A 72,089-nucleotide genomic window follows, 5' to 3' on the forward strand; every position below is an offset into this window, starting at 1 on the left:
TTTATCTTCAGCATAGTGGCTGGAAACATTTTTTAAAAATGGCATTTTTGTGAATTTGTCTTGTGAGATCAAAACATCATGTTCACCATATTCTATTGACCAATGTAACCTAAAAGTCCCATTAGTTTGAAAAGAGGACATAAAGACCATACCATAATGGGATAGTTCTAAAGATCCACCAGATGATGAGAAAATCAGCCATCTTTGAGAAACACAGCCTGCCCTGTTAGGATAGAGTGACTAACACTTGTGAAATAGAAATATTGGAAGTAAGCATACATTCCTTATTTTCTAATTCAAAAGAAAAACTTTTAATATTTTACCTTTAAGTATGATACTATGTTTTAGGAATACTTGTTTCAAATCTTGCAGATGTAAAAAATTCTTGTCATCAAATTTTCATCACTAGAAGGTTTTGTTGCTTTGGGGCACTGAATTGTGGGTTACCTGAGATCTGGATTGTAATTTCCCTTTCTTAAAATGTCATTTTCATTCTTTGGTGTCAATTTATGACGTTCTTATAAAATAATTTATGATATGAACCCTCCTTGTTCTTTTCTTCTATAATTTTTGGTAAAAACTAATATTTTAACTAAACAACGTTCTGTGAAATTAATTTAATTGTAAATAGTTTCGTTGTAGATTAAATTCATTTAATAATTATACAACATTCCAAAATTTTCACCCTGTGCAAATTCTGGGAAGTAATTTTTATTTTTAGTAATTGGTTCTTATGTTTTGACAATATTTTGTTGTCAAATAAATGGGGACATTGTGAGGATATTAATTGTATCTTCTTTTATTTTAGTATCTCTAGATTGTATACTGATATCCCTTCTCAGTTTCTGGCATTGGTTATTTTATGCTTACCCTATTACTTTCTTGATGTTTCTGTGGCCCAGAAAAAGTCAACTGGAACAGAGCTCAGTGGATGTGGTTTTTCTTTTGTCTACTTTTATCATCCTTGGGTAGTTTTGATACCAGTGATGAGAATCAGAGCCAAGTCCCTTTTCCCCAATGTTGAAAATTGAATGCCTGAAAAATGCTGAGGCAAGTGTAGAAAGCAAGTTTTATTTAAAGAATAAAGCAGAGACAGACAAAGAGAATGGGCCTTAGAGCTGGGTGGCTGAGGAAGTGGGGGTGTCTTGCCCTTGTATACATTTTAGGTTTCCTGGTTCTCATGCTCTCTCTCCCCGCATCCTGCCTACATGACTAGTGACCAAAAGGTGGAGTGATCCAAGGATGAGAATGAAGCCACCCATGGGTACAGACCCAGGGAGCAGCCCATGGGACATTCTTTAATAACTGCAGGGATGAACAAGCCCCTGGAGGCAGGTAATCTTGGCAACAGGTGGAGGAGGAGGGGGAGGTGTCCTGAAGGTATAAACATTCCATTCCCTTTGAATCAGCTTCCACCTTCCTGACTCAGCCCTTTATTCTGTACACTGACTGTCCTTCTGCCCCTCCCCTCAGTTCAACATCTCACCTCAGTTTAATGTCAGGCTAAATGTTCTACTTTCAAATTAACTCACTTATATGCTTGGCAACTTGGTACTAATTTCTGGGCAAACATTGAGTATAAATTGCATTTTATTATTTAAATAAACAACTTTTTTTGTTGATCCTCTGTATTGCATTTAGTTTTATTACTCCCAGATCTTCTTGTCATTGTAGTTCTTTTCTATCTTGGTAGATATAACTTGTTCTCGTTTTCCTTGCAGATCGTCCATGTTTTCCTTTGTAAGATATCACTAGACAATATTAGTATGTGGATTCAAATTGAGAATTGTTATGAACTTCTGGAGAACTGAATCATTTATTATTATGAAATATTACTCCTTAGTTATAGTATTACATTTTCATGTAGATTTCTGGTATATAACTTAAACATACCTACATAAACTACATCTTGTTCAATGATTGCAATGGTAGTCAGTTTATCCCATATAGTCAAGTTCCCAAAAAAAAACATTTTATATAATCATGACACATTTATTAAGAATTTAAATTAGTAGAAACAATTCACTTAATTATATATTAAGGATTTCTTCACTTTTTTTTCCCACTAATATCTTTTTCCTATTCCAGAAACTAATCCATGATACCAGAGTGCAATTTTTATCTTTTTTATTTTCCTCTGAAGACGATAAGTGAAAATCTCTCCCAGTTCATCTTTAGTTTTCATTGCAGTATTTCTCATTTCCCAACAAAAATGTGCATGCTTCTTCCCCCTCTTCACCACTTTAAACTGTAGACTCTATAATTTTTATATTCTCATTTCTGTAAAACTTTCTAAAGTATTATTCACTGTCTTTTCTGTTAAGTTTTCTTTCTTAACTGATCTTTATATTTTTATATTCTAGATTTTTGTTGGTTATTAATTGACATTGATATTTTTTCAGTGTGTTCGAGATATCCTGGTTGGAAAGAGTGTGAAAAATATCTTATTCTTCAAAACAAAAGGATCTAAAAATTTTACAACTAATTAAAACTGAGATGTTTGTTAAGCATTGCCCCTATAGTCAGCTTCCCTTTCTGTCCTGAAACAATGGAGCTTATTAAACAGCTAGTACATATCTTTTTATTCTCTAAATATTTATTGAAATTCTACATTTTATGATTAACTAACAGGATGATAAGAGCAACACACTCATTTTGAGTTTATTTTCCTCTGAGTATATCAAATACACATAGTATGTATTTTTTTGTATTTTCTAGATTGAAATAAAGTATCTTTTTTGATGAATTAAAAGTAACAGTGACCAAATATTTATCATTGAGCTTTTCTTTTGTTCTTATCTACTATTCTACCATGCATGGGACATAACTCAATTAAGGGATTAGGAATTTTCAGAAGCAAACCCATAAACAATTAGTAATAACAAGACAGTTATACACAATACTAGAATTATACAATATGTTCAAAATGTGGAGCTATAAAGAGAATAGAAGCTTGGCAATTTTCCTGGTTTCTATCCAGGAAAGTCTGCCACTGCTCCATCTGGAGTATTTAGCAAAATGTATTTCAGTAGTTTGATAAAGATGGCATGGGAAGAAAAGGAAATGGGACAGAGTCATAAAGCAAAAGGAGCAAATGTCAAATGTGCCAGGCTGTTATGTACCCAAAAGTCCAAAGAGGAAAAAATATCTTGTCTCACTAATTCTCCTTTTACTACACAGCATATCTCTCTATATCTATCGTGTGGTGCCAAGTTGTGCTAGATAGGTACCCACCTCTAACCACAGAATATAACACTGTAATCACAGAGTACAGGTAACTTGGTATCCAAAAGTGGGATGGGTGTGCTATTAAATGATTTACTGCAATTGTTTATTGTCTTTAATTGACATAAGCTTCCTGTAAAGTAGCTTGATAAAGTAGCTTGATATTTCCATTTATATCCTAAAAGCTGTGTCTTAAGATGCCCTGACAGGTTAGAGACAAACTTATTTGACTTCCAAAAATAAAATTCAGTCTAATATGATAACAATGAATTTGAAGCAAAATGTTATACATGAACAATTCTAAAGGTTAAAGAATGGATATTATTGAAAACTGTCTTTTAAATTAACACAACCCATCACTTCTGCTCTATAATGTTGAATTAAACACTAACCACACAGATAAAATCCAATGACAGCAAATTTAGTCAGGTCTCTTAGGTCTTTCAATTTTGAGAAACTAATCTTGCAATTAGCTATAATCCATATCTGACAAAGAAGCTGCCTATATCCTTGGTTAGATATTTAGTTATATTGTTTTATCATTAATGTTTTCAGTGCTATTTATTCCAAAAGATTATTGTAAGTCATAACTTTAAAAAATGAGTCAATATCATGGTAAGTATAATCATTGGAAAAGACATGACTCATGATTCATGCCACAAGTGATCAAAGTATTTCAATATTATTTTTTCCCACCACACATCAGTAAATAGAATCCTAGAAATTTCTGTCTTTACAAAATCAATAATATGTTTTAATCTAAAAACAAATATTTAAAGTTATAGAGAGTAGACAATTTTTAGGGTCTCAAAAGATTTTTTCCCCTTGTTGTTAGTAAACATAAGACTTTCATCATCTTTTCTAAGTAAAAATCTTTCTTTTTCCAAAAATGATGATAGAAAACAAACTATTTTGTACATGATTTTGCTTGAAATACTTAATCTTTGTTCCAATGTCATCCATAAAATGCCTGAGCAGTAACCATCAGAAGGCTAACAATATTTCTGATTCACATCTGTCAACTAAATGATTTCAAAAAAGTAATGTTTTGAGAATAGCATGCTTATTAAAATCACAATAACCCTAATTCACCAAATGACTTTTGCCTGTCTTCAAACATTATCTACATTTTTCATCCTCATATTCCTCCTGTTCAGAGGAATGCTGAACTCTTTCCAAACATCCTCTTCATCCCCATCTTAGCCCATTTCCCAAAACCCTGCCTATTTATACCTCCCTTCAGATCTCCCATCTCCTGGGTGCGCACACATTTAACACTCCATTAGCCTTTAAGATTGTTCTACCTTGTATACTGAACAAATGATATGGACTTCTACTTCACAGAAACAAACATAAAATAAAAGCTATGAGAACTATAATAACACTTCCTGTCACCTAATCAACAAAATATGGTATGTTTGAGTATTCAGAGGAAGGAAAATGATTTCAGAGAGATTGTGCACTTACAAATCCCTGGAAGCAGCAATACATTACTTTATATGACAAAATGGACTTTGCAGAAAAGAGTCAGCTAGCCAATTTGCAATGGAGATTTTATTCTAGATTATGCAGGTGGGCCCAATCTATTATGTTTGTCCTTAAAAATAGAGAACCTTTTCAGTGAGGTAGAGTGACTAGTGGAGAATGATCAGACATATGCAGTGTTGCTGGTTTTTAATGAATGTGGGCAGACTGGAAAGGTTAGAAATTGAATTTTCCTGTAGAGCTTCTGCAAAGGAAGGGACCTGAAGACATTAGCTCAATGAGACTCATGCCATGTTTCTCATTGAAAGAACTGTAAGACAATAAACCTGTGCTCTTTTAAGACACTTAATGTTAAAATTTCCATCATATTTATTTGTGAGTTTATGATGTATTACTCAAACTAATATAGTGGATGCAAACATATCTGTACCTATTGTAAGTGCAAAATGACGGGTACAGATCTCAACAAATTCAGGGAAGCTGTTTATTGTTCTTTGTAGACTCAGGTGGCTCAGGTGGCTTGGGGACTCATTTTCTGAATGAGATAATGGCCATCCATTACAGAGGGGATTTTGGTTTTATAAGGTACAATTAGGGTGATTTCATCATTGGAACTTGTGGATATACTGTCAGGACAGTCAGGGGCTAGTTATGCAGGTTAAAACTTTTAACTCAAGAGGGCAGATATAAAAGGTTGAGACTCATTGTTTGGAGAGATAGGGGTCCAGATTGTGAGGGATGAGTATTTCTTTTTCTGAGATTTATTGTCTCCCAGTGTTTCAGTATTTGCCTCCTTCCATCAGGGCCCATTGTTCAGTATTTACTGTTTGTCCTTTTAGGATTAATTTGTATAATGGGAAGGTTCAAGTCCGGAGCCTAACATTTGTCTCCTTTCTTCAGAGCCCATTGTTACCAGGAAAGGATTTACTGGAAGGTTAATGCTGGGCTTGTTTCCCTCCCTCCTCCTGAGCTGCATTGTCTCTCTGCTTTTCTTTGGGGGTTGTTTTGCAGGATTATTATTTTCTATAACTCTTCAACAATATCTATATATACAGATTGACAGTGAAATACACAAAGAAATATGATGGAAATTTTACCTGATATACACTCATTTTTTATTATTAGTTATTTGCCAGTGGTGTTCCAACTTTTAATACTTTAATTTCTAAAGTGTCCTTTTAAAGATTTTTTTTTTTTTTTTTTTGGATAATAAATGTAACAAGTTAACTAAATTTGGGAAACACAGAAAATTTAATTGCAATACTGATGTACGCAGCATTTTTTTTTTTAAACCTATTTTCACACTCTGGTTGTTTAGCAGTGACTTTTGGCGCTGGAATAAATATGGAGCCAAATTTACTAGATAAACTAGTTGTGTAGGTTACACCAATACTCACATCCTGATAGTACTTATAGGTTATGATGTAGTTAAGTGAGTTACTTTCAAGCCTGATAATATCTATTATGGGAAGTTCCATTATTAATAGTATTGTGTTTTAATTATTGATATCATTAATATTATAAAATATTATTATAAACATAATATTACATGAGAGGAACTCCTTTTTATGCACTCTGATGTTTTATTTAAGTTAAAACCCAGGCTCTATTGTTTCTTTGATTTTATGACAATTTTCTTGTTGGGAAATCTGTACCTCACCACTGCTTTTAATTTTAAGTGAAGCATTCCCCACTAATCATAATATCTATCCATAATTATGCAAAATTGAACTCTAATTTCTTTTTTATGCTGCTTCCAGTTTTATCTTTCTTTCTGAAAGACATTAAGATTCGCCAGGAGCCGAACCCACTTCTGGAATGTAATTTAGCATTTTAAATAGGAGAAGGAGGCTTTCTGCAATCTTGCCCCTTCACCTTGGGGCCAGATATCTGTATATCTGGTCTGGTCAGATTCACTCAGCAGAGTGAAGAGAAATTTTAGCCCCTGGTCCTCCCTGTGATAATTCCAAAATGACTCCCCTTTCTAACTCTAAATGTGGAATAAGCTCAGATGTAACTTGTTTTCTGGCCTCCACTTGACTTGAGATCCCAAACATGGAATACCTCTATTTAACTATTAGAAGACCTTTATTTTAGGGAAGTGAGATCATGAGAAAAATTAAAATATATATATATATGTTACGGTCTGTAAACAAGTCAAAATGGCGCCTGGCATTTTGCCAGAGGGAGTGGTTTGTGAAGTAACCCTAGGAGCCATTAAGTGTGGAGATTCCTTATTGGTTGACTGCTGTATCTAGTTTATGTTAGTTAAGATAAGCTGTGTGGAATGTATATATACCCCTCCTGTCTTACAATAAAGGGCTCCCACTCCTGCTGTATCAATCTACACAAGTTGCTCTTCACCCCCCCCCCCCCCCCGCCCCGTTATTTTGCTGCAGCCGGACTGCGGCATATATATATATATTCTGTTCTAAAAGAGTTCTGTGCTTATGTGATTAGAAACCCAGTTATTTTACTAAGCATAAAAATTTATAAAACTTTAAGTACAGATAGTCCACTATGTCTTCATGATTAAATTAATATTATTTAAAACTGACCCCAGGGTCAGAGAACCTTAGGAGTAAGGATTTTTATTTACCTCACTTCTTCCTTTTCAAAAATGTCATGCATCATCTAAGAAAAAATAAACAGATATCATCTAAGAGGAAATAATTTCAGAATAAAACATATGCCTATATATCTTGTCATATATATGATATATTCATATTCCCATATATAAGCGATTTAGAAAAGCCATAATAATATAGTCAAATCTCAATGGAAATAATAATGAAATGGCTGTGTCTAGAGAAAATAGGACAAAAGAAATGATTCTAATTGGTGGGAAAAGGAAAGCAGAAGCAAAAAGATAAGTAATGAGCTTTGAGTGAAATTATGCTCAGCCAAGTGAACACTGAATATATATAACACTGTGATGACTATGACTACCACAATGAGCAAGAAAGGTACATTGATAAGCACATGTGATACACCGGAGGCTTTTTGAAATGCACAGTAATGATTAACTCATTTATTTCAAATTGTAAAGTTTGTTTCCCAAGACAGAAGAGTTATAGATACATTCCAGACAAATGAACATCATGGTTAAAGACCGAAAGTGTCTGGCATAAAAAGATGAGTCAAAACTGGGGTGTGGCTGGGAAACAGGGATAGAGTTAGGTTAAAATCACAGTGTATAGAATTTGAATATCAGCATAAGGCTTTTGAATTTGAGGGTTTTGTAGGCGAGTAATCAAATAATGTAAGTAAACAGAGTTTCACAATGCTGAACTGTTTTGGGGAAATAATATCTTCAGCAATAACTCAGTAGTATGGATGAAGATGTCAGGGAAATAAAAACAAAATGGAAATGGAGAATAAGGTAAATTTAGAGTTATTCAATGACACTGAATTTTGTCTTGGAAATACGAAGGCACATCTTAAGAGATATGGCTAGAAATAGAAGTGTTATATTCAGAAATATATGAGCAATGCCAGTACGTTTATAGATTCAAAAATAATTGATTAATATAAGACAAATGCTAGAGATAAATAATCAACCCAGCAAAAAGTAATTGGGAAGGGTATTAGGAAAATAGAGAGGAAGGACATTATCACAGAAAGATTTCCAACTAAGGATTCACAGTGATAAAAGAGGCAGCTATCTGTAGGTTGAGGCAGGAGGTTCACAAGTTTGAGGCAAGACTGGCAATGTAGATATATCGTGTCCATTGAGCGAGGGGTCCAGAGATATAAAATTAGAGTAATTTTAATGAGATTAGGTGACATGTTTTCTAACAGTTTCCACATTATTTTCAACTAGAAAATACCAAATGATCAATAAATATACCTCAGAATTAAATTGAATTATCAGTAAACTCTAAGGAACTAACATGTTTTTAATCTGTGAATTGCCTATATTGACAATTTGTTACATATTATAGTTGTCTCAGATCAAGGTATGTTGTAATAATTCTTCAGAACTAGGTAGAGAATGAGGCATGACACATGTGCCTAAATAAGATTTTTAAATTTTATTCAATGGAAACAAGAACTGTTTATTCAATGGAAATAATAACTGAAATTCCAAAACAACCTAATCAATTTAGCAAGATCCTGTCTCAAAATAAAATGGTTGGGAATGTAGCTCAGTGGTAGAGACTCCAGGGTTTAATCCTCAGTACAGAAAACCCAAGAATAAATAAATAAGTGAATAAAAAACCTTTTCAGCTATATTTATGTTAAAAAAATAGTACATACTATTAAGGGTTCAATAAGGCAGTGATTTAAACTTAGCAAAATGAGATATGAGATATCACATTTTCCAACTATTCATATTATAGGAAATTCACATGAAAATATTAAGACTCACCACAGATGGGAAACATACTAATTTATGTATTAAATTCTTTTTACCAAAAGGTATTTTTTTTTTTTTTTTTTTTGGTGGCAAGGAGTACCAGGGATTGGACTCAGGGGGGCACTCAACTACTGAGCCACATCCCCAGCCCAATTTTGTATTTTATTAGCGACAGTATCACTAAGATACTTAGTATCACTAAGTATCACTCAATTACTTAGTACCTGGCCATTGCTGAGGCTGGCTTTGAACTCTCAACCCTGTCTAAGGTTTTTAATTCAATCACCCACTAGTTGGTGTACTACAAAAAATGAGACCATTGACTAACATAGCATCTATTACCTTTCAGTTAAATTAGAGAGCTTTTAATAGGACCAATTGACAGGATCACTTTTTTCTTTCCATGAGGGCTACCTCAGCTCATAGAGCACTTCAAAGAACCTAAAACTCAGGAAGACAGCTTGAATTCCCTGTTCTCCAGGGATGGTGCAGAGCTCAATTAAGACTTTGCACATATTGTCCTGCATGACCACAGTTTTACTGTGTTTTATTGGGCCACATTGTCTCATTGATCTTAAACTAATTTAGTCATTCTAATTAATATTTAATATACTTTGGAAAATGTATGACCTACAAAAGCTTACATAGGAAAGTAAGAGGTGTAAACAAACACCCTGCTTAATTTTTCCCGCCTGAGTTGACTTTCCAAGTCGGAACAAATTTGTGGTAAAATGATCAGTAGATAGAAAATATTGACAATCAGCTAAAAATTTGGCAATGCCCAGTTTGTGCTTCTCATCATTTGTAGGCATAGCTTGTCCTAAAATTAGAAGTACTTACGTGAAAAGAATTTGGGGAATAGGGTAGAGAAAGCACATCAGACAAAATGACAACCTTTGTTTTCTAATTTCATCCCATTTAAAATGTATCCACATAATGTTTTCTGAAAACTGCATTCTTTCATGTTTCCTCCTATCTTTTCAGGCTCATTGCCTTAGCAATATTCTTGTAACTTAAATGGTCAAAAGATAGAAAAAGAGAAGCAACTTTTCTGGGGAAATGTGCATGTATTCTAGCTACCTGCAGGTAGCTTTATATAGCTGTGGTGTTCACTGTCTCCTACTCAATCTCAGTGATGATCTGAAGATAGGATTTTAAGCCTCTGAATTTTTGAATGGGAGGAATGAGGAGGATGTACTTTTGCAGGTATTCTTTCCAATTTTCTATCAAATAGGTCTAAGAGCGCGCTCTCTCTCTCTCTCTCTCTCTCTCTCTCTCTCTCTCTCTCTCTCTCACACACACACACACACACACACACACACACACATCTCCAATGAACCTCAATTCATTCCAGAGTAAAAATTAAAGTGTTGTGATGGTCTGTGAGTTTGAAGGTGTTCTACTTCACCTTTCATTTCCCTGACATTGTTTCCTCTCTCTCTTTTTCTCCTTAGAAGTTAACTGACTCCAGCCATTTTGGCATTCTTGCTTTCCTAGAATTCTTAAAAGAGTAGGTAGGCTTCCTCATTAGGGCCTTTGCACTGGTCATTTCTTCTGGTTTGGCCACTCTGCAGATGAGCATATGACCCATTAACTCACCTCCTTCATGTAGATTAGAATTCTCAGCCCCTACTCCCCACCACCACCCCTAGAAAAGAATCTGTACTCAACATCTTGGCCTAGTTTTCTCATGATACCTGGTTCACAGTAATAGAGCACCCATCCTGGATGGCTGTATGCCAGAGACTAGTAATTAGAGTCCCTCTCTAATCCCTTATTTCAGTATGTCAAAACAGCAGTGACATTATCAAATTTGGGCATGTGCATTAGCTCAGGCAGTAGTGCTTCTGCTGACATCTTTGTACTTATGTCAAAAAAGAAATCATACTGACATGTCTATTTTATAAATCTCATTGAATCTCAGAATGCTCTTGCTCTTTCATAAATTTTATGTAATATAGGTTGGGTAAATGTGAATCGATCTCTTGAGGCTCAGTTGTTAATTACCCCTGGCTTCAATCCTCCTAACCCCTACCTCTGGCAAGAAAAAAGAAAAATGCATCCCTTATGTATTCCTTGGAGAACAAACTTGTCTAAGTTTCTTCTTATAATGTTCCAATTATTTGGGTACAAGCATTAACTTATTTTTACTGTAAAGATAGTTATAGAACTGAAGCCTAAGTAGGAAGCTGAAATTAGATGATGTCTGAATACATCATTTTGGGGGATTTTAGTCTCACCGAAAGTTATAACCACATCATAGCTGAGAGTGAATAAACATGTATTAAAATATTCAACAGCTATTTTTTAAATATAAAATATATACATTGAAATTTTAAAAACTAATTTATTCTTGTATGACAAACATGTCTTGGAAAACAGTCACCTTAGTATTTATCTAAATAAGCATTCTTCAAAAATATTTAAATATAATATAGTTTAGAAAATGGATTTGTTCATTAATCATACTCCATGTAATTAGTAGTATAAAATTATACTACTAATTACTTGATTTTCTTAAAGTCTAGAAAATATTATCATTGTTAATGATATACATCCTTATTTTGAAAGTGGACATAATACAAACAAGCAAATAGCGACTTACTTTTACTAAATCAAAGTCATTGATAGACATTCATATCATATTTGTTTCTAATTAGATTGTTAGGTAACAATGTGAACCAAGCAATCTAATTTAAGAACCTTAGATTTAAATTTATATTTTGTGTGTGCAGAATCATTACCCTGGGTTTTTAATCTCTAATAAGAGATTTCTTTTTCTAATCCATTGATTATTTTTAAAATGAGATAGTAAGCAAACCTGTAATACTCAGCTGCTTTTAGTATAACTAGAAAATTTCAAAGTTTAAAAATAAACAGTTGAAGGAGACATCCAACTTCTCATTGTCTAATTGGAGCTTCCCAGACCTTATTAATAATGTTTTAAAGTCTGTGACTGCTAATGCATGGTAGCTTTCTAATCAGTTACTATTCTGTGATTCCTCTGGATGCATATGGGATAAGAAAGGCAAGAAGAAGTAACTTTTTCTGACAGAAGTTGGAGATACCAGGAGAACGAAAACAAACACAAACAAAAAGTCAAAGCCCACTGTAGAAACACTTCTATGTCCCCCTGGCCTTCTCTCTCCTTCAAAAGTCACATTCTGCCAGTGTCCTGTCTTTTCTAGCCTTTAATTTATTCCCCAAAGTTTAGGAATGAAACCCGTTTCCAGATATGTATAATTATATTTTAATATCATAAGTAAAAGCACAGGTATAAGGTAGAAATTAAAAAAAAAAGAATTTTGGTTCATTCTGTCATTATATTTTATTTGTTTGGTTTTTATTATTTTTCTTGCTATATGAAAATACATTTGAATCAAAGAACTAAATAGATATAACAAAAGAATATCAAAAGGACAGAGGTATTATTTTTCTTTTTTTTAGAAATGGTTTGAATTGAAATGTTGATCACTTTGCAAACTAGAGAAAAAGGAAAAACAACCTTGCCATGGTAGAAGAAAAAAAATTGTTTACTTAGATAGCAATGTTCCAAATTTTTAACCATAGGTAAAGAAAAGGCTTCCTTGATTTTCTGGAGAGACACCTGCTGTGAACTGACTATTGAAAATCTAAAAATGTCAAGACTTCACCCAGTTTTCAAAATTGATTCTGTCCTTCTTATACAAATATAGCATTACTTATGAACCCTCCCTACTGGAGAAATGCATTTTATATTACGGAAACAATCTACTGTGAGTCTTATTATGCTTATGATTTAATCCTCAAAATTCTAATGACAATTTTCCGACTAACATCACTTCTGTTGTGTAGTGGAGAGAGTTTACCCTATAAAGGGCTGAGACGTGAAAGGTCAGACTGAATTTCACTACTAGCATTGAGTTTCAATTCTAGGTACATTAAATATTTGCACCTTTATGTGAGAACTTTAAAAATTTTAATTCAGTGATAAATTGTTAAATATACATTCAATGAAAAATGTGTAGACTCATTCATTAGATTTTGGTTTGTGAACAATTGTGTTTGATACACTGGAAATTTGAGAAATATTTGTTTTCATTTTAATATGTTAGCATACGACTTTAGGAATGGGAAAGCAAGTGATTATAGACTCCCCACACTTTTATTGATAGAGGTGTGCTACAACAACCTACAGTTGGAAAAGTTACCACACATTTCCACTTGCTTAATTTGGCACTAAGGAGAGACCTAGGTCCTGGAGGCATGCTGAATAATACTTTATTACATGCTATTATGTCTTATGATTGAACTGTGTATATGTCGCCCATAATTGTAATATATAATGAAGAGTAGAATGGGTTTAAAAAGAGAATTACATTATTTATTAGATGCAAGAAACTCATACTAGTGTTACAGACAACAGTTCATTTCATTTAGTCAATGAATATTCTCAGGTCACTGATCCTGTTGATCCAGCCCAATAATGTTTTCCCAAGAAATAAATCACTATATACACATGAAATTCCATGATAGTGGCATTATTTTTATTATCTTTATAATTAATAGTTCTTGAAACATAAAGCAATTTAATTAAGTTTACAGCACATTCTCTCTAATCCTGTAAATAGACTAGAATTGCTATTTTCCAATGGTTTGCTATTCTGCTAGCTTCATGATTTACTACATATGTAGGCAGAATGAGCAAGCCACAAATTAACTTTTATCCTCAAGTGAGAGAACTAAAAATTTATTAGACCAGTTTTATAAAGGAACAAAATGATCCTAATCCCTCTATCTACACACAGACTTTGATGACATAAAAAGGAATCCCTTTCCATCTCTCTTAGAAAGAAATATGGTGCCAGATATATTTGTTTTAGTCAATTGAGTCTCTTGATATTTGAGATAAATTGGCAATTACACTATTCAATCACAAGGGGAAAATTAGGCAAAACTCCTGCTTTATATCATTTTAAACCCGGTGATTCTTATTGGAAAACATGTAGCAGCCTGAGTGTAACCTATAGGCTGTATTCAATGTGTTTTTAATGAATTTCAGGGTTGATGAAACACAATAAAATAAATTGTGGCAAGACCATTTGTAAACTATGTTCTTAAATGGGTCAGTTTAAGATTCTATGATTCTATTTTTTTTAAGCAGGTAATTGTAACTCAGCTTTAGATGTAATATTAATTATTTGGAATTCCACTACATGCTTGTGTTATTACTAATTTTGCAAATGAAATATCAGATTAAGTCTTTATTTTTATCCAGTCTCAAAAAAATTATTGAAGAAATTTGTTTTAACTTAGAAAAGGTTGGAATGCATTGTGATGCCAACAATCATAGCCCCGAGCCTAATCTAGAATCTCTTGATGTTCTGAAAAAACATTTGGGTCATTCATTTAGTCTATTTGGTAATCCTTGTAGACACCAAAATAGAGAAAAGCAAAAATCTTTTTGATATAACATTTCATATCAAAATCTTATGTTAAGTATTTTATAATTCTCCAATACTTAATATTTATGAGCTTCCATAAGGTAGAGAATATTATTTTATAGCATGGGCAACTGTCTTGTATGTGAAATTAATCCAACAAAGTTTTAGAACTAAAAATTATTGTATTTTTTATTTCAATCAGAGACATTTAAATCAGCGTTTCTCCAGCTGGTTTTTTTAATAGATCACAACAATTAGCATCATCTGGAAACTTGTCAGAACTATTAGCATTTGTTAGCTGGAAATGCAAATTCTCAGGTATCACTGAAGATATAACACATCAGACTTAGAAACATTGGGGGTAGCAGAATTCATACATCTGTATTTTAACAAGCTCTCAGGTGGTGCTAATGCACACTAAAGTTTTAGAAAAACTATTTTAAACTGTAAAATCTATATTTTTAAGAAATTCCACGTGATTCTCCACTCAACATTTTGAAATTGCTGAGACTGCTACTAAACAAATCTTAACCTGCTCTTCCAAAATGGCAATATAATTTAATCAGTATGTGTGAGTATGGATATATATGTATGTGAATTCAAATGCATTAACATTTACACATTCTGTTAATCAAAGAGCATATTAAGAGGAATAAAAAGGTTATAAACTGGAAGAGGATATTGCAATACATATACTAAAATTAATATTTAAAATATTTAGGAACCATTAAAGTACTGACACAAATCAATAATATGGAAGCCACTAGAAAGCATAGAACTATGACAGTAATCAAATGATCGAAACTCAACAATGAAGAATTATGAGTCATTTTTTTTCCTGCTGGGTATGTAAATTTTGAGAACATTTTGTATAGAAATAGGCATTACATAAAAAAGTTTCCTATTAGAGTTATTGTACTTCTAAGTATGTATATAAGAGAAAATGTTTTACATCCAAAGAAATAGGCATAGACATCTACAATAGTATGGGTACCAACAGAGGAAAACTGAAAGCAACTCAAATATGATAGATTAGATAACTGAGGGATTAACTGTGGTTATTCACATAATGGAAAATTAATACTGAATATAACTATGGTTTTATAAAATAGCATAAATTATTTTAAAGATTAATCTATATATTTTTAAGAATAGGCCAAAATAACTGTACATGTGCAAATACATGCACAAGTGTAGTAATAAAATCCACTACAATAATGATTGGTGGTGTACTAGCCAAATTTAACTACCTCTCCTGAAAAAAAACAAAAATTATGATACTTAAAATTTATAAATTCCTGTGGTATAAATGCTCTTACATTGGTGATTTCAACCCACCAAAGGTTAAGATGGAACCAATGAATAGTAAAAGACACACTCAATTGGCCCCCACCTGCCAGCACTATCTGCTACCACATGTAACTGGAAATCAACATCAAGTTCAGGATTCCTCTGGAGGGACATGGAAATAAAACATAAAGAAGCAATTATTTATTTATTTACTTGGTGTTCTTGGGCTGGTTGTTAATTGTGCAAGAAGTCCATGTATTACTAAATAAAATGCAAATAAATGAATACAATGACCAAGAATCAAACGTGAAGAAATAATTTTATGTCAAAAACCTATAATTAATATTGTTTAGTATACTTGCGGTCCTAGAAAAAATACAATAATTTTAGATGGAGAAATAAAAATATGTGACAGTAAACTTGATTGTGTTCACCAGTCTAACGGATGAAGAAGGGAGAGGGTCCTATCCAATTGCTGGTTCACATCCTCACTGGAAATGCACATAAAAGAAAATGCTTCTCAAATGCCTCACCTATAGATGAGCAGTAGAAGATAATGACATTTGAATGACTCATAATAGCATCAAGAATTCTGCTACCCTCTTGGCCAGTAGTCCTCTATCACAGGTAAATGTCAGCACTCCTTATCTGGTCCAGGTGCTCTTTATCAATCTCCAATATGGTTTCAGTGCTCTAGTGTGTATGACAGTGTTTCTCACCCACTGATGTGCATCAGAATCACAAATCCCTGAATCCCACCCTCAGACTGTCTTCTTCAGGACGTCTGATGTAGGACCTACGCATTTGTAACTCATTGCCAGTGTTGCTAAGGCTATTGGTCTTCGCATCATTCTCTAAGAACCACAGCATAGCACTCAGGTGGCATCACCAATCTCATATTGCCTCTCAGCTGCCTCAGACCATTCAGCATCTTTTACATACATTTCTTTCTTTTTCTTTTTTTATGCATGAAAGTTTATTAACAGGAGACCAAACTAACATACAATTGATTATTGGAACCAAATGGCAAATATATCTATAATTTCTTATTTTCATTTGTCTGGCAGACTCTGATTATATCATATTCATAATCCCTAGTACAGTCATGAGCTGGATCGTGTACAATGAAGGAATTCAAAGTTGCTGGGTAGCCACTGGCCCTGAGGGATATATACAAGAAAGGACCTCCTGCAATTTAGAAATTTCCGGGAACTGGTCTCTATCTTATGCCAGTTTTCTTGAAAGTTCCATTAGTACTACATAGCCTAGCCACCAATAAGTGAATTAGCATTGCCTTTCAAAGTAGATTAGTGTTCCCTGTGCATTAATTAAAGTGGGCCTCATTCTATCATCCTCAAGAGGAAAATGATGTAACAAAAAATTCCTTATGTGCAGACATTGAGTACAAAGGACCCACTTGGGTCCTTACAGTGATCCAGTGTGCTGTGGAGTTCAGAATTTCTGGAACAACATATAAATTCAGTGTTTTCTTCTCTATAGAATTAAGATGTCAGCTCAGAGTGGGAAGGGTCACATTCCTGAAAGGACACGGAACTCACACTTCCTTATAAGACCAACTTGCATGCCGTTTGTTAAATGATAAAAATATTCATGTAGACCTCAAGCTGATAAACTTGAAAAGAGAGAAGCTCAATCAGAATATTATCTTGGCTCTTAGATGAGCTCAGGTCATTATACACAACTTTATAAAAAATACCATCACAGGACCTGTTAGTTCCATCAACATCAAAATAAATTATATTTCTTACATGGACTGACTTAATGTTCTGATTTGCATCTAGGTTAACATGTTATGCAGCTGATTTAACAAGAGCAAGGATTTGAAGTCCTGAGGCATGTTATGACTTGACATGTACTTCCTGCCTGACTCTTTTCACAAAGACCATCACAAATAACATATAAGACTCTGTACTCAGTGGATTGCAATTATGACTACCCATTACAATAACCTGGGAAACAATTTTAAAACTTCATGCTTGAGTCTCACTCTCACAAATTCTAATTTAGTATGTAATGGGGTGCAGGTATGATATTATTTAAAAGCACCCAATTTAACTGCCATCAAGGTATACAGAGTCAAAAAAGAGAAGCATTGTTCTCTCCAATTCTTTTATCTGTCTGGGGTTGGCAAAATTGAGCCTTTGTATGTTTTGAGAATATCTTTTTCCTTTCTTTCTCTTTCTTTCTTATTTGTTCTTTTTAGATACATGTGACAGTAGAATGTATTTTGACATATTATATAACTTCCCCCTTCTTGTAACTGTACAAGATGTGCAGTTACACTGCTTGTGTATTCATATATGAACAGAAGAAAGTTATGTGTGATTCATTCCATTGTCTTTCCTATTCCAATTCTCCCCTCCCTTTCCTTTATTCCCCTTTGTCTGTTCCAAAGAACTTCTATTTTTCCCTCCCCTCCCTTATTGTGTGTCAGCATCCACATATCAGAGAACATTCAGACTTTGGTTTGTTGGGATTGGTTTATTTCACTTAGCGTGATAGATTCCAGTTCCATCCATTTATTGACAAATGCCATAAGTTAATCTTCTTTATGGCTGAATAATATTCCATTGTGTATATATACTGTATTTTTTTTATCCATTCATCTGTCAAAGGGCATCTGGGTTGGTTCCATGGCTTATTGTGATAAACATTGAAGTAGCTATATCACTGTAGTATGCTAATTTTAAGTTCTTTGTGTATATGTCTAGGAGTGGGATAACTTGGTCAAATGTTTGCTCCATTCCAATATTTCTGAGGGTTCTCTGTACTACTTTCCATTGTGGTTGCACCAATTTGCAGACCCATCAGCAATGTATGAATGTAACTTTTCCCCTGTTTCCTCACCAACATTTATGGTTACTTGTATTCTTGATGATTGCCATTCTGACTGGAGTGAGATGGAATCTCAGTGTAGTATTAACTTGCATTTCTCTAATTGCTAGATATGTTTAACATTTTTTCACATATTTATTGACTGATATTATTTCTTATTCTGTGAAGTGTCTGTTCAGTTCCTTTGCTCATTTATTGAGAATATTGATTGTGTGTTGGTGATACTTTTCATTGAATTTTTAATTTGGTTTATTGATTACTTTATTTTGAGGATTTCTGCTTGATTTTTTTTTTCAGAATCTCGTTATTTAAGTGATCTTTCACTTCCTGTATTTTCTCTCTGATTTCATTCCTTACATCATCCTTTACTTCACAGATCAGTTTAACTATGTATATTCTGAACTCCTTCTCTGATGTTTCTTCCACTGCAGTGTTGATGGATTTTGTTATTGAAGTATCTTGGTTTATTTGGGGCAATTTGTTCCCTTGTTTTTCATGTTTTTTGTGTATCTACCCATGTAACAGTATGAATCCAAGGCAGTAGAGTTTCTACCCTATGGACTTACCATGGCCCTGATGGTTTCTAGGATGTCACTATTAAGGGGGAGACAAATAATAGCAAACAATATACAGCATTAAACCAAATAGTTACTGCTATGATGTCTACATTATTAATTGTCCTAATAAACAGAAATTATATGATCAGTTATTGCCTATAGTAAAAACAGTAAGTTTGGATAAGGTTTTACAATTTCAAGTTGTGAACAGGGAAGGAACAGAAGTTATATAGGATATGAGGATTATGAGGGAGGAGGAGAGAAGATCAAAGTAAGAAATTAAAGGAAGAGTGAAGGAGTGGACAATAGAGATTGGCTGTTAACAGAAGAAAAGAGGAAAAAATCAAGGGAAACAGAAAAATTAGAGAAATATATATATATATATATATATAAATATATATATATATATATATATATATATATATATATATATAAAGTAAAAATATTTAAAATCAAAAATTAAAAAAAGAATATAAAACTCAAAAATACTAATCAAACCTCCAAGTCCTCAAAATACTGATCCATGAAAATAACTGACTTCAAAAATGCTAGAAATAAGAAACAAAATATGAATATGTATAAATATCCATGAACCATTAAGGTCACAGAGAAAAAAGAAAAGAAAAAAAAGAGATTTTGATGAAAAGTTAAAGAATTGTTTCCATTGGAGTTCAAAAGAAAGTAGCTTCAGGTTGTGTCTTTGATCTCTAAATTCTCAGCAGGTTTAGGTGGGGTCATCTGGAACCTCCATCCTCAAGGCGGAACTGCTGGAGTGAGAGAGGTAATCCTGTAGGCTGAACTCCTGGAGGCAGGGTTTAGGCTTGGGTATGCTCCAGGTTCTTTGCAGAATGCCAATCAGTCTGGAGATTTTAAATCAGTGCACCTCCAGGGTCCAGTAATTGCCAGTTCAAGCTGGAATACTGTATCCCAGGTATCTCCCCTGGGTTCCACTCATGTGGTAGAGGAGCCAATTCTTAGTCCACTACATCTCCTTCAGACCCCTTCTTTCCTGGTCTCCAAACTTAATCTCTCCCACCCCCACCCTTTCAAATTCCCAGTCAGGCACTTCTCTCCTAGCAGGTTCTGCAAATGGCTGCATTGGAGAGAGGGAGAAGAGCCTGGTGGGTTTCTAACTTTCAGTCCCCTGTGTAAACCTCTCTCCATGTCACTTAGGCACACTCTATGTTGTGCATTGTGGGTTTTCCAGGCCAATATTTTGAGCCGAACTCAACTTTGCCAAGAATCAGCTCCTCCAGCCCACAGTTGCAAAATGGTTGCTTCCTCTGTCCTCCACTCACAGCCTGGAGAGATGGGGCTTTTTTTTTTTTTCTGCACTAGGATATTGTGCAGCATGCCCTTCAGTTTAGCATGCCCTGGAATATTCTATTGTGTATATATACCATATATATGTCGTTGTTTTTTTTTTTTTAAATTTATTTGTTTTAATTAGTTACACATGACAGTACAATGACCTTGACATATCATACATTTGAATCAGATGGGATATAATTTCTCATTTTTCCGAGTGTACAGGTTGCAGAATCATGTTGGTCATGCAGTCACATATATATGTTTTTAATCCATTCATCTGTTGAAGAGCATCTGGTTTGGTTCCATGGCTTATTGTGAATTGAGCTGCTATAAACATTGAAGTAGCTTCAGGTTTTGTCTTTGATCTCTAAACTTGCCATCCCAAGACATGACTCAGGCCCCTAAAAATGCAGGTTCCTTTAATTCCCTTATCCCTCCACTGTGCTAACAGAGGGACCACTCTGGCTGGTGCCTCTGGTCATGGAAGTAGCTGTGGTGCTGGGGAGTTCTTCCTTATTTTATTACATTCAACCTCCTGTGTCCCAGATCTGCTTTGAAATGTCCAGTATGAAATTTCAATAAATTCAACACCCACTCACCCACCCCCTTTTTTTGTTCACCTACCTTGTTGAAAAACTATCTATGTGCTTTTTTGGTTTCATTTCACAAAGCAGCCAAGAAATCCACTTTATCAATTTTATGCCATCTTTCTTGAAACCTCCCTTTTAAAAATACATTCTTGCCATTAGGCTAGGAATTTATAACTTAGACCTCTGCCAAAGTCATGCTATCTGGAGCAGAGGCCAGAAGTATATCCAGTATTGTGGACATAATCACTTTTTCTAAGGAATCATCCCATATTTTGCAGAAAATGTGGCCTAAAATAGAATTAAAATAAACTAATATTATTCCAAAGACACTTTACTTTATAAATTCATATTTCACTGGGCAGATATACATCTATACAATATTACCATTTAATTCATATTAACTGTACCATTCAGTAATATTAAGGATATTCAGGGTTGTACAATTGTCACCACTATCAATCTCCAGAACTTGTCCATCACCCCAAATGGAAAGTCTGTCAGCATTAAATAAGAAATTCAATTCCCTTCTCCCTCCACCTGCTCGTAGCTTACATTACATTATCTGCATCTATGAATTTGACTATTCTAGGAGCTTCATATGAAATATGTCACAGGATATTTGTCTTTCTTTGTCTGGCTTGTTTCACTTAGCATAATGTTCATTCATATGGTAGCATGTGTCAAAATCTCTTTCCTCTTGAAGGTCAAATAATATTGTATTGTTTGCACTTACCATAATTTATTTATTCCTGCATCTGTCTAGGGACACTTTAGTTTTTTTTTTCCTAACTTTTTGACTATTGTAAATAATACTGCAATGATCATGCGTTCACAGCACAGCTTATAAAACATGCTACAAAAAACATCATACCATCTGGCCTTTCATAGACTTTCTCAGTGGCAGAAAGTATATTTCAAGTTTTTGTTAATTTATTTATGTTCATATTCTCTGTGGTAACTTTTCTGAACATATTTGATGTGACCCAAATAGCATCACTCCTAATTGAAATGACTTTAGTCTTTACTCATAGCATGGAGGCTATTTAACCATTAATATTAAACAATATTGAACAGTAACATTTACTATTATAAAGTTTCCTCATATATTTTGTTTTATACCTCAAATTTCTGTGTTTTCAACACATTTTTAGATGAATTTCTCCTTGAGTCATTGAATATGCTTTGTTTCATCAAATTCTTTTTTTCTTGCATTTTTATGCTTTTTCAATATGCTGGTTCCTCTTATCTACCTAAACATGCCAAGCTCTCCCCCAAGCTAAGCAGTGGACTAAGTAAACTACTAAATAGTAAACACGACAAAAAAAAATTGCACCATATCCCAGCTCCACCCTGCATCATCTTGCTGGTCTGAACTAGTATCCTATCAGCAAGAAATGGTAAGTTAAATATATTTTTGTTAGTTCTACAGTGTTTACATTCAATTGTTGACACTTTCCCTCAACATATTTACTGAAACACTAATTATATAATTATAAAAACATAATTATGACATATATATGTGTGTGTGTATATATATATATATATATATATATATATATATATATATATACACACACATAATTATAAAATTAAAGGAATACTCTCAGTTCTTGCCTTTTTTGACACTTGACACTTCATTTTCTGGTTTCTGCATATCCTTTCAAGTTCATATAAAATGATTTCTCCCTTATTTGTGAGTTCAGTCTTGTTTGCTTTATTTGATCTATTAAAATAAAGTGTTCCTTTTAAAGAATAAAAATTAGAATAAATTGATGTGCGTATTCAAATGTATTTTTTAAAATGTGTTATAGTGTACTTATAAAATGGAAGATTTATGAGGCTTAGCAGAGACTTACAGAAATCAGCAAATGCAGTGTCTTTCCTAAAGTAAATCGCCACTTAAATCTTTATTGAACAAATATGAATATATAAATCTCTAAAGGACCTAATTTTTCTAGTAGTTTCATTCTACTAAGATTGCCTCAGTCTAAGATGTTTTGAAGTTTATTGAGTTCTCACTCCTTCTTTGAAAACCTGATTGAAAACTTTGCAGTGCATATCAGCATATCTACAGTAATTTAAGGTACTAAGAAAACATGGCCCCAAACCTCTTCTGTTTATGTTATTTATTCAAATACAGAAACATTTTATAATTTGTCTCTGTGCTTTATGGGAGAGATATACTGAGGAATACAATTTCTTAGAGGTCAACAGAACTAATTCAAAACTTTAGTATACTTCTACTTTTCCATGTGTGTTTAGTTTCTTTCTGCTGAACACACTACCTCTGCATTAGATTTTATCACTTATCCAATTACTTGTTTAAATTAATTTCCAAACTCTGTGATTTTTGACAATCAGGCAGGATTTTCAATTTTATTGGCATTCCTAGAATTGTAAAAAAAGTATATCATTCAGATGCCTTAAACAGGTTAGCCATATATTTAGGAACTTTTTGAATATAAGGTAGTGATTCTACTCTGCAGAGATTTCACGTGCAGTACATTTCACCTGTGTTAGTTCAGTATCATTTGTTTAGTTACATTATGCAAATATAGACTTGAATTACTCTAAAATTAACATTTATATAGAAAAAATTAAAATTGAAATTAGACACTATATTTAAGCATATATGATCACATAAAATATAGCTATGAATGCATATTTTATAGCGATGTAGACATATAGTAAACATACACATGCTTATATTTAATTTTGTTCTCTATTTTGAAAAAAACCATCATTGCTTTTTTTGGTAACAGCTTCTACATTTAACTCTCAATGGTAATAAAATAAAGAAATTGATTTTCCCATGAAAATTTGTAACTTGTTAACATCCTGACATGGAAATCTTTGGTTGATGTTGAAAGTAATTTTTATTCTAATAGTAGCTACTATTTTAGATAATAAGATGAAGAAATTCTGAAACAACGTTTAGAATTATCTTCTTTGGAGGGAATAGAATAAATGAGCAGATGTGTTAGTCAGCTTTTCTTCAATGTGACCAAAATACCTAAGAACAATTTAGAGAACAAGTTTATTTTGATTCACAGCTTCAGAAGTTCAGTCCATGGTTGGCCATCTCCATTGATCTGGGCTTGAGGTGAGGCAGAACATCATGGCAGAAAGCTGTAGAGGAGAAAAGCTGCTCTCCCATGGCAACCAGGAAGCAAAGAGAGAGACAGAGACAGAGAGAGGATCAAGGGAAAAAATATAATTTCCAAGGGTAAAACCCCACTGACCCACTTCCTCCAGCCACACCCTACCTACCTATATTTTACCCCCTCAATACACTAATAATTTCAAATTCTTAATTAATCCAATGCATTAACCCACCAATGAGGTTACAGCCCTCACAATATAATCATCTCACCTGAGCATGTTGCTTCATTACCTAACAAGCCTTTTGGGGGTACACTTCACGTCCAAACCATAATAACAAAACATGACAGTTTAGATGTTTTAAATTTTCTCATGCATTCCCCAAATATACAGATTTTACCATACTCAAAATATTCAATTACTTAACAACCTAAACTCTTCTACAATTGTAAAATTAGTAAGAAATTATGAAGAAGATTAGAGAGAGAATATGAGAAATTTCTTAGTGTTTAACTTGTGGAACTTTCTAATTTTGCACTGTCTTCTACTTTAGCATATTATATACTATTTAAACTTTCTAAACTATTTGATGCATCTGTAAGGATAACATAGCGAATAATTTTAATATCTAAGAGTTGTAATTAACAAACGATAAAAGATGCCACATTGTATTGTGAAATTTAATGTGAGCTTTAAAGTGCTGGGAGGAAGGGAGGAAAAGAAGTACTAGAGATTGAAATGGAGCAAACTGTGTTACATGCACTTATGAAAATGTCAAGCTGAATTGTCATTATGTGTTACTATAATGCACCGATAAAATGCTAGATACAGTATAGATAATAATCATAAACAAATGCTGGCCAATATTGGTAGATGAAACTACACTATATTTGTTAGCAAATAGATATTAAGAAACTATAACATGCTAGGTAATGGAATGACACAGAATTTATTCATTACTGAGTTAAGAATTTAAGGGAAAATTCATATAGACAGAGGCAAAAGTACAATTTTAAAAGACAAGAATATGATAAGTCATGTATAAGATAATGTATTTAAATTTTATAAAGCTAATTTAATCTTTTTGAGGAAAGGAACAACAGAATTGCAAACTGAAGACCTTTTGAAGCACAAAGAATAAGTACTAAGTAAATGAAAATATAAGTCTTCCTGGAAGACAGAACCACAGAGACACAATCTCAGAATAAAGAGAGTCTAACTACTTGGGTAACTGCAAATAATTCATCATGACTAGAAGGTGTTGTATTAGACAAAGGCACTAATAGATAAGGATAGAGATCTAAATGATAATAGGTGACCCTAAGTCTGATATTATTCTGATATTGGATATGAGATGTTGGATAGAAAGCCATTAAAGATTTTTTCCTCAGTACAGGAAAAAAGAAAAAGAAAAAATTAACAAACTAAAAATAGAACCACAGCATGATAACATGAGTCAAAGGAAATGAAAACTAACCTGTAATCTAAAAGATATCTGCACTCTCAGATCCACCACAGCAGTTATTCATTACAGGCAAGATATGGATTCAACCTAAATGTCCATCAATTGATGAATGGATAATTATAATGGGCTCTACAAATGCACAGTGGAATACTATTCAGCTGTAAAATACAGGGAAATGCTGTCATTTGCCATAAGAAGCTAACTCTAATAAGCCAGTCACAGAAAAGGCAGATTCCACATGATCTCACATGTAGAAAAACAGATAACTCAAGTAGAGAGTAGAACAGTGGTTACTAGAGCATCAGTGTGGGTGAAGAAAGGGAGGGAATGAATGGTCAGTTGCTGATCAAAGGGCACAAAGCACACAGGAAAATTAGATGTGGGGATCTATAGCACAGAAGAATGACTCAAGTCAATAAAAATGCACATTTCAAAATAACTATTTTAAATATCAAATATCTAACCATAAAAAAATGACAGGTAAGGGAGGTGATAGGTATCTTAGTTGATTTAAGCATTCTACACTATATATCAAAACACCACATTATGCAATTATGATTTAAAAATATAATATTATTAATAAAAAGAGAAAAACAGGTATCTTTTCACACTTTAATAATTCAGACTTTAGAATGGGAAGCAGATTCCTTTAATAACTGAAACAAAAGCAAATAAATAATTGGATCCAGGTGATGCCTTTTAAACCTACACTATTTTTACATGGCTGGTGTTTTATCAGAAGTTAAATTTCATCATGATCAACTCACTGTATATGCCAATTTGGATAATTATATTCTATGCTGAACCACATAGATAAATATATTTTGAGATGAAAAGGGCTCAAGAGACAATTTTGGGAAAAATAAAATCCCTTTTGTTTGTTTACTATTTTACTCTAATCAGGTTTACATACTTCTAAGAACAATATTAGAATATCAATAAATGTTAAATCTTTTCCAATTATCTACATTGAATAGTTTTAAATAAATCTATTGACCAACAGTTGATTTTCTTATCTCTGACAGAAATCTGATTTAGTCAAATGGCTGTACATAGGTCAAGTATGTTATAGCCATGTAAAAGAATCCAAAACCTTAAAACATTTTTCAGTATCATACAGTTTATGAATTTGTATACATACTACTATGAAACTATTTTCTTTTTTTTTTAATTTTTTATTGTTGGTTGTTCAAAACATTACATAGTTCTTGATATATCATATTTCACACTTTGATTCAAGTGGGTTATGAACTCCCATTTTTACCCCATATACAAGATTGCAGAATCACATCAGTTACACATCCATTGATTTACATGTTGCCATACTAGTGTCTATTGTATTCTGCTGCCTTTCCTATCCTCTACTATCCCCCCTCCCCTCCCCTCCCCTCTTCTCTCTCTACCCCCTCTACTGTCATTCGTTTCTCCCCCTTGTATTATTTTTCCCTTTCCCCTCACTTCCTCTTGTATGTAATTTTGTATAACCCTGAGGGTCTCCTTCCATTTCCATGCAATTTCCCTTCTCTCTCCCTTTCCCTCCCACCTCTCATCCCTGTTTAATGTTAATCTTCTTCTCATGCTCTTTGTCCCTACTCTGTTCTTAGTTACTCTCCTTATATCAAAGAAGACATTTGGCATTTGTTTTTTAGGGATTGGCTAGCTTCACTTAGCATAATCTGCTCTAATGCCATCCATTTCCCTGTAAATTCTATGATTTTGTCATTTTTTAATGCAGAGTAATACTCCATTGTGTATAAATGCCACATTTTTTTTTTATCCATTCGTCTATTGAAGGGCATCTAGGTTGGTTCCACAGTCTTGCTATTGTGAATTGTGCTACTATGAACATCGATGTAGCAGTGTCCCTGTAGCATGCTCTTTTTAGGTCTTTAGGGAATAGACCAAGAAGGGGAATAGCTGGGTCAAATGGTGGCTCCATTCCCAGCTTTCCAAGAAATCTCCATACTGCTTTCCAAATTGGCTGCCCCAATTTGCAGTCCCACCAGCAATGTACAAGTGTACCCTTTTCCCCACATCCTCGCCAGCACTTGTTGTTGTTTGACTTCATAATGGCTGCCAATCTTACTGGAGTGAGATGGTATCTTTTGATTTGCATTTCTCTGACTGCTAGAGATGGTGAGCATTTTTTCATGTACTTGTTGATTGATTGTATGTCCTCCTCTGAGAAGTGTCTGTTCAGGTCCTTGGCCCATTTGTTGATTGGGTTATTTGATATCTTATTGTCTAATTTTTTGAGTTCTTTGTATACTCTGGATATTAGGGCTCTATCTGAAGTGTGAGGAGTAAAGATTTGTTCCCAGGATGTAGGCTCCCTATTTACCTCTCTTATTGTTTCTTTTGCTGAGAAAAAACTTTTTAGTTTGAGTAAGTCCCATTTGTTGATTATTTGGGAAAAAGTGATACTACAAATGTTTAATATTGAACTTTTTCTACTTTATGTATAGCATGAATTTTTTAATGAAATCATAGGTAATTTGTAAAAACAAAATGTAGAAAATTAAGTGAGCACATGCTTTTTATATTCAGCTTAAAAAAATATAGCTTATTTTCCTACTTAATAAAATTATGGCATATAGCTTATTATGCTTTATTTTTTAGTATTATTTTTTTTTTCACTGAATACATACCCTATTGGGATTTAGCAATTGCTCTCCCTCTTGTGTTTTGAGCTTTGAAATGAAAACAGTTTCTAGATATTGCTAGCTCTGCACTTTCATTTGCTGTTTGCCTGAAACCCTGTGTACAGATTACTAATCTGAGTGTGTTACATGTTGATTGCCAGACCCTGACTGATATAACTCTACTGTTGCCTAGGAAATGTCTTATCAATTATTTATATTGGTAGAAGATAACAGTTGAATTCCAGAAGTATAAAGATTTGGGTAATCCAAGCCAATGTACTTCATGTGGCTTTAGTGTTTTTGTATTATTTAACCATTTTTGAAAAGTTAGCATAATTTATTTTAAATTAAAACATGATTACTTAATTGCAATGATATTTGCAATACCAAAAGTCTTTTCCCTCAACCAGTACACTCTTTATACATGTAGATAAACATTAGAAGTGAAATCACCATCAGGTCAGTCAATAAGGAATAAGAAGACATTTATTATCAGTCATAAATAGTAACTACATTTTAAAATTGGTGGAGACTGAAGTGAATCTAAACTTACGAAGACAAATTTTCTAATGATTTTGTTACTATTCCAGTGAACATAGGCTAGATTATTTTGTAAGAGGATGTGAGAAATCTCTCTCTTATTTCCTACTTCTGCCTCTATGGTTTTCTTTTTCTCATCCTTTTATCCTTAGTTGTTGATTTCTAGATTTTCAGCTTCAGAGAAAACTAAGAAGAAATAATAAAAATGGAGCAGTGATAACTATGTAGGAATATCAACACCACGTTCCAGAAATATATTTGAAATTTCTAAGACACAGTACTTTCTTTTAGGAAAGAAAAAAAAAAATTCACCATACATTCTCCTTTCTATATTAGATTATTTTATTGCAGTTGTTTCCTTGAACCAATTCATTTTATATTCATCTTAGGAATCATCACACTTTGGGTCAGATTTCTTCAAATAAATCTTTTGGACATTTTTGAAGCAGGTACTAACTATAGCAGGAAAACAGAATTTATGGGAATTGCCTGGATAGCTCACCAGTCACAGTGGGAAATGAAAAATAAGAACTTCAGAAGAACGGGAACAAAGAAAACCCCAGACATCTAACATTTAGCAGCTTAGAGGCATTTTCCTAAGCACATTGGCATCAGAAATACCCTGCGATAGAGGTAACGCAAGCTCCAACTGCCCTCATGCCAATGTGGCACAGCTCATGACAATTCCAGCGAGAGAGCTGCTCTCCATTTTGTACTGGGTGAAGGATGGAGTCCGTGCTTCTCCACAGGTGATAATTCCACCACAATTATAGGCCAGGAAGTGACAGCTGCCATAAACCAAATGCTGCTCGAAGGACAAAAACAATTGCCGTTTCCCAAAAGGGATCTACTAATTTCACAGGGGAAAATGTCTCCATTTAGGATGCTAACCATTTCACAAAGAAATATTTCACATTTTCTAACATGTCAAATCCCCTATAATGATTCACTTTTTTAAAAAAACTATTTCACATAATTGAAAAACTTATATCTTTTCTACCATGTTTGATTTTCTTATATTAGCAGCATAGGCTAATATTAGATTTTATTGTGGGGTTAAAATAGATGAAAGATAAATGATAAAATATTATTTTTCTTCATGGAGTTTTCAAAATAATGGGAGAATTTAATACATTTGGATGCCAAGTGCTTTTATTAAATTTAACAAAAATGGCATAAAAACAGAGACATCATATGGATGTCCTAAATCTTACAATAATTTTATTAAATACTTGAACTTCTTACTTTACAAAGAACACTACATTTGTTGAGATGTAAAATTTAATAAACATGATAATCTTACAAAATAACTACAATTATTATTTTCTTTTACATATAAAGTCTGTGGCACCGAGAATGCAAATATATCCCCCAAATCCTGGAAAAAATATATCAAATCCCTTAGTCTGCATAAATAGCTATCACCACCTATAGTGCCTTTCTCTGAGGAAAGATCACTGACATGAATATCTGTTTACTAAATTCTGTTATTTATGCTGACACGTAAGCAATCAGAAGACAAATATTACCTTTTATTTTACTCCAACATACTATCCTTTGATGCATATAATTTTTAAATTTCATTTATAATTATAAGTAGTAGTTATATTGCTAATATTTGTGGTAGTAATATGGTCATAGTGAGAGTATTAAGAGTAATTGTTGGGCCAAAGTTGTATCTCAGTGGTAGAGTGCTTGCTTAGCATGTGCGAGGCTTTGATCCTCAGCAACACATAAAAATAAATGAACAAAATAAAAATATTGTATCCATCTACAACTAAAAATACATACATGTATTTAAAAAAAGAGTAATTGTAATAGTAATAGTAATGGTAGTAGAAATAATATGCTGGGGACATTAATAATACAAGGAATAGTTTATAAAACACAAATCAGGCTAAAATTATATAGTTTTACATATGTTAAAGCTTAACAATCCAGGCTTCTGCAGTCTGTAGATAGTTATAATGACTATATTGGGTTCTGGTAGTATATATCTGGTTCTGGTTGTATACAACTACCATTCTGACTCACCTTTGATTTTCTCATCATGGAACAAACTACCAAACCTTCTGTACTCAAAAGATAGGCAGATTCTAAGAGAGAGGGGCTAGGTATGTGCTATGTTTTGGATATTAATTGTTGCCCAAAAGTTCATGTGTGAGAAAATGCAAGAATTTTCAGAGGTAAAATGATTGGGTTATGAGAGCTTTAAACAAATCAGTGAATTAATAACCTAGTGGGGATTAATTGAATAATAACAAAAGGCAGGTAGGGTGTGGAAGGAGGAGGTGAATATTGGAAATAGTACTTTGGGATTTATATTTTGAATCTGGTGAGTGGAGACTATTTCTACCTCCTGGTCATGACCTGAGATGCTTTTTTATACAACATTCTTCTGTCATGATGTTCTGCCTCATCTTGAACCCAAAGCAATGGAGTCAGCCATCTACAGACTGAGACTTCTGAATTGTGAGCCCCCAAACAAACTTGTCCTCCTCTAAAATTGTTCTTGTCTGGTCTTTTAGTCACAACAATGGAAAAGCTGACTAAAACAGTATGGTATTGGCAAACAATGATTCCATATTTCTTTGGTCAAAGAATGGTAATAATATCAGCCAAAATATAAGAGTGGAGAAAGAAGATTCCAATTCTCACTTTGTAATCACTGAAAACTCGGATTGTGAGAGCAACGGTTATAGGGAGAGAAGTAATTGTGACCCTTTCTGTTCTCTAGCACACTGTATTTTTAATGTGCAGGTATGCGCAGTTAATGTAGTGGTTTAAACCACATGAAGCTATTTAAATTTAAATGTAATAGAATTAAGTAAAACTAAGCCATATTTTAAGTACTCAGTGGCTACACATGTCCAATGGCTACTTCATTGGAATGAATTATAGAGCTTTTCTATGTTCTCAATAAGTTATATCACAGAGTTCTAGGTAGTGAAGTATCATTGTAAGTAATTTGTGTATCTTCCAAGCTGAGAAGAGATGTATTTCTGATCTAGCCATCTGCTGATTAAAGACATTTTATGAAGCTTAGCTGAAGCCAGTATTGCTCAGTTAAGACCAATCTAGATACAATACCCCCAAAGTATGAACTAAGTAGATGACTGTTTTTTAAAATAGGATTGTGATTGTTTGTTATGCAGTAAAAACTAGCTAATTCACATGTCAGAGCTTAATTTCAGTAGAGGTTGTAAAATACCACCTATCTCTCTGACCAAAGACGGAAAAAGAATGAGTCTTTAGCAGACAGTTTTCAGTCTACTGTCTTACAGTAGGCACTAAAATGATCATTGATGTTTATGCATATTGATTTTTCATCCCTAATGTTAATAAATATGCTATAATTTAGACATTATTACTTATATTATATGCTTGAAGAAAGTGTGACTCAGACGTTTAAATTACTGAAACATATCCATTCATTTGGCAAATATTCCAATGAGCCAAAGCCAAGCGATCTTTCAATCAGGCTCTGTGTGCTTCCCCTTTACACATCATACTGCCTCTAGTCTTTAAAGTGTAACTTTTATTTTATTGTCTTGTTTTCCACATAAAATTTTCAAAATATACAAAATAAAATTCTTAAAACAAACCTGCAAATTACCTTGCAAAAAAAGTTATTGCAAATATTTAACTATGTTTCGTTTTAGTTATTTCTCTAGTAGGCATATTTAATCTCACATAGTTTGATCACACAGTAAGTAAAGTTTTATGCTTTATTATTGATATTGTCTTTCCAAAGGGGAAAAATACAAGCTTATCATATTTGAATCATATCAGGACAATGTTTTTTCAAAAATTTGCTTTTCTTTGGGTTGTTTCCTATGAATTATCAAATTATTTTGTCATTGCCCAAATTTTTAGTCAACATAATGTTTTCACAGTTTATTACATATGTGTGGATATATATGCAGATATATGTATATATTATAAATATTTAATTTGCAATACTACTGTTTATTGACTTATTTCTATGTCTAGCCTATATGATGTTTCCTACACATTATATCTATTAATCTTGATATCAACACTAAGCAGTAGAAATTACTATTCTTATTTTTATAAAATGAGAGATAGAGTCTCTGTGGCTCAAAGTATCTTTACTATGTGTCCAAGTTCACAATGCTAGTGGGTGATTTTGTCCCTATGTATGTACCACTCCCTAAACACAGTGGTATTAACGCCTGCAGCTACATCTCCCAGGCTCCTGGCTGGCTCTAACTGTGCTTGGCCAGTGAGGTATAGTAATTAGAGTTTGGGTGGAAAAGAAGGTAGACAAAACTGTGTAGGAAAAGAGATGGCAGGTAAGAGGGAGTGTTCTTCCCTACCAGCAAAGGCTGGTCTTTATTGTCCTAGATTATCCTAGAATCAAAACTCTGTTAATATCTTCTACTTCTCTTGGCTATTTGGTAGATCTTTCTGTTAAACTATGGTTTGTTTCAGTATCCTTTATAAATTTTCACTTCTTTCATCACTTATAAAACCAATCAAGTTCCTTTCTAAATCTCCAAGTCTGGCTGGGTATATAGCTCTTGGTATGGTGTTTGCCTAGCATGCCTGAAGCTCTGGATTGGATGTACAACACCCAGAATGAATGAAGGAAGGAAGGAAGGAAGAAAGGAAGGAAGGAGTAAATTCAAGTGGTTCTTATTTCCTTCTTGAAGTCTATACTTCTAAATATTTTCTTTAATATATAATGTCTCAAGTGATATTTCTAGGTCAGAGTTTCTGTAAAAATTAAAGCTTTGGTCAATATTATCTAGGTATTTAAAGGAAGAAATTAGCATAAAATTTCTGGCTTCCTGATGGATTACTGTGACATGGACATATTTAGAAACTGACAGTTTATACTTCCCAAAATGTGTTAGGGAACTGCGGAACTCTTTAATGAATTGCAAACTCTCCTGGGGATTTACCAAATATTGAAGAAAGAAACCAATATTGTACAGCCTTTGGGCCAACACTTATTTTGCTTTCTATTTCTCTAGGTCTATAGTGCACTGCTATTACTGAATTCTTGATTAAACTCTGTTTTGTTTTGTCTTTTCAAATGTCTACAGATTATTTTCCAGAATTCTTGTCATTTCCAATTATCCTAAATTGACACAAATACTTTCATTTTTCTTTGAAATGAATAGTTTCTTAGATATAATATTCTTTTTATAGGGTAAGAATTTGAGAAGAAACTATTATTTGCACTTTTCATACTTTATTACTTCCTTTATCTTTTTAGGGTTTTCATCTGTATCTGGATTGTATTATAAATGTCTTCCTCTGATCACTCACTTTGCAATGTTATCATTCAACTATGTTTCTGCTTCTCTGTTCATCTTTCTTCATCAAAATATCTTATGTAGAGATTTAATTTCCAGAATAACAGAATTCTAGACAGGTATACTCTAGCTTGTTAGTGATTTTGAACAATATCTCCTCTTCACTTGAAGTAGCATGGACACCAAAACATTACTATTACTTCTGGTAATCCCTGCATCAGAATAGAAATTCAATTTTATTATCCATTTTTATGTTTGGTGCTCAAACATAAAATAATGAAATGGCCTCCATCATATTTACTTCTATATTTTTATCTGGATATTTTGGTTGTTCCCTCTCATTAGTCAAAGTCTTCTTTGATCACTTCAGCAAGTATTATTTTTTTTTATCTTGCCTGCTGCATTTTTTATTGATTTTTAAAAAATAAATGACAGTGGAATTCATTACAAATCATATTACACATATAGAACACAATTTTTCATATCTTTGATTGTATATAGAGTATATTCACACTAATTTGTGTCTTCATACATGTACTTTGGATAATGATAAATGGATGGAGTTGGAGAAGATAATGCTAAGTGAAGTCAGCCAATCCCCAAAAAACAAATGTGGAATGTTTTCTCTGATATAAGGAGACTGATTCATAGTGGGGTATGGAGGGGGAACATGGGAGGGATAGACTAACTCAGCAAGTATTTTTGATAAAAATTAAAAAGTTCTTTTTTATTTTAGCATGATGAAATCTATCATCATCCAGTATTTTTCACACAGATATAAACTGTTTCTAATTGTATTGATTCAGTCAGTTTTATACATATGTCTATTTTTTCCAAAGTTAACTCACTCAAAGCAGCATATTATAAAACAAAAACAGAATTCCAATTTCACTCCAAATTCCATTGTTTTAATTCACTGTTTTACTTATGTATCTATGCATTTATTAATTTTCCCATCTGTCATTCATTATTTTTTTTTCAACATGGATGTATCAAATTCTTGCTATTTGAAATGTTTCATAATTTATTCTTGCTTTTTAGGGTTTTTTTTTTTGCAGAATATTTTGACTACATATTAACCACTGCATTCAAGACTCAGCTGTATTAATCTCTAGGATATAAAAAGAAATTTAAAAACTTAATGCCCCCCCCCCAAAAAAAAGCAATCAATAAATGGGCAAAGGAACTGCATAGACACTTCACAGAAGAAGAAATATGAATGGTGAATAAATATATGAAAAAATGTTCAACATCACTAGCAATTACAGAAATGCAAATTAAAAGTACAGTGAAATTCCATCTTACTGCAGTCAAAATGGCAACTATCAAGAATACAATTCACTATACATGTCGGCAAGGATGTGGGGAATGAGGCACGCTCATACATTGCTGGTGGGACTGCAAATGGCGCAATCACTATGGAATGCAGTATGGAGATTCCTCAGAAAACTTGGATTGGAACCACCATTTAACCCAGTTATCCCACTCCTTGGCATATATCCAAATAACTTAAAATCAGCATACTATAGTGACACAACCACATCAATGTTCATAGCAGCTCAATTCACAATAGCTAATTTATGGAACCAACCTAAGTGGCCTTCAATAGCTGAATGGATAAAGGAAAAAAAAATGTAGCATATATACACAGTAGAATATTACTCAGCCATAAAAAAAGAATGAAATTATGGCATTTGTCAATAAATGGATAGAACTGGAGACTATCATGCTAAGTCAAATAAGCCAATCCCCCAAAAAACAAAGGTCAAATATTCTCTCTGATATGCGAATGCTGACACTTAGTTGGGGGTGGTGGAGAGAGGAGTGGAGGTTCATGGAATTGAACAGGGAGGGATGGGAGTAAGGGAAGGAGGATGGGAATAGGAAAGAGAGTAGAATGAATTAGACATAACTTTCCAGTGTTCATATGTGAATACACGACCACTGGGACTCCATATCATGTACAACTTTGGGACGTTATACTTGATATATGTATGATATGTCAAATCTAGTCTGTCATGTATAACTAAAAAGAATAAATAAAAATAAAACTCAGCTGTGGGTAACTCTAACTTTATCATTACCAACATTTCACAATGTTAGAACATTTCACCATGTTCATATTTAGGAATGTAAATTGTTTTTGTAGTTATCTTTGTTTCTCCCAATATAAATGGTTAGAGTTATCTTTTCTCAATTATATAATTATAAAAAAATGTTGGTAATAGTTGGAACTAGAGTCTGGAAATAATTTAGCATAGTATTGGAATATGACAAGTTGAATTAAGTAGCTTACATTTCTACATATGATCGTTAATTGTCATATAGACATACATACACAAACATATACACATACCATGAACATCATTACAAATGAATCCTATGAATACATATAAAAAAACAACCATGAAGGACTGGGGGTGCAGCTCAGTGCTGAGTACTTGTGTAGCACGCTTGAGGTCCTGGGATAAATCCTGGCACCACAAACAAACAAATAAAAGATCACAAAGAAAGCAGGTGATTGAAGAATAAGAACCAATTAGCATTTGTTACTAAGCATGTGAAATATTTAATAGTTTATTAATACCCAGAAAAGTTATTTATAAAACATGAAGCAATTGCAGGGTGGCTCTCTATTAATATACATTAAAATAGCAAATATTAAATATAGCACTTAAGAAATGCTAATAACAGCATTTTGCATTACAGTAGTTTAAGGATTAGATATTGTCATGCATAACATTATCAGAGGATGAATGAAATTAATGATAAAGTTGATATGCACTCACAAAATATTTGTAGCAATGTGTTCTCATATGAAATATATGATCTGTTTTTATGCCACTAAGCTACAATACATTTTGTTTTCTTCCATGTTATCTTGTTTAACTTGATAGCAATAATTGGTTTTTATGTCATTTCTTCAATTTTATTTCTTGTGGCCATGAGTTTCAGCAGTTCTCCAATACATGTATTGATTTTGAAGCTTTGCCAATGTTTTTGGCTTTTGTTACTATGCAAAGAAGTACATGTTAACCTTTCAGATTATTGATCCGTGGAAGAAAGAAAGAAAGAAAACTGTTTTTTATTTAATACTAATGTAAAGTCTGTCATAATGTTTTTTTGACATTTGTTCCTTTTTAAAAGATTATATTCAAGCTTTGGACAAAATTATAAAAATGTAGCTATATTAGATTTTTCCTAAGCATTATTTCTCTATTTCTGTTACCAATACATTTGAAAATTGTATTTACTTTTAACAAATTCTATTGTGAGTAAATGCTCTGAGTTCTTTTAATATGCATACTTTAAATGCCATTCAACTCAAACTAACATTTATTGATCACAAACATAACTAGGCACTTTGCTTAGAGATGACAAGGTAATTCTGACTAAATCTACACAGCCTCTGTCTTCAGACATTATTAATAATCCATTACTAAATATATTTATATTACGTATTTTCAGACATACATATGTTTCATTTATTCTTAAAATGAAGAGAAAAATCTTTTACGAAAACAGTTTAAAAATGAATGCTCATCAGCATTTAACAATTATATGATAGGATAATTGTTTAAGGTTGTAAAAAACTTAAGAGAGCATGTCAATTAAAATTCTTGTTTCGAATAATAGAAACCTGTTTCAAATTTGCTGCTGGAAAAAAAAGGCAGGGGTTGCTTGAAGAAAACAGGGTTAACACATGAAAAAAACAATCAGTAATGGCTGATTCTTCCTGGAACCATAAATTGCAACCAGCAACAATCATGTCAAATACAATTTCCATCACATGGTCTCGTTTAGCAACATTTTTTCCTGCATGTCTGCTTCTCTTTCTATGTTTGCTATATGCTTTTCCTAACTCTTTTGAGATGGCTGTCGCTGAGCACTGGTGTTGCAATCCAGCCTCAGACACCCTCTCTCTATCCACCCCTCAGGCTTCAGCCATCCCTAAGGCATACCACCATCTGTTAGGATTGCAAGCACACATTGTTATGAGAAAGGATGTGATGCAAAGATAGGAAATCATTGGAGGCTAACCAATCAGCCTGCATTAGCTATCTCTTATCTAGGTCTCCTGTACCTGCAATAATATAGAAGTGTTTATTAAAATTATCTTCATTTTACAGAGTAAATACTTTGCATAGATGAAGTGACTTTTAGAAACCATACCACTAAAAAGTGGCATAGTCAAGTTTATTTCAGTATATTATTCCTAGAAACAGAGATGGAGGCCAGAAATGCATGTTAAAGTTTATTTGGAACATACAATCCTAGATCATGAGGGTTAACAAGAAGGAAAGCAAGGTAGAGAGCATGAGGGAAAGTGCAAGAGGTTACCTGGCAGTGACCCTCCACAACAAAGGAGACTTAGTGAATGACTCAGCAGGTGCAAAATTACAAGTCTTTTTTTTTTTTTTTTTTTTGGTAGTGAGGATAAAACCCAGGGATGCTTTGCCATTGAGGTACATCTCAGCTCTTATTTTGAAACAGGTTTTCACTAAGTTGCTGAAGATTTCATTTAAATGGTGAAGCTGGCCTAGAACTTCTGATCCTCTTGCTCATAGGCCATCTCTGCAATTGAACACTACAAGAGAGAAAAATGGTCCATCTTGTTTCCCATTCTCATTTTCTCTCTCCCATTGAACAATGTTAACTCCCTTTCTAACTGGCAGATGCTTGAGGTTAGATATAAGGTCCTGTGATCTGCCTTCTCATTGAGTTTGGGAAGTGGACCTAAGAGGAAAAAGAAGTGTTTTGACCATCTCAGGTAAAGGAACCCCGTGGTCCTGTCCAGAGAAGATCTACTGTGGTAGTTACTGAGGCAAAAGGAGGAGGCTAGAGTTCAGGATCAGGTAAAACTGGAAATCTGAACTGACATCTAAAGCATGCACAATATAACTACCAAAAAAAAAAAAAAATAGAAGAAGTATAAGAAAGGTCACCTCAGGTTCTATTTCTCACAATTTTCCTGGAAAGAAGTTATAAAAATCTTTTTATCCCAGTGAAGTTAACATAAATCCTAAAGGAGACACATGCAAGGAAACAGATGCCCGAGAGTCATCATAGTACTGTAGGTGGGAGCACAGACTATGAATCAATGTATTCAAACTTGACTGAAACTTGAAGAAAGGATTATTTTAACATGGTTTATGTAGCAAACTTCAAATATAATTGGATTTAATTGTACATTCATTGATAGAGACTAAAATTATGGTGTTAAGTGGAAAATAAAACACAATTGTCAACTGTAAGGTAGAAGGTACCAGGGCCTTATATCTACCCGCCACTCTCACTTGAACAAGGAGAACAAATCACAGACTACAGAGTTCTAACAATAAGAAAAAATAAATATCCAGGATCACAAATCACAAACAAATTTATGAAAACTAAATTATAAGTGCTAACAAATCTTTTGTAGTGAAGACTAACAGCTTAATTTTTGTCCTACAGCATAGAAGCAAGTTTATAAAGGTATATCCAGTTTTAGTGGATAGGTGTAAGGACACACCAGGTAGTTACTTAATAGCCACATGCACTTGAATAATGGGTTAGAAGCCTGAGAAATTCATGACACAGAGAGAGTCTGCATCCACCTGCCCATTTTTTTTTCTTACTAATTTTCACTAGGTACTCAGTGTTAGCACACTTATGACTGGAGACAGAGCATGAGATCTGATGAAGGTGTCTCCTGAAGAATTTAGGGCTTCTTCACAGTACACAACACTATCGAGCTGCCCTGTAGAGAATAGGGGCAGGAATGCAGAATGGTTAGCTATTTTCAAGGAGCAGAAAACAAGGGGTGGGACTGGAGAGCAAAGGTGACCCTCCCACAGTGAAAGAAGCTGGTAGGTAGCTTATAAAATAGGGATATTTCTCAGAGCAGAGAAAATTCTATTACTTGGAAAGCAGTATAATATCAGCTCAAAGTAGACCTGATAATATTATGTATAATCAATCAACAAATATATGAAAAAAATGTTCAACATCTCTTGCGATTATAGTAACGCAAATCAAAACTACTCTAAGATTTCATCTCACTCTAGTCAGAATGGCAGCTATTAAGAATACAAACAACAATAAGTGTTGGTGAGGATATGGGGAAAAAGGCATACTCATACATTGCTGGTGGGACTGCAAATTGGTGCAGCCAATCTGGAAAGCAGTATGGAGATTCCTTGGAAAACTGAGAATGGAACCATCATTTGACCCAGCTATCCCACTCCTTAGTTTATACTCGAATGACTTAAGAACAGCATACTACAATGATGCAGCCACATCAATGTTTATAGCAGCATAATTCACAAGAGCTAAATTGTGAAACCAGCCTAGATGCCCTTCAATAGATGAATGGATAAAGAAACAGTGGTATATATACGCAATGGAATATTACTCAGCATTCAAAGAGAATAAAATAATGACATTTGCAGGTAAATGGATGGAGTTGGAGACTATCAAGCTAAGTGAAATAAGCCAATCCCAAAAAACCAAAGGCTGAATGTTTCCTCTGGTATGTGGATGCTGATCCATAATGGGGATGAGGGGAGAGCATGGGAGAAATGGAGAAATTTTAGACAGGTAAAGTGGAGGGGAGGAAGGGAGGGGGCATGGGGGCAGGAAATATAGTGAGATGATATGGACATCATTACCCTAAGTACATGTATGAAGACATGAATGATGTGACTCTAATTTGTGCACAGAGACATGAAAAATTGTGCTCTATATGTGCATTATGAATTGAAATGCATTCTGCTGTCATGTATAACAAATTAGAATAAATAAATAAATTTAAAAAAACAAAATTTGAAGCAAAGAAAAAAAAATTATAAAGTAAATATCAAAACAACTAAAGATATATAACTATAAATACAGAGAAAGAAACAAATTGGAGTATTGCAAAAAATAGAGCTTTCAAACTAAGAAAGCAAGAAATGTTGATACAAAGAAGATATTAATAGGAAGAAAACAAATGTAAGTAGTAAACATAAACCCAACCTATCACTTTAAATAAAATGTTATTAAACTCTTTAATTAAAAGCAGAGTTTGTGAACTTACTTTAAGAAAAAAGGAGAAAAACCAATCATATGCTTAAAAACATTTTAAAATGAAGTATTAAAGGAATGGTGAAATGTAATAGGTGAGACAAGATAAATTCTGAAAACACTAAGAATAAGAAACCTAGTAGAGATAAAAAGGGACATTTCTAAACATAAGTGTTAATTCACATAAAAATTCTAAATATTCGTGTAACAACAGAGATAGAATGGACAGTTTATCCTGTTATAAAAATGATAAACATGTTTATAGAATGCAATAGATATTCAAATGTGAGGAAGCAAATATTGACACAAATAAAAGAGAGATAGACAAATATACAATCATAGTTTGGAATATCAACATAATTACCTTTTAATTGTGTAAACAAATATACAAAAATATCAGTCAATATGTTGAAGATCTGAATAACATAATAAATCACCTCCACCTAATTTAAATTTGTAGAACAATACAAAAAGAGTTTCCAAATGCATATTCTGAATTCTATAAATTGAATTTTCACCTAAATAAGTCTTACATGGTTATATTAAATGAGTCTTAATAACTCAAAATTCAAACTCAGGATAGTTTCTATGATAACATTCCTATGTATCATTTATCTTCATATGAATATAAAACTCATAGATATTTGGAATTATGAATTATAAATTACTAATGGATAAAAAGAATAAAGGGAATTTAAAAATGTTTTAATTTAGTGGTATTAAACAGCAGTATATCAAATTGTGGAGGATGGATGCAAAGCATCACTTAAAAGAGAATTTGTTTCTCTTTAAGATCCTATTCTAGAAATATGCCTAGGAAAAGAAAAAACTATAGCCAAGTGAATAGAAGAATGGGGTAAAAATAAGAATCAATATCATGGAAATAATTAAAACAAACAAACAAAACCCTCTAAAAACTACAGAGAAAATCACCAGTGTTAAATCTGGTATTTTGAAAGGACTGATGAATTTGTTAAATCCTTAACAAGTTTATATATATATATATATATATATATATATATATATATAAATTAACTCTAAGCTCTCTCCATATATATATATATATATATATATATATATATATATATATATATATATGGAGAGAGAGAGAAAGAGAGAGAGAGAGGGGGCTTAGAGTTAATTAGTACTTACAATAGAGAAATTAAAGAGATGACACCATTACTGAATATACGAATGCTGAAAAACTCATTATATAAGTATATACTTCACAAATTACATAAATATACACACATGACAAAATATGTGTTAAATGTACAAAATAGAATATTCACTTTGGATTGTATCAATGCCAATTTACTTGTTCTGAAATTTAATGATTTTTAGGCAAGGTATTAACATTGAGTAAAACTAGATAAAGGATAACCAGGATCTAACTGTACATTTTTTTTTTTTTTTGCAACTCTCTATGATCCTGTAATTGCATAAAAAATAAAGAAGTTAAAAGCAATCAGGGCTTATGCTATATAGTTCATTCTTAGTAGATGATGTTTTGGTTTGGCTATGAGGTGTCTCCCAAATGCTCCTGTGCTAATGCAGAAATATTCAGAAGTGAGTTGACAATATAAGGAAAGCTATAACCTAATCATTCTATTCTAGTTTGAAAAAACTGACTGAAGTTAACTCTAGGCAAGAGAGGACATGGCTGATGGAGGGGGGTCATCAGGGATGTACACAGAAAGGGTACATCTTCCCTGTGATATTGTTCTCCCTCACCTTCTCCCTGGCCAGCCATAAATTGACAGGGCTCCTCCACTAGGCCCTCCCACCATGATGTGATACCTCACCTTTGGCTCCAGAACAGTGGACCCAACCATCTAGGGACTGAGACTTCTGAAACCCTGTTCCACAAATAAACATTTCCTCTAAGTTGTTCTGTTCGGTATTTTGTTCATAGTGATGAAAAGCTGATTAAACAGATGAAAAATTTTGTCATCAACATCACATCATAATATCAGAGAAAGGATGATAAAGAGTTATTACGAAATCTTTAGGTTGATACATTTCATAATTCAAATAAAATGACAAACTTCTTGAAATCAAAATTTGCCAAACCTTTCACAATAAGTATGTTACAAAATACAAATGGGCATACAGTTATTTGAAAAATTAAGTCCATTATCATTAACCTCTCAATAAAAAAGTGATTGATGTTATTATTCATCATCAAGTTAAAAGTATAGCAAATTACTATTTAGTACTCACTAGAATGACTAAAATTAATCAAGAAGACAGTACCAAATGGTGGCTTGGTTAAGGAGAAATAACAACATTCAAATATCATGTATTATTGGTATCAGTGTAAAATGGTAGAACAAATTTGAAGAATGTTTTGTCATATAAAATTAAACATGCATCACACTATGACCTACATTCTACCACACGTATTTATAAAGGGAAGTGAAAATGTGCTGACCAAAAGAACTTTAGAGAGAATATTAATAAGCAGATTAATTTATTATAACCTAAAAGTGGAAATTCTCTAAATGATCATAGACAAAAAATGGACTAGAAAATCATGGTACATTTACACAATGAAAGGTTACTCTTCAGTAAAGAGGAAAAAAAATATGCAGTATTCAATGTAGATGAATCAACAACAACAAAAAAGGTGGAAAGTCCACATAAGAATTTATACTGTATGATTGCCTCATCTAAGAGGAGGTAAAACTATTCTGAGGGATGATTTGGTAAGGGCAAGAAAGATCTTTTGAAGATGACCACTTTCTTATATTGTTTCTGAATAGTTTATGAATTATAAACTTGTCAAAACATATTGAAATGAATGTTTGAGACTTGTGCATTGTGCTAAATGTATGTCTTAAAGAAGTGTGAACAAACAAACAAAAAAAAAACAATTGTGAGTTTTAAGATATGTAGAGTAACAGGGGTGATGACCAGCGTCTCATTGGGGGGTTCTTCTTCCTGCCAAGGAGGGTATAAGTCACTCCAAAACTTAGTCTCAAATAATTAGTGAAGAACAAAACACAAATAGTCAGAAATATATTTACAAAAGCAAAGTCCCTGATAGATCTAGTGCACAGGGTGCTGGAACTAGACAAAGAAAAGATGGCTCTGGTGGTTTATTTAAGGGGGTACATCAAAGGCAGGGATAAGGTTTCAAGGGTGAAGTCTTGCTTTGTGATGTCTTTCAGTCAGCAGGTTGATTGACATCTTGGCAGGTCACACCCATCTCAGGTGCTGTGTGGGATCTTTGGTAGAGCTTAAGGGGGAAGTTTACCTGTATCAGGCGATCAATCCCTGTGGGGCTGTCTCTGGAGGTTCCCAATGCCAAACTTATCCCCTCATTAGGCTACAATATGCAACACAGTCCACACACAGCCCATGGAAGGCTCTCAACAGTAGAGTACATGAAATGTTAATATAAAGCTCTCATATAAAGAAAAGAAGGAAGATATTCCCTGGGCAAAGGAGTGTTAAAGAGGCTGAGGATGAGAAAGAAAAGTAACAAAGTGTATAAAATAGAAAGAAATGTTGATTTTCTTTGTTGTTAATCATCTTAACCCATTTTGAAGTGAAAGTGATACCTTATTATTTGACAAATTCTTTTTCATACAACTTTATATTGGGTGAAAATATTCAGAGATCTTATTTATGGTTTCAGAAGTGCTTTCTAAAAACATTGGTGGTCTTTACTAACTTTGGGGCATTTCACTTTCATTTAAGAAGTATAAAACTTGACTTTTAATATTTTTGATTCCTGCAGAATTTGATTATTTAGTTAATTTATCTATTTTTTATTTTTTTTAATTTTTGATACTGGGGATTAAACCCAGGAGTGCTTAACCACTGAGCCACATTCCCCGGCCCCTTTTTAAAATTATATTTTATTTTGAGACAGGGTCTCCCTAAGTTACTTAAGTCCTGACTAATTTGCTGAGGCTGGCTTTGAACTTACCATCTTCTTATGTCAGCCTCCAGAACCACTGTATTACAGGCATATGTAATAGTGCTGGGCTACATAACTTGTTTTTAACAGGATTTATAATAAGTATTCTGAAGAAAACACTGAAAAATATAAAAATGGTTGTTGACATGTAAATATATCAGTATAGGCTGCTTTTGGGTGTCTTCACCCAAGGACACTTTGCCTTTCAATCATTTTGAACCATGCTTTAAGTGTTCTAGCAACCAGAAAACAACAACAACAACAACAAAACAACCTAGGTTTATTTATTTTTTTCTCCATTTGGGTGTATTGACTTTTCTTATTAGATACATCATTTTGGTTAACCTCCTGGCTCCTACAACATAGAGGAAGAGAAATGCATTTTCTTCAAAAATGCTCAATGAGATTCTGCCATACAAATAAATTTCAGATATTGAGAACTCTTCCTGTTGAAAAATCTTGTATTTTCAGTGCACAGGGAGAGAATTGTTTATTACTTCATTTCAGGTAGATTTTGTGTAAGAATTTTTTTCTCCTCGCATTAAGCTGTCTCTCTAAAGTTTGAAAGGTAATTTGAAATCCCTACCTGGAATCTCTTCTAAATTTGGTGTATATTTTTCTTCATGTTTCTTCTAATGCCTGCTTTAGAGACCACCCTCAATGCATGCTGCTTATTGCTGACATTTTATAACATATTTTTGGTTGGCAAAGACAAAGTTTTCCCTGAATTTATTGCAGAATAGAATATAATGTCAAGTAGATAACACATTAAAATAATAATATCTATTCTATATAATACATTTCCACATTAAAGTTAAAATACACTTTATGATAATTCTTTTGGGGAAAATATTTAAACGTTTCCATTAACAAGTAATTAAGAGCAGATTGCAATCACATGGAATGGTTTCAATGGATAGCATATCAAATAGAGGAGAAGGGCACTTAAAATGTTATCTTTGCCTTTATTGTAGAATTCACTACAGTTTTAAATGAATATATATGTCTTTGTACACATCTATCCATTATTTCTCTTATTATTGTTTATAATACATTCAATAGATAAAATGTTCATATTAATGGTTTCTGTGAAGTGATCTCTATTTGGTCATTTTATACCAAGTGGTCAAAAGTTTTCATGGATTTAGAGTATCCTACAGAGAATAAGTCTTTTTTATGATTACTATGGTAGCCCATGATTCTTCTGTATTTTCAGATATTATGTTCAAAAGCGAACTACAGAGATGTTCTTTTAATTCACTAACCTTTCCTCAGAATTAATTACACACTCAAGAGGAGTAGGTTTGGGGTTAAACATCATTCCTATAAAGCTAAATATGACATCCTTATCCTGGGAAAATATCTACAGTTAAGAATGTGTCGTGTATGAAAGTATAAAATTATAATTTTCATGTTTTCCTTGAGGTCAAAAACACAGGTACAGACATACCTCCTTTTACCTCAAATAAACAATTTCTTCTTGCTAGGTTCTCTGTGTCTCTGTCATTTTTTCTTCTTTTTGCAGAAGCAAATGAGAAAAAAACTAAAGGCTGTTGAAAGATTCAAGTTATCTGTGTATTAAATCACTGAATAAGAGAAGAAAGCCCAGAGTGAAACAGCTAAGGGTAGGGAATTTTTCAGTGACGCTTCAACTGAGAAGGCACGATCTATGTCTCTATGAAAGACATACTTAAAGGACAGGTATGTAAAGACTAATAGTATCTTATCATATGCTGGGAATTCATATCATCCATTTGCGATATCTCAAAAAAATTAAAGAAAGGCTTAAATATTTTAAATGATGATTATTGTGCAAATGTGGTCTCATTCTATTAAGGGAAATCCTATGCTAAGTGACACAGTTTGCTTGGGCTTTAAGGCATATCCCACTTATTACAGGAGAGGTTGTGTGAACATGATAGGGAGATGAAACTCCCCCCAAAAGTTTAGATACAATTTCTTTTTTTAAGGTTGCTTTAGAAATTTTAACTTATTTTTTTATGTTTTTATTATTGGTTGTTCAAAACATTACAAAGCTCTTGACATATCATATTTCATACATTAGATTCAAGTGGGTTATGATCTCCCATTTTTACCCCAAATACAGATTGCAGAATCACATGGGTTACACATCCACATTTTTACATAATGCCATATTAGTAACTGTTGTATTCTACTACCTTTCCTATCCTCTACTATCCCCCCTCCCCTCCCCTCCCATCTTCTCTCTCTACCCCATCTACTGTAATTCATTTCTCTCCTTGTTTTTTTTCCCATTCCCCTCATAACCTCTTATATGTAATTTTGTATAACAATGAGGGCCTCCTTCCATTTCCATGCAATTGCATAGATACAATTTCTTAAAGCAAGCAGTGTTTCACTTGCCTTTTGATGAGTTAATAAAAGTTAATCAGGCTAATAATGGGGAAAAAAGAATAAGAAGTGAAGAAAACAGCATGGAAAAATGAGAGATGCATTACAGGGAGTGGATCATTTGAGAAATACAGACAAGTCAATGTGGGTGGGAAAAGGAAACCAGGTGGGAGAGTGGAAAAAATGACAAATGTTCACATTGAGAAGGGAGATCTCAAAGAGATTCACATGAAGCACTATTATGAACAAATTAATTCTTCACTATATTTCCTTCACAAAAAAATATTGTTTACTACATTTTGTCAGAAATTGATCCAGAAAATTTGGGCTTCCAAAAGAAGAGCTTTAATTTGAAGCATCTGACTTTTTTCCTTCAAAACTATACCTAGTCAGGTGCTCAAGGCTACACACAGTAGGACAATGAATATCCTGCAAACTAATAACTGAGTAAAGATATTATATAATATATATATAATATCTTTACTCAGTTATTAGTTTGCATATATAATATATATATATATATATATATATATATATATATATATATATACACATATATATTTGATATTTGTGGAGAGATTAGTTTTAAATTTTTATTTTATCACAGAGTTAGAATATTAATGACAAATCAAAAAAGGAAATTATTTAGCAAGATAGCAGAGATAGACATATACATATGCTTTGAGAGAGAAAGAAATTTAGTTTCAGTGACGTTTTCATAGATATTAAGTATTTATAGAACTTGGTTTTCTGAATGGAAGAACTGAGTAAATATTTAAGGTGAGAGAATACAGGCTATAAGAAAAAGAAATAGCCATACTACTACCTGCCTATTGTGTGACTAGAAAATAGATTTGAATGTAAATTAAGGCCCATTAGTGACAACTTTGAAGATTTTAATACTAGATAAGGTTGGGTGACTGAGAGGGCACTGAAGTGCTCTCAAAAAACTAATGGGAATATTAAAATCACACTTTATATGGAAGAAAGATGATGTCTGTGATCCTGAAGAAAATGAGTTTGAAGTGCTAGCAGAACACTGGAAGGAATATTTGATCTGGTTATTTACTAGAGATGTGAAGATGGACTTTGGGGAGTACCAGCTCCAGGATTTGGATTGCAGAGGGCAAGAAAGCCCATAGAATGAATTTATGCACATTATTCACTCTTTCCCTGATGAGAAAGTGAAGAGAATGAAAAACTGTGATGCGACTTCCTTGAAAAAGTGTTAGCAGTATTACTACTGGAGCATTAACTGGAGGGCTAAAATAAGGGGGAAAAACAAACACTTCTTAGTAATATATGTCTGATCAGCTCAGGCTGCTTATGTTAAAAAGTTAAGGAAATGTGCAGCTCGATTGTATGAATAAAGGGAATTTAGTGTACAGGCATTTACTGTATTAGAGTATTAAACTAGAGAGTATAGAAACTGGAACAGTGTTTTTTGAAATATTTCCACACACGTTTTGGACCACAAGTTTTTTTCTGAAACCAATTTGGGATCTGTGAATGATAGATACAAACTTCTACAGAAGAAAAAGCTTCATCTGGATGTTTACACTATTAATATGGTTTGCCACTGGGCATGATCTGTGATGTGTGTGGGTCTGCTTTGATGATCCAGCGCTTTTGGTAAAATGATGATGTTTTCAGATCACTGGAATTTCATTAAGTAGAAGGAAGAGTGATGAAGACATGGGGTTATATAAGTGGTAAAGTAAGATACCCAAATGGATAAAGTCTAGGGGGGAAAAAGAATTTTCAGAATTAATTTGTCAAAAATGTCAAGTTCTGGAGTAATTTCTGAGGAAGAGGGCAGAGAAAAAGTCATTTCATAGCTATTCAATAAGTTTCTTTGAGGTAGTTCAGAAGAGCTCTCTCAATGTATTAAAGAAAGAGTTGGCAATGAGAATATAGAATTCATCCTGAAAATATTAGAAAATACAGTGATCAAAAACTAGTCGATAAATGAAGGATAAAAGTGGTAAAGACATTATATATAATAATAATGTTAATTAACACATGTTATTTGTTGGCCAATATACTTTTTTGAGTTATATAATTAAATTTTCTTTAACTGACTTTACATGGTAATAACTGATTTTGATTCATTTTCAAACGTGAAGATTATGTTTCAAAAAGTATGTAACTTCTGGGCATAGTGGGGCACACCTCTAATCCTAGTGATTTAAGAGGCTGAGTGAGGAGGATCACAAATTCAAGCAATTTTGAGAGACCTTGTCTCAAAAAATAAAAAAAAAGGACTGTTGGTGTAGCTCAGTAGTAATGCATGTCTGGATTTAATCCCTGAAAATAAATGAAAGAAAGAAAACAAGCAAGAAAGAGAAATTCACTATCCATGATCTGTGAGTTGTATGGATCTGCCTTGATGATCCCACACTTTGGTAAAACCATGATGTTTTCAGATTACTGGAATTTCATTAAGTAGAAAAAGAGTGATGGAATAAGTGGTGGAATAAGACCCCCAAATGAACAAAGTCTAGGGGAGGAAAAAGATTTTTCACAATTAATTTGTCAAAAATGTCAAGTTCTGGAGTAATTTCTGAGGAAGAGGGCAGAGAAAAAGTCATTTCATAGCTTTTCAATAAGTTCCTTTGAGGTAGTTCAGAAGAACTCTCAATATATTAAAGAAAGAATTAGTAATGAGAATACAGATTCATCCTAAAAATATTAGAAGATTAGAAGATACTGTACTATCCAGGATCATACACATAGTATATTTTAGAGATAGATTCAAAACCTCAAAACAAAGACTATCCATCCACAAAGTCCTAAGTTAAATTGTGATTCAATACAAGGCAGAGTGTTACTGAGAATGCAGTTCACGTTGTTCAGACTTAGCAGAGTGGCAAGAGAAATCAGAAGATAGCTTATAAAGAGAAATATAGGGGACAATAAAGCCCAAACACTGAGTTAAATAGAAATTAGGAAGTGAGAAGAATGAAAGTATGTGTGATTTTCATTGGGAAGGAAATTTCACAAGTCAAGTCCTAGGTACTCTTGGAAATTTTGAGCCCTGACTAGGCCTGAAGAAGGGCCAATTCACAAACTTTGCTTTGAATGGTTCTAATACTGCAGATGCTTGAGTATATGCACCAAGTAAGATGGCTGTAATGTCTGTGAATGTTCAAACAAAGTTTAAATGCATTTGTTTTAAAAATTGTACATAAGAATAAAAATATTGTTAAAACAGTTTTGACATTCAATTCCTAGAAATTGATAGAGATTTTGAAAATCTTCTCAGCACAAAAGAATTAGAAATCACTCAAAAGATACATTCAGATAAGTGAAGTTGGATTTTAAGAGTAAACCAGTCAGGCTGAGCTCTTTTGTCCCTGTAATTCCTCTAAGTTGCTGTGACCTTGGAAATGGTTCTTGACCTCTTACAGTATTTTCATTTCCTTAGGTATTAAATAGGGATAAAAACAAGACCTGTCACCAAGGTCACTGTGTTAAAAAAAAAATACATGCAGCTTCTTATCACATTGCCTGGCATATGAAGTCTTTAATACATACCGAAGTTAGTATTATTGTAGATTTTTGATAAAATATTGTATCTAATTTCTTAGTAAAATAAAAGTATTGATGATTTTTGTAAGACTATTATTTTTTAAAAGATACTTTATCTTATCACACTTGAATTCAAAACAAAAAGAAAGAAACATTTACGTAATGTAATTCTGTCCTATTGTATTAGGTTTTGCTACTTTATCCACCTCTTTCCCCTTTACTTTTATAAGGACCTGTTACCTTGTCAGCAACCATTAAAATGTCAATACACCGGTATTAACCTCATTTTGACTCTTTCAAATAAGGTAGATACTAGGACTAACTGCTCAACAATTGAAATTACTTATTTTTTTATGCAATTGTTTGTTTAAAAAATGTACGACAAGTAAAGGAAATCAATTTGAAAAGCTGAGAGCAGAATGTTAAAATATTACCTTCACATTGAGGTGAATTTAACAAGAGAGTGCATTTATTTATTGTGCCTAGAATTCTCCATATAATTACATTGTATTTCCAGTCTGCTATTTGTGTATGAATAAAAGTCTCACTCTCACTTTGCAGTACCTCCTCTCTCCTATTAGACCTTGGGTTTGAGTTATAATGGTAGATTAAGTTTTAACTGCAGACATAAAGCTGCCTCCCTATCTGAAAGTGTAGCTTTATGCACCCACAGTTTCACTATGCTGCTTTCAGTATCCCTTTATGCCCCAATTTCTTTTTTTTTCCTAAAATTCTTCAGGTGCTTGAATGCAATTGTTTGTGTGAGGTATATTTGGTCAGTGAGGCATGTAATGCATTTATAAATTACATAGTCAAGATTTTGCATAGAAGAATTCTAGAGTTTATTTATAGTGCTTTAAAAATCACACTCTTTGTCATAAAATAAGATTAGCTTTTTAACTATAAAAGAAAAGAAATAGCACTAAAACTAGTTGAAAACCAAGTATGTTTGTATTTTATTCTCTTTATGATTTGTTTTTGGTAATAGTTGCTAACCCTAAGTTTGACTTCCTATGTTCCTTGTACCATTGAGAAAAGTACATAAAGTCACTTAGGGAATTTTCATGGTGAGTAGGTGGAGGGTTTTAAGTATTTTGTTTAATTCTTACAACAACTCAATAAGGTAAGTAATCATATTATCACCCCCATTTTAGGAATAAGAAAAATGATGTTCAGCAAGTTTAAGGAATTTCAGAAAAGGTCCTTAGCTAATAAGTGGTAATCTAAATGTCTCCTCAGGGGGGTCAGGCCATGAATCTCATGACTTTTACCAGGAAGAGCAATGCTTCTAGTGTCTATGGTATTTCAGAAAACTACTATGGGCCTGTCATTTGTAATATACTATCTTAATCTTCACCACAATGCCTGAGTGGATCTCTTTTCTATATTAAGATCCTCAGAGAGGTCAACTAAACACATCATTACAAACAGACAAAATTCTTATTTAATTCTCACTGTTTTCGACTCCAAAAAGAGTAGCCTATTTACACCTTTTTTAATAAGTGAAAACCCCACGAATATGTGTTTTCAAAAGGTCAAGAAAACCTCTTTAGAAAATGAGGTGCAAAGCAGGAAAGAAAGCAGGCATGTGAAAAATCACAAGATGGTATTTTCAGTTACACTCTACTTTCTAGTTCTTTGTCTTTTTTTTTAAATCTGGAAAAAAGCTCTTTTGCATATTACACTTCAGTGTGCAGAATACCTTTCCTTGTCTGCTAAGCATGGCTGGGTCAGGGAGAAATTCTTGAGAATATATTGATTTTATGCTAAGTCTTCTCTGATAAATTGACAGTGAGTTTGACAAAGGATTTTCTTGGTTACAGAGTTCTAGGAAGCTAGTTACTTTATTCTGGAAAGTAAAGGTGATAGATAGTAAAACTTTTAATGAGAAACTGAACTATATTTAAGTAAACAGTAACAGCAATGTGAGCTGAAAGGTCTCTGTTACAGGTCTTGTATCTTTGAACAACCGTGTGCATGGAGAGAGCACTTCACCTCTGTGAATACCAGTTTCTGCATGCATAAAATGAAGTAATGAAATGGTAGTTTCTAAGTCAGCTGTGAGCTTTAATACTGTGTGAAATCATAGAAGCAGGTGAAACAAAGCATATTATTTGTAGAAGAAACTACTGAATATGAAAGTAGGTGAGGACTATGTAAATGGACATATTTGTTAAATGTTGTCAGTGAAATTTCTTCAATCAATGCTCATATATTCTAGGAATCAAAAGTGTAAACAGTTTTGTGTTTAAGCATAAGACAATACCATCAGAAGAAAACAAAAGTTCATGTCTTTAACTTAGAAGTATTTAATGGAGAAATATATCATCTGTCACCAATTGGAAGAACCTTTCATGAAAAACGAATTAATAGATCATACATGTAATAGAAGATATTGCCCTTTATAATTATCCCTCAGAAACAGCTTCTATGATTTTATATTTTGTCTTCACAAGCATACAATTAGTCCTACTATAATGTCTGATGTGAAAAAAAATCCATTTCGTATGATTGTCATATTAGTAAACAATTTGAATATAATGGAAATTTCATGTTTGCTTATTTATGATTTCATCAGAAACAACAACTGAACACAGTTAACTGCATCCAAATGAAATGAGCTGTGTAGGAATACACAAAAGACACGCAAGCACAGACCTCAAACATCTGCCACTTACCTTGGAACCAATAGAATACTTCCAACAAAGCCTGGCATGTGATAAGTATTCAGTACATGCAATGTAACATTTTAATGTACTTCTAAGGATATCTTCTGTGAACATCTGGGTTCGTCAGCATTTTATCACTGTGACCAAAATATCTCACAAGAACAATTTAGAGGAGGAGGAGGAAAGCTTTATTTTAGGTCACAGTTTCAGAGGTTCATTTATGGTCAACCAACTCTGTTGCAGAAACATCATGGGAGGAGCCAGGGACAAGATATAGTCCCTAAGGGCATGTCCCCAGTAACCTACTTCTTTCAGCCATGCCAACCTGCCTAGAATTATCACTCAGTAGTCAGTTGAAATTATTAATCCATCAGAAGGATTTAATTCATATGATCCAATCATTGTATAAAAACCCAATCTATGAATCTTGCCAAATAGGGGAACATGCTTTCAACACATGAGCTTTGGGGACATATTCTAGATTCAAATTATAACAGCACCTTATAGGTAAATTAAATAAATGCTCATTTCCCATCTCTTCATTATAATTAATAGCATTTGACTCATGTATGCCCTTTCAAGAGCATGAAAAGATTAAGGGCATATAAGGATTAAAAACATGAAAGGCATATAAGAAATTCCTACCACAAGTCACAGTTGGGGTTTTCTGGGAAGGAGACTGAGGAAGACTGTGGGACTGATCAATACCTATGAAAGAAAGAAGCAAGAAGCAGCTAGCAATAGAAGTAGTTGAGTTCTGATGCTGGCTGGATGGAACTTGAGCAGACTTCATGAGAAAACTGTAGCTATAACAGAGTATTGAAGATATCTTCTATTAGACTAAAACATAGGTCCTTTGTCCATCAGTCATTTGATATGGGATAGCCTCCAAAATGGTAGGACCATGGGAGAGGAAGTTATTTACATCTAAACTATCCCTGAAATTGCTGCCAGCCTAAACTTGTGTGCTGATGGCGTCTGTCACAACTGGGACAAGTCTGTTGAAGAGGGATCTGAATAGTGAAGACGCTTTAAAAGGAGTAAATGAAGAGGACATGACCATGCCCACCATGACTCTCCTTTCCTACATACTAATGTTTCATTAAGGTAGGAAAAGGCTGTGTATAGGGTGGGTCACTGATTACTCATAAATATCAAGTAAATTTTATAATTTGCATGGGACAAAAAGATTGTAAATGAGAACTAATAATAGTAAATGTTATTTTGCAATTAAATCCTGAGTATACCAAATCAATTTATATGATAAAGAGAAAAAGGATTGTCATCCTTCGTGCAAGGAAAGTTGGATCCTGTGATGTCACTTTTGTGCTCTGCTGTTCTCTTGCGTAAGTCTAACATGGTACAAACTATACCTGTTTTGTGAGTTGGCATTTGAGTATTGAAGAAAATCAAACTAACTATTAAAGACTTATACCATTTCTTAAGTAAAGAAAGAAAATGATGAACTTCGCAAATGTGTCATTTTGATTATATAAGGGAGACCTAGATAACTTTTTTAGCAGATATTAAGGTGTAAAATAAAAAAAAAAAAAGATAATTTCTTCACTAAGTACTGTACTTTAATAAAAATTTTAAATGTCTATGGATTCTTAAATTTATGTTTATATAATAAAATTTAAAGTTAAGGTGAATAATATTTCTATGTTTGAGGTACCTGGGTGTCAACTCCCTCATTGTCTATGGTCTTTCTCAACAACGTGACTCAGAGCTTAATGATCCAAGGGCTTACATACTGAGTTTCTATTCACAATTCCCAGAGAACAATTCTCTGCCCATTGTACCTGATCCAAGTAGAATCTAGACATGAATTTCTGAATAATCCCACTGTATGTGAAACTTGGTGCTTTTGATTAGAGGTTGCTGTGAAAAGGTTATCTTATCAAACTAATAAATGAACTGCTGAACAAGTTGACAGACTGTGGCTGGAAATGGCTTTTGCCCCATGGCTCAATTACAATCCAGCCAATAAGAAGGCAGGAAGGAAAGCTAAAGGTGATTAATTGATTGCCATGTCACAGTGAGCAAGTTAACTCTCAGTGCCCTAAATGTAAGCTGACACTACAAATGAGAATAGGGGAGAAACAAAACAGTTAGGATGAAAGCTATCAGACTATAAAAGAGAACAATTGGAAAACAAGTAGGGGCTCAATTAAAGAGCATGAGGACATGCTTCCAGAGGATACAACTTCCTCCCTCTTGAGGTCATAATAATCTCTGTCTCAGCTTCTCCTCTGCATTTTCTGATTTAAAGAAATTAGAACACATGAAAAAATATTTCCCATAAAAAACTATTTGAAATATATTTGCAGAAAGATTTGTGCTTTATCAGTAATTTTATGAGGCTTAAAATAATCCAGTGAACAAAAAATAAGCCATTGGGACCTTTCCCAAAGTAAGGAAAGATATGGAAGAAGCAGCTCAGTATTTGTTTTTAGGCTTTTTTTTTTTTTCTACAAAGGATGTTCTTCTGCAGACAATCCCATTTCTCTAACATGAAACTGGCTTTCCAAACAGTAACCAGACCAATGTGACCTGCCTGCTGAGTAATCTCACGTCAGGACAAGGAGGCAGTGGGAGTGGAAACCAAAAGAAAAAGAGAAAAAAAAAAAGGTGGAGAAATGAGAAGAAAGGGAAGAAAAGGGATCAAAGCAGGGTTGGAATGCTGTGAAAGCAGAGCCCAGAAAGATGTGTTAAAAAAGCCATTTATAAAAGGAAGATTTTTTTTTACAACCTGAACAGAATGGTGAGAAAGCTGCCAAAGAAACTGCAAAAGAAGGTGACAATGACAAAAAAGGAAAATGGAAAGATTTAAAGCCTCTTCAAAATACAGAGACAAGGAGAAAACCCAGAGAACAAAAATTCCACCTCGCGCCATATGAATTACAGGGAACTGAGTTTGCTGCTTTCTTCCTGTGTCCATCTATCAGCTTAAGTTTTGACAAGGGATGCAGAACAATAACGGGGAAATAAACTATCCACGTTGTGATTAATATACACAGATCTGAGTTCCCCAGAGCATAAAGCTCTCTGAGAACATTTATCAGGCCCAGGTTTGTTAGAAAATGAAAGAGAGTCAAACTACTTCTTTAATCCATAGCCAGTGAAAAATTAGGGGGACTCCTGGGGAATCAAGACTAAGGAAGAAAGAAATCTGGTTTGGATGTACTGCACTTTGTGTGCAGGTTTTCAGTGGAAAGATAACCTTGCCCATCATTAATACTGGCAGTTACTTTAAATTATTTTTGGACCTATACTTGGATATATATTGTTAAAACAATAAAAATTAAATTGACCATATGATTTATCATTAACTTCAGCAATAAAAAAAAGATGACTAATTGGGAAAAACTAAGATGCTGACGGCAATGGTGCCTCTTACATAAGTGTTATGAATTATCAGTAATTGTGTCTAGCCTGAACAATCAGAGCATTTTATCTTGTCTGTCTGCCATTCACTTAGGACAAAATTATGCTTCAGACACAAAGCATTTTCAAACAAATTTGTCATTTTGTTAAAGTGGTGGTTATTAGTGTCATGTAACTTTTATAATAATATATGATGACTAAAATTGACCTAAGCATCAAAGAAGATGAATAAATGCTTACAGGCACAATATTATACCAATATACTGAACATGATACAAATATTTAAATGAATATTTTCTTATTTTTCAAATGTAATCTTGCCTAAGTTATTAGAGAAATATACAATGACACATTCTGTGTTAGGCAAATAAATGAATCATTGTAACTTAGAAAATTTTTATTATTTTATTATTAATAAATAACTACAATGGCCTCTTTAGAATTCACTTGCTCTATGAGTACCCATTATTCAAAGCAAAGTTATTGTATATTCAGTTATTGTCTATTCAGTGCAGTGGAAAAAAAACAAACTTCAGATAAAGAACTCATTAGTGAAGCTCATATTATATTGCATATGTAAGATTTTTATTCACCAAATAAAAATTAATTAACTAAACCATACATAAGGACATTTAAAAATGTTCTTATAAGAACAAAAAATAATCATCAGAGTATACTATGATTACTCTTTAAGGTCAATTTATAAAATAAATTTTCATTCAAATGAACTATATTTAAAAGTGAAAAGACAAACTCTCTTCTTTTGCATCTTTCACATTATTTTCAATAATTTGTTTTAAAAATGACACATAATAGTAAAAAAAGAAGGAGCAAATTTTCTTATGAAGTATACAGTTGGAAGCATCAAAATGTTATTTAAAAATGCTCTAGTTCTAACATGTACATGTATATTAATGAATTATTTTCCAATGTAATAATAAGAAAATTGTATTTTAATCTAAAGTAGATGCTAAGAGAAATTAAGAAAATTGCCAGTAGTAATTTTACCACATATTTTTATCAGCTCAAGTTTTATTTGATAAAATTCATTATTTATTCATATGATTAATAAATATACTTCACAAATTTAGTGAACTTATATGCATTATTACATTTAGTCAAAACAACCAATTTCTATCAATTATATTCTAACATAATAATAAAATATTTTCTTCATTGTCAGCCTCCATATTCTCAGTGCATGTCTGACAAGTCACTAAAGATAAAAATTAATTGAATTTACTTGTTTGATATGATTTATCAACATCAAAATGGAAAGAACAATTTTTTTAAAGTTCACATTTAAGCAGATTCTTAAATAAATTTCTTGTTTTGCCTCAGTCAAAACAAGAAATTTAAGAATTAATATTCTTAATTAATTAACTCTTATTTTGCTCTAGAATAAATAAATGAAAACCCATATTACCCAATAATGTTACAATGCCTGCTGTCCTCAAATTAAATTTTTTTCATAATCTCTTATGTTTCAAGCACTATTTTTAGGCATTGGGATAGAATCAATAATAAACATTGCCGCAGTCTGGCTGGGCACAAAATCACGAGCCACTCAAGCAGGAACAAAGTTTATTTTTTGAAACTGCCGCCAATGTCCGGTACCGCCCGGGAAGATTTTTTCCACACACGCGGCCTCCTCTCGGACCGCTGAGAGAGCTCCTCCCCCGGAACCCCCTCCTACTGTACTTCCCCAACCAATGGGAACTCTCCAGGAGTCCCGTAGCCGGCCTAGGTGAACAGCAGGAGTCCAATATCCATATGAATGCAAATCTTAACATAATCATATCATCTCAATGGCTAGCTGGCATCACCTTTCGACCAAAAATGCCATGCATCATATACTTGGCTCTTAGCAAAACATAGATTTAATTAAGATAATCAATTCATTCTCAGTGAAATATAAATAGAGCTATTATGAGTAAAACACAAGCTATTCTTATGGCATGTAAGAGTGTACCCCAAGTTCAATTTCATATGATTATGAAATTTTTCCTAAAAAATATCATTTGGGATATTGGAGCATGGGTAGAAAGGATTAAGAATTGTCAGGGGACATGGTGCAGAACCATAATCCCAGCTACCAGCCTCACAACTACAAATCCCATCGATTTGAGAGGCTGTGGTAGGAGAATCACAACTTCCAGGCCAACCTCAGCAATTTAGTGAAGCCCTAAGCAACTTAATGAGACACTGTTTCAAAATTAAAAAATTTTAAAAAGGGGTGGGGACTTAGCTCAGTGGTAAAGTGCCCCTGGGTTCAATCTCCAGTATTAATAGAAAAGAAAAGAAAGGGGAGGGAAAGAAACAAGATATGTTTAAGAGTTTTATATGAGAACAAAAAAAAAAATTGAGTTAAAAACCCAGCAACAAAATAAATTCTAGGAAATGAAAGATTTCTTCCCACCAAATATTGTCCCTACTGGGGAAGGGACATGCCATACAGCAGGTACTAAGTCAATAAGAAGATTTGTTAAATAAAATATGACTTCAGTTATAGTTGTATCGCAGAGATACTGCTGAGAAATAGAGGATGAGCATTGATTTTTTCATTGTATTTAAACTTTATCCAAATATGGCCCACTTCCCTTTCAAACCATATGAAAGTGTATAAATATGATACCAGATTTTTACCCTCCCTCTCCGCAAATGGTGAGATTATAGACACTTTGAGTTTTGCTATTGAAGGACAGTTTGACATACAACAAAGCAAAGTTATCAGGAGGATTTTCCTCTAATCTTATTTCATAGAGACTTTATTTTTTGAACAAATGAATTGTCACTTTAGGACTGAAATTAATGTCACTATCTATTGACAGTACAAGGAACAAGGTGGTATCATAACCCCTATCTGTTCTTTATGTTCCACCTTATATTATTCACTGGGCTTTCCATTTCCTATTTCTATAACTGGGATTCTTTACTGAAACTATCCATGACTTTTTTTTCCCTTTAATTTTAGTATTTAATGTTTTCTAGATAGTCTGCTTATGGAATGTAATAGTGGAAACATTAATTAATGTAATATTATTGTCTGTACATACATTTTTATTTTGAATATGTTACATAAGCATGATACTGTGCATATAATAATATGAATAAAATAAAGGGAAAAGTGGGGAATTAATATCCTGAAGATACAGGGAAGGGCTGGGGTTGTGGCTCAGCAGCTGAGTGCTTACCTCGCATGTGTGGGGTACTGTGTTGAATCCTCAACACCACATAAAAATAAATAATTGAAATAAAGGCATTTGTTCATCTACAAATATATACATACACACACACAAAGGGAAGATCAGTAGACTAGAAGAAGGAGAATCGAGAATTGAGAGGGAAAAAGGAGAAACATGAAAGGGAAAGAAATGCTGAGTGAATTTAACAAAATCACACTATGTTCATATATAAATTTATACCATAGTGAATTCCACTTTTATGTATTTGTAGAAAGCACCAGTCAAAAATCAATAAATAATTGAGTGAAAATAAGAGCAGTAGAGTGGAGAAAGGAGAATGGGGAGGGAGTAGGGGCAAGAAAGGGGTACACAAAGAGACTGAGGTGGAGTCAGCAGAATTCAGTGTGGAATTTTGTCAAAAGAACTCAGCTACCATCTATACCGACAATACTCTAATAAACAAAGAAAAATATTATTTATTGATAGTACAGGAGTAGTTACAAAGCACTTATAAGGAGTTTAATATTTCCTATCAACATCAAAGTCACTTGTCCATCCAACAAGAGTCAATTTTCTAAGAAAATTTCTGAGAACTCTTTAGCCAAAGTTGCTTCATTATAACTTCCAACTGTACAAATGATTCTAGTAAGCAGAAGGTGGTGTAGTAAGTGGATTAGTTCATCACTATGCTATTGTTTTGACATGACATTAATCAGAATGCTGACCATAGTATATGTGCAAGGACAAATTACTTTATGGGGCAGGGTGTGAAATTTTAACTTCTTTTATGAGTGTGTATGTATGTGTGTGTGTAAATCTCATGAATGCTTAACTGTAGTTTTGCATTATATATTTGCATTATATGCTTGAAATATACATACATATTCTATATATCTATATACACATGAATATCACATACACAAACATATGTATAATCACACACACATACATGCATACATGCATACATGGATACATACATTTGACCTCATAGAAATGTTAACGTATGTCACATTTTCAGTTTCTTTTTTTGTCAATATATTTAGACTTATTTGGAGTTCATTATACATTTCAATATGCTTTCCCCATCTCTCCAACTCTTGGAAGAACTAGACTTGTGACTATACATTACTAATTTCATAGTCTATAGGCTATATATGCGTCTAGGTTTAGGGATGTTGCTAGGGGTAAAAAGGAGAAGTTTTGTCCCATGTTAATTAGTTATAGTAATGCAAAAAAATTTGTTGTCATCCCATTTACATTAAACAAATTCAGATGGATTGCTATAAAAAAAATCATTATATGGCCTACCTTCAGATTGTGTTATACTCCTTTGTTTATTGTACACGATAGCCACTTTTTTTTTTTTTTTTTTTTTTGGCAAATGCAGTTATAAAACACAGGCAATGAATTAGCAAGTCAACCAATTTTTGAAGTCATTGTATTTAAGCAAAATTAATTGCAAAGTTTTAAGTAGACTCCTAGATAATATCATCATTGCTTATCTATTGCTTCTATTCATATTTGAATTTGATATCTAATACATAAATGACAATGATATATTCTATGAGAAATAATATCACAACTATAGTCATCTAGAAAAAAAAATGTACTTCCTACAACACTTTCTTGCTTAATTGAAGTGTTGCTTACAATTATCCCATAGTATAATAGTTTTATTGGCAAAACAGAGACAAAAGAGGCATTAATAAAATAGTAAATGAAAAAATAGCCAGAAAACATTTTATAATATTTATTCTGTTGTAGATATCACTGCTAAATCTAGGACCCAGGAGTGTTTGTTTAACTTTGCATTATATGTCACTCAAAGAAAGTAAAAATAGATATGTCATAAAAGTAATTTTATTTGTATCTAATAAAATGTCCAGAGATTGGATGAGATTAGCAATGTTGAATCTGTCATCCTCAAGTGTCATACAATACCCTCATTTTATATTTTATCCTCATTCTGTCACACACAAGCTTAGCCTCCTTTTAGGAATGGTGGAAAACATGGAGGGGAAGTTGTGCTTTTTATCATCTCTAGTAGAAAGGGTATTTTACCATAGCTTTTTCTTAAGATAAAATCTCCAAACAATACTTCCTTATAATTTGGCCTTAATTTAATATATTGTTATTTAGGCAATCAGAGAAACTAGACCAATTGGGACTATTACTGAGGATTGGACAACTTCCCTGAGATATGTGGATGACATCAAGGAAGAGGTTTCATTATGAAAGAGGGCAATGGATTGTGGTTAGGCCATCAGCAATGCCCACTATTATTTAAAATGTCTCAGATAATAATATTATACAACACGTATCTTTCATTTAAGCATTGGAAGTGGTTCATCTTTGATATCTAAGATTATTTCTAAATTGACTATAATTCTTTTAAGCAAATAATGTAGAAAACTTAAAATACTGAGAAATTACAAAGGCTGAAATGTAAAATATTATATCAGTAAACTAAGCAGAATGGTAAGATATATTGCTCTGTACACACTTTCTTACATGAGGCAGGAGGATCACAAGTTCAAACCCAGCCTCAGTGAATTAGTGAGGCCCTAAGCAACTCAGCAAGACCCTGTGTCTAAATAAAATATAAAAGGGCTGGGGATGTGGCTCAGTGGTTAAGTAACCCTGGGTTCGATACCTGGTTAAAAAAAAAGTGTTAAATGTTTTATTTTATGTTTTAAATAAATATATTTGTATTAATAAATATAATATGATATTTTTTTAGAATCAAAAAATATTTTCAAGAAGAAAAATCTTATTTAAGAGCTTTATATGAGGAATATTTATTTGAATTACCCAAAAGAATTATGTCCTCCCATTTATGAGAAGATGTGGCAAATAGAAGGGGAATTTATTAATATGTTAGAAACTAAGAGTCATCTTGAGGATAGCAGATTTGAATGATTTTGGAATTAAAGTTGTTGTGTTTTTATTAGTTTTCCCAAATAGTCAGGTTTTATAAAGACATTGTGTCCAAATCATCACAGATCCTGGCATTGTTTGAGACATACCATTTGATATACTGAAGCTGTGTTAAACCTAAAGAACGTCTTCAGACCTTCTCAGAAAAAAATGCATTTAAATATTCACAAAAACATAAGTATATGTGTGAGTGTGTATACACATACATATATATTCTATATATGAAATGTTTCAAACATTTCATATATATATTCTATATATGAAATGTTTCAAACATTTCAAAAACAGTTTCTTCAATCTAAATTCAACAATAAAAAAAGGAGGAAGAAATAATACAGCATAAGCAAAAAATTGCTTTTCTTCAATTAAAATTCAGGAAGCAACAATTAGAATTGCCAACTTTTACATAAACAAAAAATAAGTTTCTAGAGCATTTAATGAATAATTATCTTTCTTATTCCACAATTGGAGCTATTTATTTATTTATTATTATTATTATTATTTTTTTTTTTTTTTTGCGGAGTGTGACATATTTGTAGACTCCAGTAAACCTACTAAGTTGTTTTGTTTTTCATTCCTTTGCTACAGGCTGAGCCTGCATAATACATACCCCTTTGCTCTTAGCATTCCTGTGTAGCTGGAACTACTTGTTTCCATGGACAAGCACTGGTGACTTTGAGACCTTGCTCTGATTCACTGACCCCACTTTGTCCTCCTACTAACCAAATGGAAGTGCCAGGGAGTCACTACCTTTTTGAGTCATACGTGAGCCAGCAACTAATAGATCATTCTTCAAAAATTGTCTAGTGAGATTCATCATAAGTTTTCTATGTGAAAAAGTGCTTTCAAATTCAACCTTTACAGGATTACCTCTTCTTTCCCTTCACTGAGATAAACAACTTCTACTCACATTATTGTCTTAGAGAGTCTGCTTCTAGAAAAAGCTAATGATAGGCATTTGCTCCTTTTTTGCTTTTGGCAATATATCCCTTTACGTTCTCACCTATGATTTGGACATGGATAACCCTACTTTTAAATCCACTTAGTCATTAGGTGTAGCACACTTTCCTGGCCAAGACAGTTGATTTAGGGATAGTGAAGAGACATGATTTTGGATAATATAAATAAATATATAGACTCAGAGATTAGTATAATACCACAAATTACTATCACTATTTGTTCTTCAATTGGCAAAACAAAACTGTTGAAAGCTGCCAAAACTCTTTTGTAACTACTAAAGAGTAGAATCTGGAAACAATAGAAGAGTGCACACCTCACTTATAATAATGAATAGAACATCTGGCCAGAAGACCAAAATGTAAAGAGATCATACATGACATGATAAACCAACTAGACCCCAGCAGGTACATGCAGAAAACTCCACCCAGCAACAGCAGGAAATCTATTCTTCTCAAGTAAACATGAAAAATTCTTCTGCATAAACCTTATGTTAGGATATAAAATAATTCTCAATAAATTACTAAAGATTCAAATCATATAAAATAGCTTCTCCAACTGCAATGGAATTAACTAGAAATCAACAGCAGCAGGAAAACTGAAAGGTCGAAAACCAACAAAACAACCATTTGTGCTTCTTAAAATGCATGGACAGTTCTTTTAATCAAAGGATTAGAAAATAAAGTTATTATTTAACTCTAACATTAAGAAGACAGAAATAGAAGATGAATTTGCAGAGAAAAATGACATGGTTAATGAAGCAGAAATCTTTTATAAGTGGTTGTAGACAGTAAAAAAGTGAGAAAAATTAAGGATAAACTTTATGTTTCTGTCCGGAGAAATTAGGTAGATGATGCAACTGCTAAAGATGTTATTAAGAATTTGGCAAATTTGTATTCTAAATGTTGCAGCTTAGGCATTTTCAGAATAGGTGTGAATATATCTGCTTTTTTATGCAATTATACATGTTTGAAATAATGCATGGCTGAAACTGGATGACTGCATCATTGATTGCAAAGAAGGAATCAACAGAGTAAAATAATGTCCTTTCTTGATGATGTGGGTTTCTTGCTTCCCACTGCTAGAACTAGCACCTTTCACCCTCATGTGTATAATCCTCAAGTCCAAATATGACTTTACTTATTGAAAAATTGTTCTTTTTGGACACTTTTCTCAGTAGAAGATTTTTACTTCATAACTGTTTCTAAGTAAAGTTCTGGTTTGATTCATCCCAACTCAGGGAGATTGGGAGGGTAAGAAAAAACAGGGGATAAGTAGAAGCCTACGGAAAACGAATATTAAGGAAGCAAGTCAGGTCAAGGAAGCAAATTTCATGGTGGACATTTATTACATAGAGGAAATACAGCTAGGAGTAAATCATGTGTGTCCAACAGTGAAAAATGTTTGAAATGATAATACTTGAAATGCATCAAGTGCAACCATGATAACAAGTAAATTAAGGATGTGGAAGGTACCCTATAGTTTGTTACTGTGAGGACATTGTTAACTTTGGGGAGATTTAATAATGTTAACTTCAAGAGAAAGCACTCTGGGTGAAGCACACTTTTGATGGAAGAGGGTAAAGATGGAGGTGAAGGTCACCCCAGAAAACACCTGGTGCAGAGTGTCCTATTGTTCACTCATATGCCCACAGGTCAGTGTTGCTCAGAGGAGTTGCACCTCAGCTAGCAGTTCCTCCTCTGGCAGCAATCTGGAGCATGCTGTAGTGTTCTATTTCCACTTTTTCCTCTGTCATCTCTCAGTGTTTAGTTTTTAGTTCCAAATCAGATATAAGGAATTATGAATAAACACAGGTTAGAGAAATCTTAAGCCTGAAATATTAGTCCATTACTAATTTTGGAGAAAATATCTCTACAATTACAAAATATTTAGGTATGCTAGTTAGGATCTCAGAATTCAAATTCAGTACATACAATGCCTCAGTATTTGCAGCAAGGTAATGATAGGACTTCAACTAGTCTGATATGTTAAATAGTTAGATAAATTCTCATGTACTGAAGTCATGAGAGTTATGAGGACAAAGGGTTAGCAATGATGTAATATGAACTTTTCAATCTATTTTAAAAAGTCAATGCTAGAAAATTTAGACATCAGGTTTATTGCTTTATGTAGTCGTAGCTCCAACAGTTTTATATAGCAGTTATTTCAGGCATTCTGATTAGAAATTGAGTAATGTGTAGAAACTGATGGCAAGCCCGCTGTTTTCATTTAGAATGTGAACTTATTTAATGTTGATTTAACCAATATGAGATTGTTATGAATCTCCAGGTTTGTGTGTGTGTGTGTGTGTGTGTGTGTGTGTGTGTGTTTCCTACTCAATACTGTTTGCAAATTACCTAACAGTTCTAAGAGCAGAAGGGAAAGTTTATTCAGTGGTCATTGAATGGAGAAGGAGAGCTTATGCTCTGAAGACATCCTCTTCATGAGCAGGTCTGAGGTCTGGGCTTGCATGAGGACTAGGTTCTAAGAGGTATGGTTTGCTTCTGTCATCAGAGCTTTTCACAGGAAGGGAAGGAGATCTCCAGGGGTTCGTTATCACCTCTCTTTTTCTCTAATTTGGGCATGGTCCAGATCTGACCTGACAACAATGGGTGGCTTTTGTCATTATAATGGGATTGTAATAAGCCCCACATAGCACCTGGACCAGGTAGAGCCCATCTGGAGCACCAGCCTTCCAGCAGCTGGATGTTTGTGATAACTCAGTAGGCAGCAGCTGGGAACATGTAGTCATCAGCATCCAGGCTTTAGCTTTCACACACAAGAGGCATAGCTGACAGGATAGCAGGCTATTAGTAATTTCAAGGTTCAGTCTGGTGACAAGATTTGTTCTAAAATCCACCTAATGGCAGCCATAGTGTATAAACCCTGGTGGTGTGCATTGGTTAGAAATTGACATGGCTATAAATTTGTACATATTCCTCATCATTCAGCTGAAGGCCTTTAGAGATGGAAGAAGCATGTGGAGTGATAAAAGTTTTGAAAATAAAAGAAACTTAAAGGCAGCAGCAAAGGATTCTTATATCTATGAACTGAGGAAACTCATCCAGTGATCCTTTAAATTTGTTTAGAATCAAAAAGAAAGTCTCTGCATCTATGAGGTCTATGATTATATTCAAATACAGAGATAGGCATTGAGTTTGGGCCACTAGCTACTTCATACACATATAATCAGGAGATAAGGGCTGGTGGAACTGGGGTGAACAGTTTGGTAGTTCTGAGATGTGTGATTATTGTGAACCATGGGACTGGTATTTCTGGAACTATGCAATCATCATATCAAATCATTGCCTGTGAATATAGCCTGAGTAGTATTCTATCTTGTGTTAATTTTGTAGGTAGTGTCCATAAGAGATTATATAATTTACTCAAACCATTGAGTAATCATTAGTGGTTATCTCAACATCTATTTTTGTTTTATTTTGCCATCGTTGTTATTTCAGAAACAATATTTGAATGAATTTTTTCAGATGACCAACTTAGATATCTTCTTGAAAGAACATGCTAAAGGAAGTAACATGTGTGTTTAATCAGCTTCCCATTAGTATAACAAAATACCTGAGGTAACTAATTTATAGAGAAAAAGGATTTATTTTTGGTCACACTTTTAGAGGTTCTAGTCTATGACCTACTGTCACCTTTTGTTTTGGGCCTGTGGCAACATGTCATAGTGGAAGACATGCCAGAGAAATTTCCCTACTTCAATGCCAGGAAACAAAAAGAAGAAGGAAGAGGCTTGAGTCCCACACTGCCTTTCAAATCCATGCCCCTAATGACCCAAAGACCATACACTAGACATAACTCCTCAGTGTGTTCACAACTTCTAAATCGCACCCTCCCTAGGGACTAAGATTTTGCATCTCTGGACTTTGGGGATTATTCAAGATCCGAACTATGGCAATGAGTAAGAAATCACATGAACATAAAATTAAATCATATCCTCTTGGAAGTGAAAGATGAAAACTATTTTATCCCATTAACCAGGGTGTAAAATATAAAAATATTTTTCATGTGTCGACTTGTGAAAAATTGGTTGAAATACGAGTTGCATATGGCCACTTTATTCTACATTAAATTCTGAATACTCAGTATAAAACCTCCAGTCTATCATCTGTTTTTGCAATTCATTGTGATCTTGTCTGAAGGATGATATGTCCTATAGATAAGTTATGAGTTTTACTTAAAAGTCTTAGCATGCAGTTCTCAGGCCACAATATGCAATAGAAGTTTGAAAGGGTTAGGGCTGATAATAAGGAAATATATGTGACCCATTTTGAATGACGTTTTAGAAAAGAAAGAAATATCTTAAATGTTAAAGATTCTGTAAAGTAAATTTTACAATCTTACAGTCATTGAACTTCTAACCTATATAAGCACATACCATTATCTGAGTTCAGAAGGTGTAGCAAAGAAAACAAAAGAAAGAACAAATGAACAGGCAAAATTATTATTACTATTATTAATTATTATTTTAATTTTTGAACCCAAGGGGGAGTTCATTGAAACTAGAAAAGATAAAGGAAAAGAAAGAAAAAAAGAAGCTAGCCAGCAAGCAAATGCACTCCAGAAACTGAATTGGACATCTCCTAAAATGGACAAAGTTGATTACAATTCTCATCTGGTTTCTTCATAACCAAGTGTACCCCTACAGTCCTGTGCAGAGCTGAGGAAGACCCTTGTATGTATGTTAATATACAAGAACATACTCAATGCTTGGACATACTCATTGCAAGAGAGGGAAAGGAATTGCATGGACTAAGGAAAACGAGAGGTGGAAGGTAAAAACTAGTTTTGTATACAATAAAGTTCTGATAAAAAGAGAAGAGCCTGTTTATGTTTTAGTAGCAGTTCAAAATGAAGGAAAATCTCATCACTTATCTGTTATTTATTTGGAAAATTGGATTTGATAAATTACATGAAAGAATAAAAGAAAAAAAATCAGTTTTTTTTTTTAAATAAAGGAAGATATTTTGTTAATACCTCTCAAATCTTAAATTATGGTAATGGTTTGGAACATTTTTTGAAGCTGGAATGAGAGAAAGTGGTTTATAATCAAGCTGAGGATAGAGACTATGGCTTTGAAGTGACACACCTGTTTACATAATAGGACCATTTTCTTTTTGCAGAAACAGAGAAAGCAAATTATAGTGGTCTTGCCAGAACGTGGGTGTGGGATGGGGGAGTTGCTTATATGTTGCCAAAGTATAGTGTGATGGATGATACCACTGAAAGTGGGGTAGAAGCAATTCAGTCTCAGATGTGTTTAGTAAGGTAATAGAAAGGCAAAAAGATGATATGGAGTAAAGAGAAAGGAGGAGGAGACAGGACTGGGTATCTCAGTTATGCTGTGTTGTTGTTGCTGTTGTTTGGCCAGTGATTTGGATCTGAGTTTAAAATTTTAAAAAGACAGTTATCCCAGACGATGACAAGAGCCAGCCTATTTTCACGAAATAAACCCCTGATGAGGTGTGAAGACATCATTGAATGGGGAAATACATAAAGATGTGCTGCTGGACATTCCCAAATAGCTATGTGGAGTCACTGGGAAGGTGAGGAACTCAGGGCATTGAGCAAAGAAACAGAAACCAACACCTTTTTAGTATATGGAGGTAAAAAAAAAATTGGAAAAAGTCAGAGGATATTATATTTGAATGCTATTGAATGTCAAAGAAGCAGAGTTTTTTGTTTGTTTGTTTTTTCTTACTTAAGATGGAGGCATAATGGCTAGAACAAAGCAATAGAAATTTGGAAGAATGCTGATCCTCTCTTAGAAAAAAATGAGCATGTGAAATGGGACAATAGCCTGTGTTAACTGACTCCAGAAACACTAAATTCTAGACAAACTGAAAGGTAAATCACACCTTAGTAAATCCTAAGAAAGTAACCAGAACATTATTTTGCTGAGATAATAAGAAGGTAAACGGATTCTGGGTATCATTTTCTAAAATACAGGAAGGCTCTAAGACAGTTTTAAAACTTCACAAACTGAGTCCATCTAAAATTAAATTAACCTCAGATAATAATTCCCTAATCAACAGAATATTGTGGTAGAGAATAAAAATAACTATGATCCTGTTTTCATATATGATCTAAGAGAAAAAAATGTCAATTTTATGCAATTCACTATAAGCCCTTAATCTTTGGAGTATTTCCCAACAGATCTTTTTATTTTAGAATTTAGAGCAATGAATAGAAATAGATAGGAGTAACTTTGAATAAGAAGCATCCACTGCAAAAATCTTTCTTTATTCACCAAAGCATTTGACTTTTTTAGGAGAGAAAGTTGTGCTTAAAAATGCATGTTTAAATTCCTAATCAAAAAATAATAAGCTAGATTAAAACCAGAATAGCAAGCTAAATAAGTTTCTGTACAATAGAAACACAAAGAAACATCTAGTCTGACAATTATGTTTTGAATCTGAAGCTGTGTATCCATTGTGTTGAGTTGAATCAAAGAAAGCATATTTTTGAGGCTCAGGGACCAAGGTAAAAATGTACAATTTGCTTTAGTTTATTGCTCCTTTCCACACCAAAAATAGGAAAACAATTTAAGGTGATTATTTCTTTAAAGAAAAAAATAAATATTATTTCTATGATTAAATAGCAACATATTCATAACTAACCAGAGCCATTCAAACTTAGAAGTAAAAGACACTGAACAATTCCTACCAACCTTCATATTTCATAATTGCAGAGGCAAACAATAAGTAATGAATCTGACTGAACTCCAGCACTCCATTTAGATATACATCATGGTTGACAGTTCAAGAAAATTGATTTAAGCTGCTCACTAACTATGTGCCAAATATGTGGATTCCTTGAATAATTTTATCCAGTTACCATACCATTTTTAGGCTCCCAATTATTAAAATTGCACAGATAAGAGGGAAAGTGAGAAATAACAAGACACTACACCAGCTGTGCTGAGCTATTTAGGCTTACACAGCTTGAATATTAAATTATCCAGAAAGTGAAACAGTGTAATAAACATGAAAAGTATCTTCTCCCAGAGACTCAACCAGTTGTCAGAATTCATGATGGTATTTTTGCCTGTCTAGTCTGCATGTGAGTTGCCCAGTCAAGTAGTGGTGTGTACAGTACATGCTGAGAGGCTTCCTTCCATTGGACATATACATATTAGACACAAAGCAAAGCATGAATTCTCATAAAGCTTTAACTAGCCCTGCTGTCAATTAAGAAGCCTGAGAAATCGTTTGGAATCTCAGTGATCATTAGGGTATCAGATTATTGAATAAAAGGAAGCAATAAATTGTATTAGGCTTTGTTAAAAGAATAAGTTTTTAAAAATACCATGTCTGCCAGTGTGTTAAATAGGAATCTGGAGAACATAATTAGTGAGAACACCTTCCAAAAATGTTTAATTTGCACCAAGGGAGTAGTTTAGGCATAAGAAGGATAACTGCAGTTGTAAAAAGGCAACAGTGAAATTTCATCATGTGATTCCTTAATGGGGTGATAAGGGGAGAATTGATAGCTCAATTAGAAGTGAAATATTTTCATAAACATATTTATTTGCCTTTTGAGTCTTATTTTAAGTGGTGTATTTATCATTTTATTCACTTTTGTATTCTCCAACTGTTTTAAATTTCAGACTCAGGGCCAGGGAGCATTGAGGCTGGTTGCGTAGGTGATCAGTGTTAGGCATACTGCTCAACTCTCATCCACTGAAGATGCTGATGAAATAATTAGCAAAATTTCTCTGGATCCTGCTCCATGTGGGTCCTGAGATTGAAGAACATTTAGGAACAAATGGAGGAGGAGACGGAAGGGAAGAAGCAGGTGCAGAGGAGGAGGGGGAGGAGAAAGAGAAGGTGAGGAAGAAAAGCAGAAGGAGAAAGGAAAAGGAGACAAGGAACGTTGAGGAAGAGGAAGATGAAAATAGAAAAAGTTGTATAGAGTAGGGGAGTG

The sequence above is a fragment of the Marmota flaviventris genome, chromosome 15 (genome assembly GCF_047511675.1).
Source record: "Marmota flaviventris isolate mMarFla1 chromosome 15, mMarFla1.hap1, whole genome shotgun sequence".
NCBI classification, from domain to species: domain Eukaryota; kingdom Metazoa; phylum Chordata; class Mammalia; order Rodentia; family Sciuridae; genus Marmota; species Marmota flaviventris.